The following is a 58,583-nucleotide window of genomic DNA, read 5'->3' as shown; positions in this document are numbered from 1 at the left end:
TATACTTGAGGTTTATATTGATGATATTGTTATCAAATCGGATGCTTTTGAATCTCATGTAGCCGATTTGCGCTTAGCTTTTGAAAGAATGAAGAAATATGGGCTGAAAATGAATCCTTTGAAGTGTGCCTTTGCTGTATCGGCTGGGAAGTTTCTGGGTTTCATTATTCATGAAGATGGCGTGGAAATTGATCCCAAAAAGATAGAAGCTATACAAAAAGTAGAGGCTCCAACATGCAAGAGAGATATGCAAAAATTCCTTGGCAAGGTCAATTATTTGAGGAGGTTCATAGTCAATCTATTAGGGAAGGTTGATGCATTTACTCCTATACTTCGGTTAAAGAATGATGTTGATTTTACTTGGGGGGCAAAATAGCAAGAGCAAGAGGCATTTGATATAATTAAGAAATATTTGTGCACTCCTCCGGTTATGAAAGCGCCCAGGCACAGGGAGCCATTTAGACTTTACATTGCAGCGGAAGAAGGTGTTATTGGTGCTGTTTAACTCAAGAGACCGAAGGGAAGGAGCATGTTATTACTTATTTAAGCCGAAGCTTATTGGACGCCGAGACAAGGTATACATTTATTGAGAAATTATGCTTATGCTTATATTATGCTTGTACAAAATTGAGACATTACCTAGTGCCTAGTACTTGCATTGTAGCTTGTCAAACCGATGTCATCAAGTACATGTTGCATAGGCCAATTCTTAGTGGTAGAATTGGCAAGTGGGCTTATGCTTTAATTGAATATGATTTGGCTTATGAATCTCTAAAATCCATGAAAGGCCAAATCGTTGCTAATTTTATTGTTGAGCATCGGATTGATGACAAGCATGATATTGATATAAACCTGGTCTCGTTAGTACCATGGAGATTATATTTTGATGGTTCGGTTTGTAACAATGGCCAAGGTGTTGGTATTATTTATATATCTCCTCATGGTGCTGTTTTTGAAGCCTCGTGCTGCTTAGAATATTTTTTGCACAAATAATCAAGCCAAATATGAAGCATTGTTATTCGACTTAGAGATGTTGCTTGCCATAGGTGCTACACATAGTGAGGCTTTTGGTGATTCGTTATTAGTAGTGCAGCAAATATCCAAAGTTTTTCAGTGTTTTGACGAATCACTTAATGTTTATCTTGATAAGTGTCTAGATATAATTTCTACTTTGGATTATTTTAGCATTGCTCATATATCTAGACATGACAACTCGAAAGCAAATGGGTTGGCACAACAAGCATCCGGCTATCATGTGGATCATGGCATGTTTCATATTTCTCAAAGGCCGATGTCTAGTCTTGCCAACAGAGGGGAGGCCGAACCGGAGCCCACCGTTTCGGCCACAAATGAAATATTCAATGCAGGAGAAAATCAAGACTGGAGGAAACCCATTGTTGATTATTTGCGTGATCCTAGTAGAAGGGTGGACAGGGCTGTTCGGCGTATGGCTTTTAAATACACAATGAGAGATGATGGTCTCTATCGCCGAACGATTGATGATGTTCTTCTAAAGTGCTTGGACGAGGACCAAGCGAGAGTTGCTATGGGGTAGGTCTATGAAGGTATTTGTGGCACTCATCAGTCGGCTCCCAAGATGAAATGGTTGCTACGACGTGCTGGATTTTATTGGCCGACTATGATTAATGATTGCTTCAGATATTACAAAGGGTGTGAAGCTTGTCAAAAATTTGGTGATATTCAGTTGGCTCCTGCTGCTATGTTACATCCCATTATCAAGCCATGGCCTTTCAAGGGATGGGGTTTAGACTTTATTGGACAAATTCATATGTCTTCCTCAAATGGGGCATCGGTTCGTATTGGTGGCAGCCGATTATTTCACTAAATGGTCTGAAGCATTACCTCTCAAGAACATGACACATGTGGAGGTAATTAAATTCATAACCGAGCACATTATTCATAGATTCGGCATTCCTCAAATGTTGACTACAGATCAAGGCTCATCTTTTATGTCACACCAAGTCAGAGAATTTGCCGAATCTTATAACATAAAGTTGCTCAATTCCTCTCCATATTATGCTCAAGCCAATGGACAGGCTGAGTCTAGCAATAAAATTTTAATCAAACTCATCAAGAAGAAGATTGAGGATAATTCAAGGAGATGACATGAGCTACTGTCCGAAGCTTTGTGGGCGCACAGAATCTCAAGGCATGGGGCTACAAAGGTAACTCCATAGGAGCTCGTATATGGTCAAGAGGCCGTTTTACTAGTGAAAGTGAATTTGAATGCTTTGAGAATAGTCAAACAGAATGATTTATCGGCGGTGGACTTTTATAACTTGATGATGGACAATATTGATGAAGTCGCTGATAAATGTTTGGCTGCTCTGGAGGCCATAGAGAGAGATAAGTTGAGGGTGGCAAGAGCTTACAATAAAAAGGTCAAGTTGAAGACTTTTCAAGTTGGCGATCTTGTGTGGAAGGTGATTCTATCAATTGGTTCGAAAGACAGAAAATTCAGGAAGTGGTCTCCAAGTTGGGAAGGTCCTTTTAGGATTACAAGAGTAGTTCCTGGAAATTCATATTTGGTGGAATCCATACAAGGGGCATTGTTACCTTGAGCTCTCAATGGAAAATATTTAAAGAAGTACCACCCAAGTGTGTGGCAACAAGCCTAGATAGGCAACGGCCGATAAATAACTATCGCCCTTAGCATAAACATGGCCGATATATACCCATTGCCCTAAGAACATATAAATGGTCGATGGAGTGTTGACATCGTCCTTAGAACAAACTTGGTACAATTTATTTTTCGGCACGCTAGCTTTGCCGAAAAACAGGGAGCCATGTGTTGACGCTCAAAAGTGGCACGTTTATAAAGAGTGGCTTGAAGCTATGAAAGATTAATTCAAACTTACTATTGAAAGTCATCATGAAATGGCTCTTTTCGAGAAGATGAAGATGAATATGAAGATGGGCTAAAAGGGAGTTTGAATGTAAAAGTTATGACAAGTTCAGAGATCCTCATGTCGACACCAGATTAAAGGATGTCCAGTAACCCAATGAATATGGTTTCAAATGGAGAAAGTTTCAACAAGAAAGTTGTGCGTCTCGTCGAAATGATCGATTTTGATATAAAGATCGTCTCAATCCGAGGTCATATGCAGAAGTTAGAGCCCGTATAGCGAGACCCTCCAGCTAGCAAAATATGACGCCCGGAACCAGACACATATGTGGGTATGTCTGATGAGCTGCGTGAGTAATTAGCTGTTTTGCACGAGCGATTTGACCCTCGAGATGACCTCTTATAAAAAAAACGTTCAACATGAAAGATGTTCGTCTCGTCGAAACGGTCAAGATTGCTTTTGGGCTCGTTTCCATCCGAGGTCGTTTGTCACCACAAAAAGGACCCTCAAAGTACAACCAGTTTAAACCGAACAGTTTTGAAAAGTTCGGATAAAACCAGTCCGAATTTGACTAGGGTTTTGAACGTGAATTGATATGTTTTTTTTGTAAGGAAAGCCTAGATAAATCCTTTGCTTGTACGGGAAGTCCAGCCGCCTCTTATATATGTTGGGAGTGACGGCCGATTGAAACAACACACAATCGAACAAATCAATATACTACTTTTTCATCTACGTTTTATCTCTTTACCGTTTTTCTCTCTCGTTCTTCGCTGTTCCTTGAATTTGAGAGCTGCGAATCCCGAGGCTCTAGGGACGAGCGAATCGACCTAGGACAGCCCATAGCCGTCGCACTCCCTGACGGGGTCCCTCCCGGGGATGTGGAGTTTCGGGTCTGCAAAAGCGTCTGTCGACTGTCTTGCGTATCGCGCTGTCGGTCGGGTCTCCTTCGACGTGAGCTGCGGTGCATCACCCCGGCGTTGAGGGTAAACGTGACGTGTTCGTGTGCGAACGGGTCGCTGAGTGTAATAATAATTCTTAATAAATCTGGACGATGGTTCATAGTTCTATAGCCCGACAAAACAAAACATAGAAGCCGCTGCCCGTCGAACTTCACCTCCACGAACGAGTCGACGTGGCGCCGATCGGGGGCGTTGGCTGGCTGGTTAGGTGGCACGGGATGGCCGTGGCTTTGGAGGACGGCCGGCCACGGCCATGTGTAGTGCGCTCTGCTCTGATCTGCTCTATCTTAGTAGGTGGTGCTCTGCTTTCGGAAGGAAGAAGAGCAGGGAGCACAGATGGGACATGGAGACGGGAGTGTTGTAGGAGAGGAAGGGAAGGGCTCACAGGATGAACACATACACGAGAAGTTCTTTTGCGCTGCGTAAACTGTTGCAGCTTTTCTGGTTTCTCGTTTTTTTAACGGCTCAACTGTCTAACAGAATTGATCCTAAGTTGGTGCCACGACCAAGCTAATCTGACGCGCCACCCCCACGTCCTTGACCATGCACAAAGCATCGTGCTAACTACCGAGCTACTGCTCCGATTCAGCCGTGAACAAGCTCACGTTACATGCTCCGGTTTATTTGCTGAAAATAAACCTAAACAACTAGTGCGATTGGATTACAAATATTCCAACAGGAAGCAGGCAAGCCCCGTCTGTCAGTTGGCTTCTCTTTTTTTTTGTGGATGACGGTGGGATGGAAGAAAGGCCTAGGGGTCGAGTGTCGACGATCGTCGGCGGGGTTGTTTTCCACGTGTTCTCCTCAAATTCAAAAAGGGTCACCTCTATGTTTTTTTCTGAGTAAACATAGAGGGGACCTCTGTGAACATATGTATGTGTAAGGGGGAGGGGGGGGGGGTTCACCTCTATGTACATATGTATTGTTCCAATCTTCCGATCCTAGTTACAAATGCAGTGTTTCTGCTAACGATTAGTTGAAATGTAGGCTCCGGCCATTTATGCCATGAGCAATCAAGTATTACAGCACCTCCTCTATGGAACCATGTTCACATGTATATTTTTGGGCTAAAATCTGACTACTACTTGTTGTAATAATATTGACTCTATTGAAACATGCAAGACACATTGGTTCATGATAAACCCAATTAAAACGGCCAAAATCAATAGAAACTTCTGTTAAACACCATTCTACCGGGAATCTTTTATTGGTTACCTAATCACACTCTGGAAACCGCTTTCAAGATATACATCTTTTTGGTATTATGCATTATGAATCTTACGAAGATCTTCAAGGAAACAAAAAAAATACTTGCATGTGTACAAATGTATATAATATAATGTATTCAAGGCACAAGTTAATCTATCGAGACACATGATTTTTACCTTTTATATATCTTTCATGGATTTAAATCGAGACCATTTCGAGACTCCTCGTCATGTCCGTGATCACATCTGGGACTCCGAACAACCTTCGGTACATCAAAACGCATAAACTCATAATATAACTGTCATCGAAACCTTAAGTGTGCGGACCCTACGGGTTCGAGAACAATGTAGACATGACCGAGACACGTCTCCGGTCAATAACCAATAGCGGGACCTGGATGCCCATATTGGTTCCTACATATTCTACGAAGATCTTTTATCGGTCAGACCGCATAACAACATACGTTGTTCCCTTTGTCATCGGTATGTTACTTGCACGAGATTCGATCATCGGTATCCAATACCTAGTTCAATCTCGTTACCGACAAGTCTCTTTACTCGTTCCGTAATACATCATCCCGCAACTAACTCATTAGTTGCAATGCTTAAGTGATGTGCATTACCGAGAGGGCCCAGAGATACCTCTCCGACATTCGGAGTGACAAATCCTAATCTCGAAATACGTCAACCCAACATGTACCTTTGGAGACACCTGTAGAGCTCCTTTATAATCACCCAGTTACGTTGTGACGTTTGGTAGCACACAAAGTGTTCCTCCGGCAAACGGGAGTTGCATAATCTCATAGTCATAGGAACATGTATAAGTCATGAAGAAAGCAATAGCAACATACTAAACGATCGGGTGGTAAGCTAATGGAATGGGTCATGTCAATCAGATCATTCAACTAATGATGTGATCCCGTTAATCAAATAACAACTCTTTGTCCATGGTTAGGAAACATAACCATCTTTGATTAACGAGCTAGTCAAGTAGAGGCATACTAGTGACACTCTGTTTGTCTATGTATTAACACATGTATTATGTTTCCGGTTAATACAATTCTAGCATGAATAATAAACATTTATCATGATATAAGGAAATAAATAATAACTTTATTATTGCCTCTAGGGCATATTTCCTTCAGTCTCCCACTTGCACTAGAGTCAATAATCTAGATCGCATCGCCATGTGATTTAACATCAATAGTTCACATCTTTATGTGATTGGTTCACATCTCCACATGACTAACACCCAAAGGGTTTACTAGATTCAATAATCTAGTTCACATCGCTGTTTGATTAAGACCCAAAAAGTGATCATGTTTTGCTTGTGAGAGAAGTTTAGTTAACGGGTCTGCCACATTCAGATCCGCATGTATTTTGCAAATTTCTATGTCAACAATGCTCTGCATGGAGCTACTCTAGCTAATTGCTCCCACTTTCAATATGTATCCAGATTGAGACTTAGAGTCATCTGGATCAGTGTCAAAACTTGCATCGACGTAACCCTTTACGACGAACCTTTTGTCACCTCCGTAATCGAGAAACATATCCTTATTCCAGTAAGGATAATTTTGACCGCTGTCCATTGATCTACTCCTAGATCACTATTGTACTCCCTCTCTTAACACAGTGTATGGTATACAATAGATCTGGTACACAGCATGGCATACTTTATAGAACCTATGACTGAGGCATAGGGAATGACTTTCATTCTCTTTCTATCTTCTGCCGTGGTCGGGCTTTGAGTCTTACTCAACTTCACACCTTGTAACACAGGCAAGAAACTTTTTCTTTGACTGTTCCATTTTGAACTACTTCAAAATCTTGTCAAGGTATGTACTCATTGAAAAAACTTATCAAGCGTCTTGATCTATCTCTATAGATCTTGATACTCAATATGTAAGCAGCTTCACCGAGGTCTTTCTTTGAAAAACTCCTTTCAAACACTCCTTTATGCTTTGCAGAATAATTCTACATTATTTCCGATCAACAATATGTCATTCACATATACTTATCAGAAATGTTGTAGTGCTCCCACTCACTTTCTTGTAAATACAGGCTTCACCGCAAGTCTGTATAAAACTATATGCTTTGATCAACTTATCAAGGCGTATATTCCAACTCCGAGATGCTTGCACCAGTCCATAAATGGATCGCTGGAGCTTGCATATTTTGTTAGCACCTTTAGGATTGACAAAACCATCTTGTTGCATCACATACAACTCTTCTTTAATAAATCCATTAAGAAATGCAGTTTTGTTTATCCATTTGCCAGATTTCATAAAATGCGGCAATTGCTAACATGATTCGGACAGACTTAAGCATAGATACGAGTGAGAAACTCTCATCGTAGTCAACACCTTGAACTTGTCGAAAACCTTTTGCGACAATTCTAGCTTTGTAGATAGTAATACTACTATCCGTGTCCGTCTTCCTCTTGAAGATCCATTTATTATCAATGGCTTGCCGATCCTCGGGCAAGTCCACCAAAGTCCACACTTTGTTCTCATACATGGATCCTATCTCAGATTTCATGGCCTCAAGCCATTTATCGGAATCTGGGCTCATCATCGCTTCCTCATAGTTCGTAGGTTCGTCATGGTCAAGTAACATGACCTCCAGAATAGGATTACCGTACCACTCTGGTGCGGATCTCACTCTGGTTTACCTACGAGATTCGGTAGTAACTTGATCTGAAGTTACATGATCGTCATCATTAGCTTCCTCACTAATTGGTGTAGTAATCACAGGAACAGATTTCTGTGATGAACTATTTTCCAATAAGGGAGAAGGTACAATTACCTTATCAAGTTTTCTACTTTCCTACCACTCACTTCTTTCGAGAGAAACTCCTTCTCTAGAAAGGATCCATTCTTAGCAACGAATGTCTTGCCTTCGGATCTGTGATAGAAGGTGTACCCAACTGTCTCCTTTGGGTATCCTATGAAGACATATTTCTCCGATTTGAGTTTGAGCTTATCGAGATGAAACTTTTTCACATAAGCATCGCAACTCTAAACTTTAAGAAACGACAGCTTAGGTTTCTTGCCAAACCATAGTTCACACGGTGTCGTCTCAACGGATTTAGATGGTGCCCTATTTAACGTGAATGCAGCTGTCTCTAATGCATAACCCCAAAACGATAGTGGTAGATCGGTAAGAGACATCATAGATCGCACTATATCTAATAAAGTATGGTTATGACGTTCGGACACACCATTACACTATGGTGTTCCAGGTGGCGTGAGTAGTGAAACTATTTCACATTGTTTTAATTGAAGGTCAAACTCGTAACTCAAATATTTTACCTCTGCGATCATATCGTAGAAACTTTTATTTTCTTGTCATGATGATTTTCCACTTCACTCTGAAATTCTTTGAACTGCTCAAATGTTTTAGACTTATGTTTCATCAAGTACATATCCCCATATCTGCTCAAATCATCTGTGAAGGTCAGAAAATAATGATACCTGCTGCAAGCCTTAATACTCATCGGACCACATACATCAGTATGTATGATTTCCAACAAATCTGTTGCTTGCTTCATTGTTCTGGAGAACGGCGTTTTAGTCATGTTGCCCATAAGGCATGGTTCGCAAGCATCAAGTGATTCATAATCAAGTGATTCCAAAAGTCCATCAGCATGGAGTTTCTTCATGCGCTTTACACCAATATGACTTAAACGGCAGTGCCACAAATAAGTTGCACTATCATTTTTAACTTTGCATCTTTTGGTTTCAATATTATGATTATGTGTATTACTACGATCGAGATCCAACGAACTATTTTCATTGGGTGTGTAACCATATAAGGTTTTATTCATGTAAACAGAACAACAATTTATTCTCTTACTTAAATGAATAATCGTATTACAATAAACATGATCAAATCATATTCATGCTCAACGCAAACATCAAATAACACTTATTTAGGTTCAACACTAATCCCGAAAGTATAGGGAGTGTGCGATGATGATCATATCAATCTTGGAACCACTTCCAACACACATCGTCACTTCACCCTTAACTAGTCTATGTTTATTCTGCAACTCCCGTTTCGAGTTACTAATCTTAGCAACTGAACTAGTATCAAATACTGAGGGGTTGCTGTAAACACTAGTAAAGTACACATCAATAACATGTATATCAAATATACTTATGTTCACTTTGCCATCCTTCTTATCCGCCAATCACTTGGGGTAGTTCCGCGTTCAGTGACCAGTCCCTTTGCAGTAGAAGCACTTAGTCTCAGGCTTAGGACCAGACTTGGGCTTCTTCACTTGAGCAGCAACTTGCTTGCTGTTCTTCTTGAAGTTCCCCTTCTTCCCTCTGCCCTTTTCTTGAAACTAGTGGTCTTGTCTACCATCAACACTTGATGTTTTTCTCGATTTCTACCTTCGTCAATTTCAGCATTACGAAGAGCTTGGGAATCGTTTCCGTTATCCCTTGCATATTATAGTTCATCACGAAGTTCTACTAACTTGGTGATGGTGACTAGAGAATCCTGTCAATCACTATTTTATCTGGAAGATTAACTCCCACTTGATTCAAGCGATTGTAGTACCCAGACCATCTGAGCACATGCTCACTGCTTGAGTGATTCTCCTCCATCTTTTAGCTATAGAACTTGTTGGAGACTTCATATCTCTCAACTCGGGTATTTGCTTGAAATATTAACTTCAACTCCTGGAACATCTCATATGGTCCATGACGTTCAAAACGTCTTTGAAGTCCCGATTCTAAGCTGTTAAGCATGGTGCACTAAACTATCAAGTAGTTATCATATTGAGCTAGCCAATCATTCATAACGTCTGCATCTGCTCCTGCAATAGGTCTGTCACCTAGCGATGCATCAAGGACATAATTCTTCTGTGCAGCAATGAGGATAAACCTCAGATCACGAATCCAATCCGCATCATTGCTACTAACATCTTTCAACACAATTTTCTCTAGGAACATATCAAAATAAACACAGGGAAGCAACAACGCGAGCTATTGATCTACAACATGATTTGCAAAATACTACCAGGACTAAGTTCATGATAAATTTAAGTTCAATTTAATAATATTACTTAAGAACTCCCACTTAGATAGACATCCCTCTAATCCTCTAAGTGATTACGTGATCCAAATCAACTAAACCATGTCCGATCATCATGTGAGATGGAGTAGTTTCATTGGTGAACATCACTATGTTGATCATATCTACTATATGATTCACTCTCGACCTTTCGGTCTCCGTATTCCGAGGCCATATCTGTATATGCTTGGCTCATCAAGTATAACCTGAGTATTCCGTGTGTGCAACTGTTTTGCACCCGTTGTATTTGAACGTAGAGCCTATCACACCCGATCATCACGTAGTGTCTCAGCACGAAGAACTTTTGCAACGGTGCATACTCAGGGAGAACACTTCTTGATAATTTAGTGAGAGATCATCTTATAATGCTACCGTCAATCAAAGCAAGATAAGATGCATAAAAGATAAACATCACATGCAATCAATATAAGTGATATGATATGGCCATCATCATCTTGTGCTTGTGATCTCCATCTCCGAAGCACCGTCGTGATCACCATCGTCACCGGCGCGACACCTTGATCTCCATCGTAGCATCGTTGTCGTCTCGCCAATCTTATGCTTCCACGACTATCGCTACCGCTTAGTGATAAAGTAAAGCATTACAGCGCGATTGCATTGCATACAATAAAGCGACAACCATATGGCTCCTGCCAGTTGCCGATAACTCGGTTACAAAACATGATCATCTCATACAATAAAATTTAGCATCATGTCTTGACCATATCACATCACAACATGTCCTGCAAAAACAAGTTAGACGTCCTCTACTTTGTTGTTGCAATTTTTACGTGGCTGCTACGGGCTTAAGCAAGAACCAATCTTACCTACGCATCAAAACCACAACGATAGTTTGTCAAGTTGGTGCTGTTTTAACCTTCGCAAGGACCGGGCGTAGCCACACTCAGTTCAACTAAAGTTGGAGAAACTGTCACCCGCAAGCCACCTATGTGCAAAGCACGTCGGGAGAACCGGTCTCGCGTAAGCGTACGCGTAATGTCGGTCCGGGCCGCTTCGTCCAACAATACCGCCGAACCAAAGTATGACATGCTGGTAAGCAGTATGACTTACATCGCCCACAACTCACTTGTGTTCTACTCGTGCATATAACATCAACATATAAAACCTAGGGCTCTGATACCACTGTTGGGGAACGTAGTAATTTCAAAAAAATTCCTACGCACATGCAAGATCATGGTGATGTATAGCAACGAGGGGAGAGTGTGATCTACGTACCCTTGTAGATCGACAGCGGAAGTGTTAGCACAACGCAGTTGATGTAGTCGTACGTCTTCACGGCCCGACCAATCAAGCACCGAAACTACGGCACCTCCGAGTTCTAGCACACGTTCAGCTCGATGACGATCCCCGGACTCCGATCCAGCAAAGTGTCGGGGAAGAGTTCCGTCAGCACGACGGCGTGGTGATGATCTTGATGTTCTACCATCGCAGGGCTTCGCCTAAGCACTGCTACAATATTATCGAGGATTATGGTGGAAGGGGGCACCGCACACGGCTAAGAATATGATCACGTGGATCAACTTGTCTCTCTAGGGGGTGCCCCTGCCTCCGTATATAAAGGCTCAAAGGGGGGGCCGGCCGGCCAAGAGGAGGCGCGCCAGGAGGAGTCCTACTCCCTCCGGGAGTAGGAATCCCCCCCTTTCCTAGTTGGAATAGGATTCGTGGAGGGGGGAAAGAGGAGAGAGAGGAGGAAGGGGGGCCGGCCCCCTCTCCTTGTCCTATTCGGACCAAGGGGGGAGAGGCGCGCGGCCCATCTCTGGCCACCTCTCCTCTCTTCCACTAAGGCCCACTAAGGCCCATATACCTCCCGGGGGGTTCCGGTAACCTCCCGGTACTCCGGTAAAATCCCGATTTCACCCGGAACACTTCCGATATCCAAACATAGGCTTCCAATATATCAATCTTTATGTCTCGACCATTTCGAGACTCCTCGTCATGTCCGTGATCACATCTGGGACTCCGAACAACCTTCGGTACATCAAAACGCATAAACTCATAATATAACTGTCATCGAAACCTTAAGCGTGCGGACCCTACGGTTCGAGAACAATGTAGACATGACCGAGACACGTCTCCGGTCAATAACCAATAGCGGGACCTGGATGCCCATATTGGTTCCTACATATTCTACGAAGATCTTTTATCGGTCAGACCGCATAACAACATACGTTGTTCCCTTTGTCATCGGTATGTTACTTGCCCGGGATTCGATCGTCGGTATCCAATACCTAGTTCAATCTCGTTACCGGCAAGTCTCTTTACTCGTTCCATAATACATCATCCCGCAACTAACTCATTAGTTGCAATGCTTGCAAGGCTTAAGTGATGTGCATTACCGACAGGGCCCAGAGATACCTCTCCGACATTCGGAGTGACAAATCCTAATCTCGAAATACGCCAACCCAACATGTACCTTTGGAGACACCTGTAGAGCTCCTTTATAATCACCCAGTTATGTTGTGACGTTTGGTAGCACACAAAGTGTTCCTCCGGCAAACGGGAGTTGCATAATCTCATAGTCATAGGAACATGTATAAGTCATGAAGAAAGCAATAGCAACATACTAAACGATCGGGTGTTAAGCTAATGGAATGGGTCATGTCAATCAGATCATTGAACTAATGATGTGATCCCGTTAATCAAATAACAACTCTTTGTCCATGGTTAGGAAACATAACCATCTTTGATTAACGAGCTAGTCAAGTAGAGGCATACTAGTGACACTCTGTTTGTCTATGTATTCACACATGTATTATGTTTTCAGTTAATACAATTCTAGCATGAATAATAAACATTTATCATGATATAAGGAAATAAATAATAACTTTATTATTGCCTCTAGGGCATATTTCCTTCAAGAACCTTGTAAAAACAACGCCTTATGTTAATAACAATATTGTTACATGTAATTATGGTAAGCAAAAGCAGATGATAAATATATTAATGAGGATCGTAGGTGAGCAAAATAAAGTATAGACAACTATAAAAGGTTAGTATAAATACTATTCCATTTACAGAAAAATTAAGTCTTCTTGTTATTAAAAAGAAAGCAGATGCGGTAAATCATGAGAATTCAGAGGTTTTTAATGCAAATTATTATTAGATATATGAATTTTTCTCAATTATCAATTTTGATTATTTGACTAAAACTAATGTGTAGTTTTAATTGGAAAATAATGTTTTAACATACAAATCTAAATATTGTGCTTAATTGAACTTATGGTTTCTGATGGCTATTTTAGTTTTTTCCTGTCTACCCGAGCTGAATTTTTCCAAAGGCCGAGGTATGTTTTTGGGTTTGCACAATATTTCGGAATTGGTAATTTTTTGTAGTTATATATGTGATTTAAGCATTATTTTAAGTTTAACCATTTTTATAATTAATAATAATGTAAGTATCATTGTGAATGACATTATAATATTACTCGGTAGGATATTATTTGAAGTATTACATAATACTAATATCCATTATGAATAATATTTGTATACCCTGTCATCGAAAATTTTAATGAAAATTTTGACACTATTTGTTAATAATTGTGGACGACAACTGCAGTGTGGAAGTTTTAAAGCAACTTGTTTAGAATGGGTTGTTAATATGCCTGTCCAGTGATAGACTGATTGCATTATGTGGTGTTAATTATGGCTATGATTTGGCAATATTTTAGTTTCTCTAGTTAAAATAGAACCAACGAAATGTTTTGATCAGTTTAATGAGCATATATTCTGAAGGCATATGATAATATTCTAACTTATTTTGATTTTTCGAATGCGTTAGTTCGAACAAACAAGGTAGTTTTTATTTCTGCCCAAAGACGATACATATTAGAGCAATAACTAATCATGTCTTCAATTCATATAATTGCAAAATTAATTTTTATTCTGGGTGTTTTATTATGATGTTTATAAAAGTTGTAGGAATGGTACTCCCTTCGATCCATATTACGTGTCGCTCAAACGGATCAATCTAGCACTGAAATATTTCTAGATACATCTGTTTGAGCAAAAAGTAATATGGATCGGGGGGAGTATATGATTCATGTATGAGAAGTGTGACAAGAAGATTTGAGGTGATTGGAGAAAAGAGACAAATGGAGGATGCATAGTTTTGCCGACATTGCCCGCACATATGTCTGTCGAGGCATAAGTTCATTGGATGTGATGTTGAGCATGAGGATGTTGGCTCAGTCCCGATGCCGAGTACTTCCGGCGACGGCGATACGACCGACGACGAACGAAGCTCGCTGACGAACTCGGCGATTTACTTTACGCCGAGACGCACCATAGTATAAAGCTAGCTTGTACTAGCTAGTCTGCTCCCGATCGATCTTTCGGCAAGCAACACCAAAGCAGGCTCATATCAAGCCTTGTCTTTGCTTTATTGATCTCCACGGTACAAAGTTTACACGGGGGTTTACTTGTACTAGCAAACATACCCGTGCGTTGCAATGAGAGAAAAAAAATTCATCCCTCATACACACACTTGACGACATAGCAAATCCCTTGAAATCTTTTGTGATGCCACGCAACAAGCAACATGCTAAGTGGTGTTGTGAAAAAACATAAATGTGTGATGATTTTTGAAGTGTACTCAAGGTGTTTAGAATTCATTATACAACACAAATATCTACCTAGCTGCGGGTATATGTTTATGCATTTGATGTTGTTTCTCGGTGATGCCCAAAAAATATTGCATTAGAATGAAAATAGCAAAGTACATTTTAGTATTCAATGATAGCATGTGCATAAGAGCATTATTTTTGTCATATATGTGTTTGCATATATAAAAATATATGTGCGTTTGCAACCATAATTCAATTCAAGACTTAATTTGGTTGCAAACATATCAGATAGCTCCACCAAAAACAACCAATCTATAAAGGCATATGTAATAGGCATTTCTAAAATATCTCATCATATAAAGAACGTATTATTTAAGTTTGCACCCTAAACATATTTCTAAAAATTAATGATAAAGGCATATTTGAAATATAAAATTAATGATAAAGAAGTATTTGGAATCTACACATTTTTCTGATGAATTTTCATATGTGACATGTTAGATTTGGAGTTAGGGTTTGAAAGATATGAAAATTTCAAAAAGTATTTGATCTTTTGGAAAAAAGGGAAAGGGTAGGGATCGAATAGGCATTTCTAAAATATCTCATCATATAAAGAACGTATTATTTAAGTTTGCACCCTGAACATATTTCTAAAAATTAATGATAAAGGCATATTTGAAATATAAAATTAATGATAAAGAAATATTTGGAATCTACACATTTTTTTGATGAATTTTCATATATGACATGTTAGATTTGGAGTTAGGGTAGGGATCGAACCCACAACCTCTAGCGCGGGTAGATGAAGGTACCAACCAATGCGCTCGATGCATGGTAATTGCATATGAGGGGATCTCTTCCTATTGAGCTATACCCGCCGCAGATGAAACAAAATATAAGAAACCAAACGTTTTTCTCACTTGTCGGTGGCATTGGTGGGTAATAATTTACAACTTTAGGGGCAGTTTTAATGATGGACGACCAGAAACACTATTTGCTTTATTATTAATAATTAATTAGGGGCAGTGGCGGACCCAGGAATTGAAGTTAGCCGGGGCGAACATATAATGTTTAAATTTTTTCGCTACAAATGCAACTATATTCAACCAAAACTCATAGCATTCAACAACAAAAGGATGAAAAGACTATTTAAAACTAGTAGATGACCTCGACGGCTCTTCAAGGCATGAAAATGAACCATAATCTCTTTATCACTAATTTTAGCAAATATCTCGCGCTCAACAAAGCAAACCATCAAATCATTAAGCCAATTGTCACCCATCTTGTTTCGAAGATCAGTCTTTATAATATTCATGGCTGAGAAAACCCTCTCAACTGATGTAGTTGCCACCGGTAATGTCAATGCAAGTCTGATGAGCCGATAAACCAATGGAAATACCAGATGTTGTCTACTTTGAACCACAACTTGAGAGCAAGAGAACTCAAACTATTGCAAGCCAAGAATTCAGTACTTCTTTTTATCACATCAATACATATGTGGAGTTGATCAGTTAACAGATAGTGCTCTTGTGAAGAGAAATCAATTGAGTAAATATTTGCAAGCTCAACTAGCTTATCATGATCAAAGTTGCTAAATGAGTCTCTAGGATCAAGGCAAGCAATGCACTTCAACAAGCATGTAGAAGTTTCACTAAATCGATCATTCATCTTAACTATGTTTCTATCCAACACCTCATTAAATCCATCACGGGCACTCCGGCCAGTGGGCGCAGTATTAGCACTGCCCCCCACTGCCGCCCTCCGTCGCAGGCCGGCTGCCCCTACCTCCAGCACCAGCACCGCCCCCCGCCGCTGCAGTATACGTACCCAGCCCCTCCCCTGCCGATGCAGCAGCGAGCTGATGCAGACGCCGCCCCCCACGCCCGGGAACCCCTGGCCTCTCGCGGCGGCGCAGCAGCCAGCAGTCTAGGTCGTGAGCGGATGGAGGGGAACGAATCGATGAGATTTCTGGATCGAGGGACTGGGTTTTTTTTCTTTCTGTTTCACGAGGAAAGAAGAGACGTCTGTTTGGGCCTGGCCTATAGAATTAGAAACATAGCCCAGTCCACTGGCCCAAATCTCTTTCTCCCTCACCGTCACTTACCCCTTCGATCCTTAGTTGTCGTACGAACGGAAGGAAACGCCGCCGCCGCTGTTCTTCTGATGAATCTGACGCGGTGACGCCTGCCGGAGGAAAGACAGGTAGCTGGGGGTCGATCCTCCGCCGCCGGCGACCCGGGGCAGCCGCCCCAGCTCGCCCCAATGGTGGGTCCGCCACTGATTAGGGGAAGATATATAGCAGCTAGGCTAGTACGAGCAGCAAACGCACTCGGTCACTAAACCTAGTCCTACCCGGCTACGTACATGCAAGACGTGATTAATTCCAACAATCACCTTCCTAATCACGACGTCGTCATGTCACAGCTCGGACACCGATCCTTTTTCGCATTTCCAAAACCTTCTCTCGATCCAAGGCCTTGGTCTGGATGTCCGCCAGCTGATTATCGGTGCAAATGTAGTTGACCTTTGTCTTCCCTTCTTCCACGCAGTCCTTTATGTAATGATACATCGTATCAACGTGCTTGCTCCTTTCACGCCGCACTGGATCCTCGCATAGAAAAGTCGTAGACTCATTGTCAATATTGGGCATCACTTGTTTCATATCTCGATTCATGAGATCGCCGTGTAGCCTCCCTAGCCACACACCTTAACACTCTGCTTCACTTGAAGTCGATGTCACCACTTTATGCTTTTGTGATAGCCAGCTTACTATGCTTCCATCAAGGAAACATGCCACGTCCGAGGTACTCTTACGGTCGTCAACAATTTCTTCCTTGTCACTACCACTATAGCCGAGTAGTTTCACCATCTCCTTCTTGCTCAGCTCAAGACGTGGTTTCACTGAAGCATCAACTGGATTGCAATCTTCCATGCCACAGCTTTCAAGAACCTTCCTTGCGTATGCCTTTTGGAGCAGTGTGATCCCCTCCGGCCTTTGACATTCCTCCATCCCGAGGTAGTAACTCAATAGCCCTAGGTCATCCATCTTGAAAAGCTCTTTCATTTGTAGCTTGAACTTTGCAATCACCTATTCATCTGCTCCAGTTATCAATAGGTCGTCGACATAGATGCCAACTAATAGACGATCCCTTCCTTCACCTCTCTTGTACATCGCATGCTCTAGTGGGGCTTTCTCAAATCCAAGAGAAATCATCGTCTGATCAAGTCTGATCAAATTTTGCCGGTTCCTCGGCGCTTGATAGATACCGCCACCCACCTCGTTGCATGTCTTCGAGATAAGATGTTGTTGCACGTCCATCGGCATCACCGAGCAGATGGCCGTGATAGCCTGGCGATCCTTCCAATACAAGGCACCACCCTTCAGGTACTCGTCACCGCCGGGGTCGACGGCTTCCCAAAGCTCATTGGCCTCGAGCGCCCACTCCATCATGGTCGCCCACACCACGAAGTTCCCACAGTCGAATCATGGATACTCCGATCTCGCCGGAGCAGCAATTGCTTTAGCGCACCGGAGTACTCTGTGAGCTGCTTGGTCTTCTCGTCGTCCAACATGACCTCCCGTTACTAGAAGATCAACCTTGCTTTAGATACCAATTGTTGGCCCACTCCTTTTCTTCTTTACCGGGTCAAGCGTTCGAAGAGTTTTCTCCAAATATGGGTGTAACACCGGCTGTAAAAATGCAGGTGTAGGTGGTGGTGACCTTTCCTCCATTACTGTCGGAGGCGACGTTGCTTGCGCGGCTCCATGTACCTTCAGGAGCAACGCATCTCCGTTTGCTTCGCCCGCTGCTTTTGGCGAAGCTTCAGTTGCAGTAGCAGAATCTGACAAAGATGCACTTTGGGGACAACCACATGGGCTTCGGCCTTGTTCTAGCCGAAATGGGATGCCAGTTGAGCTGCTATTGCTGCCTCCAACTCCAGCCCCTGTGCATTGGACTTCTGGAACTGATCCATGTGATGGGCCTAACCCAACACGTACTAGCCCCAGCCCTCCTGGCACGTCTCCTGCTCGTACTTTGCTCCATGTGGTGGTACATGGCCTATCTGGCCGGTTGCCCAGAACACTTTCCTGTGTGTCGTCGCTGCTGTGTACTTAGCTTGGACTATGTAGCATCGACCCTCCTGGCCGATCGCACGCATCGCCTGCACCCGCGCGGGCTACACAGCTATCTAGCGCACTTGGTCTGCGCCGCGACACGACACTAGTGCGATTCTTTTCATGGACTTCTGACACCACGTATGTCATTATGTCTGTATCTTCGACATAATTTTCAGAATTAGTCTGTATCTTCGACATAATTTTCAAAATTACTCCCCGCGTCCATATCATCGACACGGGTTTCCAAACAACGATCTTAAGAGTGAACTTTTTCTTCACGGAGCACGACAATTTTTTTATCCGACGTTTGAAAAACTGGATCCACCTTGTCCATGAGTTCGCACATCAACATCATGTCACTTTCATCACCTAACTAGGCCATGAGCGCCTTCTCCTTCGGGGGATTCTTACACTCCGACTTGAAATGTTCGAGCAGATTACAGTTGTGGTAGCGGATCTTTCTCTTGTCGAACTTTTTCTTCCTTGGTTTCTCCGACTCTTCGTCGGTGTTCTTTGCGGGACGGTACTTTCCGCCATTACTGGACGCCTTGTCGGAAACCAATGCCTGCCACTGAGCACGCGTAAGCATCAGGTACTTATCCTGTTTTTCATCACCGTAACTCAACTTCATCCGCTCATCATGGGCCTTGAAGCGACCAACCAGATCATCCAAAGTGAGAGTCTTGAGATCAACGCATTGCTCGATCGCCGACACAATCGGCATGTAGCGCGGTGGGGCGGCACGTAAACCACGGAGATGTCCTCCAACTTCTCTCCGAGACCGCGAATCCCATTCACCATCGAGGCAACTCTCATTGTGAAAGCGTCCACCATCTCATCTTCTCCCATCCTCAGATTCTCAAAACTTTTCAGCAAAGTTTACAAGTTCGCCTCGTGCACACGCGAGTGCCCCAGATGCAATGTCTTGAGTGCGTCCCATGCCTCCTTCGCTGATGTCTTCGAGATTAGATGCCGTTGCACGTCCACCGGCATGATAGCTTGACGATCCTTCCGATACAAGGCATCACCCTTCAGGTACTCGTCACCGCCGGGGTCGACGGCTTCCTAGAGCTCATTGGCCTCGAGCGCCCACTCCATCATGGTCGCCCAAACAACGAAGTTCCCACGGTCGAATCATGGATACTCCGATCTCACCGGAACAACAATTACTTTAGCCTCACCGGAGTACTCCGCCAGCTGCTTGATCTTCTCGTCATCCGACATGACCTCCCGTTACTAGGAGATCAACCTTGCTTTAAATACCAATTGTTGGCCCAGTCCCAGCGCCGAATACTTTCGGCGACGGCGATACGACCGACGACGAACGACGACGACGAACGAAGCTCGCTGACGAACTCGGCGATTTACTTTACGCCAAGACGCACCGTAGTATAAAGCTAGCTTGTACTAGCTAGTCTGCTCCCGATCGATCTTTCGGCAAGCAACACCAAAGCACACACGCATACACAACCGCGAGCCGCCGGAAAACAAACGCACGCACGTAGTATTTGGATTATTGCCAAAGGCTTATGTCAAGCCTTGTCTTTGCTTTATTGATCTCCACGGTACAAAGTTTACACGGGGGTTTACTTGTATATATAGCAGCTAGGCTAGTACTAGCAGCAAACCCAATCGGCCACTAAAACTAGTCCTACCCGGCTACGTACATGCAAGACGTGATTAATTCCAACAGAAGATACATACGTACCTTGTAGGGAACGTAGTGATCGATTCAAGTTGATTGTGCCGACTCTGTGAGAACGTGCCGCCTTGATATGCTAAGGCTGGTTGTAATGGGGAGTATCATATACTAGTATCATGCATATGATATTAGTCTATGATACTACATCTCTAATGCATAGTATCATATGTTGATATCATAAAGGACTACATTTATTGCCATGCATGACACAAAGTAGCACATCATTTAATATGATACAGTATCATGATATAATATTCAAGCCTCTCTTTTTTCATTTAATTCTATGTCACCTCATCAAAATTGCTTAGTTGGCATGCATGATACTACCTATGATACTCCCATTACGGGCAGCCTAAGCGGTTTTACTTATTCTCGCAAAAAAGAGTGTTTTTACACCAATCGATGCATGCAGCCATATTTATTAATTATTCCACAAAGGTCTGACAAGAAACATACATCAAATCGTCCAAAGCCACTACTCACACCTACAAAATCGATAATGAGGAGTGCTCTCACTCCCCATATCTACAACCAGTGTCGTCGCCGATCCACCCACATAACGTATCGGGACTAACAACCGGTGCAGCAGACCTAAAGCGCACACCACCTGCACACGTTTTAGAAGCCGCCATCTTCATCGGACCACTAACCCATCTTCAGGAGATAAATCCGTATCCTCCTTGCCAGTCCGGACATCCATCGACGCCACCACGGCGCCATCGCCTTGCGCTCGTCCGTCCAGACGCGAAGACTCTGAAAGAGCTGTCGTGCGTAGCACATGCCAACCAGGCATGGCTCAGCAAAGCACCTGTCGGCCAGGCATGACTTGACAACTCCACCGAAGCTCCGTGCAAGATGGGGCCGCTCCACCTCCTGCCTGTGTCTTCTAGCGCTGCTCCACAAACGATGCTCCCCGGAGAGAAACGGCACCGCAATACCGCCATCGTCCGATCTGGAGAACCAGATCCTAGGGTTTCCCCCGAAGCAGTGCCCATCACCAGCAACCGTCAAGGACCCACACAGTGCCCACCACCATTCAGCCCTCAAGGCGACGCCTTCAGGAAGGTCACGGCATCAAGGACGCCGCCGCCGCCCACCGGAGTTAGGGTTTTCACCCGAGAGGCAGAGAGGGGGAAATGCAGGAGCAGACATAGACCGGCGTCTCCAAGAAGAAAAGCGGCGCCCTTGAGCGTCGTCGTCGGCGCGGCCGACCGGGGTCGACCAAGGGGTTTACCCCAATCTGGATCTCCTCTGCCAGCTTCACCCGCGGCCAGGGTCCCGGCAACCACGCCGGCACCGTCAGGAACCCGCAGGAGAGAAGCCCACTGATCAGGGCCGGATGACTGCGGCCAGATCAGGCGCTAGAACCCACCGCCCGCGCACACCGGCAGCCGAACAAGCCGACCCCGACAACGCCAACCACAGATCTGGCCACACCCAGATCCGACGCACCTGCCGCGCCGACGACCACCTCCACACGTCGGAGTGGAGAACCACCCCGGAAGCGCAGCCAAGCGCCGGCGACACCACGGGCCGCCACCACCCACAACAGGACAAAACTGGGCAGGGGGCGCCCAGATCCGCCGCCACCGCGCACCATGGCTGACCACCACGCTGCCCCGGCAGCCATGGAGGCGCAGCCCCGCCGACAAGCCCTGGAGCCACCGCTCCAGCGTCCTATCTCCGCCGCCACGCCAGACGCCTAGGGTCGCCGTCGCGCGCAGCCCGAGTCCGCCCCCAGGAAGAAGGGCGAGCCCGCCACCGCCATCCACTGAACGAGCTTTGTGCTGAGCCGTCGTCCAGATTGTTTCTCTTGTGCTGAGCCGCAAGGTTCAAAACCTCTACTTCGTGTACATCACGTGCGCGGGCGAGAGGCTGCTGCTACTAGAGGTGGAGTACCGTGAAAGATCGGGCCGCAACAACAGTTCGGATCTCGCCATCAAGGTTCGGTCTATATCACCAGACCCCCACTGGGCACGCCCTGGTGCCTTGTGGGCTACTCCTCCATCTTCTGGTCTCCTCCAAACCTTCTAGGGTCTCTTTTGTCCAAAAAAAATCTCCAAAAAGTTTTGTGCCAATTGGACTTCGTTTGGTACTGATATTCTGGTAAACCGAAAACAAGCAAAAAACAGCAGCTGAAACTTGACAAGTTAATAGGTAGTCCCAAAAAATGATATGTAATTGCATATAAAACATCCAAGATTGATACTATAATAGCATGAAAAAATAAAAAATATATAGATACGTTTGAGACATATCAGTGCGAGATCTGGGCAGTGTGCGGTAGTAGCTGTCCGATCTGTGGCTCAACGGTGGTGGCATGAGGCTTCCCTCAGTCCCTCTCCACGGTGATGGTCCAAGGTGATAACTTTGCTCCCCCTTCCCACTTTGCTATGCTCCAGAGACTTGATGAACATGGCCAGGAGAAATCCGTGTGCGGCTGTGGCTGTGGGCAACGACGACACCTGTGGGTGCCGTCTCCTCTCCGGAGGCGTTGTCATGGCCATGTCCATCCCCTGATCAAGCGCCGGGGGCAAACCCTAGGCCCGGTTCGCCGAGTCAAGCAGCGGTGGTGCCACAACGCCGCTCTCTCCTTGGAGATGTTGCGTGGGTGCTTGGGGTGTCTTCTGGAGGAGTAGCTGGTGTGGGTTGCCTCGTTTGCCTTGACGGTGAGGCTTGGGGCGCCGGGTTGCCACGTGTTGGTTGTTGCCATGGGCATGGGCATCCGGGGCGCAATATACCCCATCTTTGACGCCTCACTTGAGAGGTCTTCCAAGTCAGGCTAGCTCCTGCTGTCCACTTGCTGATCTCCTAGTCGTTAAGAGCGGAGGGTGCATTGATCTAGTTTGGTTTTGAGGTCGTGCTCTGAGGCATTGGATACGGATGTGACACGACGTGTGTGCTCTATGCTATACCTCTTCGCCAAAGTGCCAGTGTCGTCGTGGTGAACGTGGTGCTAACCTCTCGGCGTAGCATTGTGCCGAAAGGCGTTGTATGGGCCATCTTGGGCTCTTCTTCTATCAATATATAATATGCATGCTTCTGTGTATTCACTGCAGTCCTTTTTAGCTCGCATACAAGATTTGTCTGAAGTCAAGCCTCGTAATATTTGTCTAACTTTATAGGAAAATATACCAGCATTCACAATGTGAAATCGATATCATTAGATGCGTCATGACTTTAATTTTCATATCTTATAACTTTTTGTATTGTAGATGTTGATATTTTTTTTGTATAAATATGATCGAGCTTCACGAAGTTTGACTTCAAACAATTCTTATATGCGGAGTAAAAAGGACAGTGGAGTAGGAGTACTAAGAAAAAAGCGTGTGTTGATGCCTCGAAAAGGCCAACCCCACCCCGGAAACGCGCGCGCGCAAGTGGCCAAAAGTCAGGTCAAACCACCAACCAATGAATTTCGCTTCTCGCGCACGCGAAATTCGAACTCCTCCGCCCGGCCCGCATTTATAAAAACTTTTAAAAACCGTTCCAACCCTCCCTCTCAATCAATCAAACAACAAGAAAAAAAAGAGGTCTCTCAACGTCGCTGCTCCCTGGCGCCCATTTCGCCACGCAGCGGTCCCCGGACGCGCCCCGGGCCCGAGCAGAGGCGGGCCACAACCTCAAGGTCGAGCGCCTCCGCGGTTCCACGGCGAGCACATTGTGTCTGGTCGCGGGCTGGTAGGTGGATAACGGTTGGATCTTTGTCCTAAGCTGTAAAAGGTGTGTCTTCTTCCTCGAGTAGACCACCTCTTCCAACCCTAAGCTCCATTGTTGCTCTAAGCTCCATTTTCGCCCGATCTCACTCCCTAGCCAATCAAATTTGTTGATTTGCTTGGGAGTGGTTGAGAAGGCCCCGATCTACACTTCCACCAAGAGAAATTTGATTCCCCCACTAATCCCTTATGGATCTTGTTACTCTTGGGTGTTTGAGCACCCTAGACGGTTGAGGTCACCGCGGAGCCATAGTCCATTGTGGTGAAGCTTCGTGGTGTCGTTGGGAGCCTCCAATTGAGTTGTGGAGATTGCCCCAACCTTGTTTGTAAAGGTTCGGTCACCGCCTCCAAGGGCACCAATAGTGGAATCACGGCATCTCGCATTGTGTGAGGGCGTGAGGAGATACGGTGGCCCTAGTGGATTCTTGGGGAGCATTGTGCCTCCACACCGCTCCAACGGAGACGTACTTCCCCTCAAAGGGAAGGAACTTCGGTAACACATCCTCGTCTCCATCGGCTCCACTCTTGGTTATCTCGTGGCTTTACTTGAGCAAGCTTATTTGTGATATATCTCTTACTTGCTTGTGTTCCCGAAGGAAATATGCCCTAGAGGCAATAATAAAGTTATTATTTATTTCCTTATATCATGATAAATGTTTATTATTCATGCTAGAATTTTATTAACCGGAAACATAATACATGTGTGAATACATAGACAAACAGAGTGTCACTAGTATGCCTCTACTTGACTAGCTCGTTAATCAAAGATGGTTATGTTTCCTAACCATGGACAAAGAGTTGTTATTTGATTAACGGGATCACATCATTAGTTGAATGATCTGATTGACATGACCCATTCCATTAGCTTAACACCCGATCGTTTAGTATGTTGCTATTGCTTTCTTCATGACTTATACATGTTCCTATGACTATGAGATTATGCAACTCCCGTTTGCCGGAGGAACACTTTGTGTGCTACCAAACGTCACAACGTAACTGGATGATTATAAAGGAGCTCTACAGGTGTCTCCAAAGGTACATGTTGGGTTGGCGTATTTCGAGATTAGGATTTGTCACTCCGAATGTCGGAGAGGTATCTCTGGGCCCTCTCGGTAATGCACATCACTTAAGCCTTGCAAGCATTGTAACTAATGAGTTAGTTGCGAGATGATGTATTACGGAACGAGTAAAGAGACTTGCCGGTAACGAGATTGAACTAGGTATTGGATACCGACGATCGAATCTCAGGCAAGTAACATACCGATGACAAAGGGAACAATGTATGTTGTTATGCGGTCTGACTGATAAAGATCTTCGTAGAATATGTAGGAGCCAATATGGGCATCCAGGTCCCGCTATTGGTTATTGACCGGAGACATGCCTCGGTCATGTCTACATTGTTCTCGAACCGTAGGGTCCGCACGCTTAAGGTTTCGATGACAGTTATATTATGAGTTTATGAGTTTTGATGTACCGAAGGAGTTCAGAGTCCCGGATGAGATCGGGGACATGACGAGGAGTCTCGAAATGGTCGAGACGTAAAGATCAATATATTGGACGACTATATTCGGACATCGGAAAGGTTCCGAGTGATTCGGGTATTTTTTGGAGTACTGGGGAGTTACGGGAATACGGGGGGAGAAGTATTGGGACTTATTGGGCCATACGGGAAAGAGAGAGGGGCTGCCTAGGGCAGGCCGCGCGCCCCCCCAAGGCCTAGTCCGAATTGGACTAGGGGGAGGGGCTGCGCCCCCTCCTTCCTTCCCTTCTCATTTCCCCTTCCTTGTCTCCTACTCCTACTACATGGAAGGAATCCTAGTTGGACTAGGAAAGGAGGAATCCTACTCCCGGTGGGAGTAGGACTCCCTAGGGCGCGCCATAGAGAGGGCCGGCCCTCCCCTCCTCCACTCCTTTATATATGGGGGCAGGGGGCACCCCATAGACACATAAGTTGATCTTCGTGATCGTTCCTTAGCCGTGTGCGGTGCTCCCCTCCACCATATTTCACCTCGGTCATATTGTAGCGGTGCTTAGGCGAAGCCCTGCGACGGTTGAACATCAAGATCGTCACCACGCCGTCGTGCTGACGGAACTCCTCCCCGATGCTTTGCTGGATCGGAGCCCGGGGAGCGTCATCGAGCTGAACGTGTGCCAAGAACTCGGAGGTGCCGGAGTAATGGTGCTTGGATCGGTTGGACCGGGAAGACGTACGACTACTTCCTCTATGTTGCGTCAACGCTTCCGTTTCGGTCTACGAGGGTACGTAGACAATACTCTCCCCTCTCGTTGCTATGCATCACCATGATCTTGCGTGTGCGTAGGAATTTTTTTGAAATTAGTACGTTCCCCAACAGTTCCTATCTTTGTTGCATCATATAGGTTGCTCACCTAGTTGCATATCTAGACAACCTACTTTGATGCAAAGTTTAAATTGTTAAAAAAGCTAAAAATTGTTAGTTGCCTATTCACCCCCCTCTAGTCAACCATATCGATCCTTTCACTTGGGCACCCCGTATGCCCTTGCCATTGCGTTTGGTGCATCGGTTTGAGTTCTCCACGGTGATACGTGGAAGTTACAAGTTGAGAAACTTATTACTCTTGGGTGCTTGGCACCCTTGAGCTTGTTCCTCTTGGGTGCTCTAGACGGTTGGTGGTGTTCGGAGCTCAATCATTGTGGTGTAAAGCTCCGGGCAAGCGTCGGGGTCTCCAATTAGGTTGTGGAGATCGCCCCGAGCAATTTGACGGGTACCGGTGACCGCCCCCAAGGGTTGCCAAAGTGTATGGGTTCGGTGACCGCCCCCAAGGGTTGCAATTTGTACGGGTTCGGTGACCGCCCTCAAGGGTTGCCATTTGTACGGTTTCGGTGACCGCCCTCAAGGGCCCCTTAGTGGAATCACGACATCTTGCATTGTGCGAGGGCGTGAGGAGATTACGGTGGCCCTAGTGGCTTCTTGGGGAACATTGTGCCTCCACACCGCTCCAAACGGAGATTAGCATCTGCAAGGATGTGAATTTCGGGATACATCGCCGTCTCCGCGTGCCTCAGTTATCTCTTACCCGAGCCCTTTACTTATGCACTTTACTTTGTGATAGTCATATTGTTTCTTGTCATATATCTTGCTATCACCTAGTAGCTTATCTTGCTTAGCATAAGTTGTTGGTGCACATAGGTGAGCCTAGTTGTTGTAGGTTTTGTGCTTGATAAATTAACCGCTAGGTTTATTCCGCATTTGTTTAAGCCTAAACCGTAATTATTTTAAAGCGCCTATTCACCCCCCTCTAGGCGACATCCACGATCTTTCACAAGGCCAGGCCGACGTGGCAGTCAGCGCTGACGCGTATGGCGCCCTTGACCAGGGCGTTATGTAATCTAGCATGGCGCCCTGGGCGCGGGCGTCATGCGGGCATGTCCATTTTTGTGAAATATTTTAAAAAACAAGGTCATTTTGTGCTGAACTTTGGCCAAAGGGCCAATTTTTGTCAATTTTCACCTCTGGAAACGCGCGCGCTCAAGGGTCCAAAAGTTAGGTCAAACCACCAACCAATACTACCACGGAACGCGTGGATACCTCGAAAAGGGCGTCTACTTCGACTCTCGTCTCGGGGAACACTATCGCGGCTGGGAGGCATAACCCAGCTGCGGGAATCGGCAGGAATGTTCACGCCGCACCGACTCGTCACTGCTTCTGCTACCCCGCTTGCCGGTGAGTTTGATCGTTACCTCCATCTTCATAGTGTTTATGGGTGTGATTGTGTTTCCCTACAGGTTTGTCTTGGACGGATCTCGCGGGATTCTATCGGCGTTTGTCTTCAGCGGGTACACTCGAATCTGTGTATTCGTGTGTCTAGGTCAATTTTTTGCTGAGAGGAAAAACAAAGTCCAACGCACACGTACACATGCACATTTGCTGCTGCTGCTGCCTCGGACACGGCGAAACCCCATCCCCACCCCGGAAAGGCGCGCGCGCAATTGGCCAAAAGTGAGGTCAAACCGCCAATCAAATCAACCAATGAATTTCGTTGCTCGCTCGGCGCACGCGGAATTCGAATTCCAACCATCCCCATTTAACTCCTCCTCCTCCGCCCGGCCGGCATTTAAAAACTTTTAAAACCCTCCCTCTCAATCAATCAAACAACAAGGGAAAAAAAAGAGCGAGAGAGACACTGCCACTCCCCTTCCTCCCTCCGCTCCCTCGCTCACTCGCTCCTCACCCCACCCCACCCCAGCCCAGGCGGCGCCGCCGCCGCAGCCCCGGCGAGCCCCCCTCCCCTCTCCCCCGCCGCCCTCCCGCACGCCGGGGCGCCGGGGCGCCCACGGACCCCCAGCCGCGCGCGCCACAGCGGATCTCGCCCCGTCCCGCCGCGGCAGAAGACCAGCCCGCCGGATTCGCTCCTCCGCTCGATTCGCCGCCGCCCGGGCCGCCTCGACCCTCCCTCAGCCCTCTTCCTCGCCGGGATTCCCGCATTCGTCCAGGTACCGACGGATCTGCTCTCCCGCATCATCTTCTCGCTAGCCCCCGGATTTCCCGCTCAGATTCGCTTCTCCCTCCCCAGATGGACGCGGAGGACGCGCTGGGGTTCCGGGAGGACGACGCCATCCGCTTCATCTTCGGCGAGGACGTCGCCGCCAGGGCGGACGACGACTCCGGCGACGGTGCGAGTGCCTTCGACAGGTCGCTCATGGAGCTCCGCCTCTTCCGGGAGGTCTTCTCCAGGGCGCCGGGGCAGACGGAGGCCGCCGGGCTCGCGGGGAGGCACTTCGGGGTGGCCGAGACGTCGCTGCTCCCGGGCGCCCACTTCGCCGCGCAGCGGCCCGCGGATGCGCCCCGGGCCCAGCACGGCCTCAACCTCAAGGTCCAGCCGCCTCCGCCGTTCCGCGGTGAGCACATTGTGTCTGCCCCGGTGCATGCCGGAGCAAGCCTTGGTGAGGAGCCCCGTGCGCATGCTCACCGGCAGCAGAACACTGTTACAGTGGAGGGCAGATTGGATCTCGGTGTCAGCAAGGGGCATGCACATTGTTACAATGAACAACAACACGGGACTGCTGTCCAGGAGCATGCACATTGTTACAGTGGCCAACACGGGACCGCTGCCCAGGAGGAGCATGCACATCGTCATGCCGAGCAGAATGGGGGGATTGATGGATTGGCTCTCGAGCTGGATGCCGTGTTGCAGGGTTTCCTAGGGTACTGGCCAGGTGGAGGCACGTCCGGGAGCTGTAACCAGCAGCAAGTGTTTGGTCCAGCTGCTGTCGGCATCGGTAACACCGTTGACATGCGCATGCAAGCGATGGCTGAGGACACCGTTGCTGCCGGGGCAGGCGACGCGGTCGGATTTGCTGGCAGCAGCAGCACGAGCGGGGTCGATGATCCCATGCCGTCCTACATGGACGCGCTGGCAGAGTTCTCACAGTTCCAGGCTGACCCTTCTCTTGCTGACCCGTTTTTGTATCAGTGGCTACAAGATCAGCAGCCGTTCCCAAGCGATGCCTCCTGCTTAAGTTATGATCAAGGTCAAATCGTTGACAATAGCCAAGCGCTGTACACATGCAGCCCGGCAGATTTATCTGACAGAGGTGCCAAAGAATACCCACTCTTCAGCAAGCCAGCCTATGATGCAGCAGTGCCACCTCGCCTCTCCCATGATTATGTTGGATCTGGGCAGTTTCTTGAACTTGAGCACCTTCCTGAGAAGGGTACACCCGACGCGAATACTAGTTCACTAGATGATGTTGATGTTCCTCAGTCCAGCAGTCTACAGTCTGTGCCACCTGTTGCTTGTACCAAGAGGACTTTAGGCAGGGATCTTCCTGATCAGTTGGAAGCGCATGCCCAATGCCTTTTCAAGGATGCTGGCTGGACCATCAAGCCGCGGAAAAGGAATGACAGGGCTAAGATGGCATCCTATTTCACAGCACCACACAGGGAAGTGGTCCTCAGCTCACTAACTCAGGCCTGGAAGTTTTGTGGGAACAAATTATATGAAGCTTCTCCCGGTTCACAGAGGGGTAAGCATCCGATGGAGTGGTCAGATGTTGATAAGTTTTGGAAGGACCTCACTGATACTATGGAGTATATCCAAAAGGTACTTGTGAACCAACAAAATGCACTCACCCTTCTCCAACGGTGGGAGCTTTTGGATCCTTTCATTGCTGTTGTGTTCATTGGTAGGAAAATTACTGCTCTGCAACAAGGTAGTACTGTCAGAGCTGTTGATAGTTCAATCATTGTTCTCGATGACAACAAGAACATGCCCTCAGAGAGTAAAAGGAAACAGAAAGCCAGTGACCCTTTAACCGCCCGCAAGGTTCAGTCTACTCCTGTGATCATGGGATCTGATTGTGGAGAACGAGCAACTGAGAGCTGCAGCAGGAGTCAGGCTGTACCAAGCTCTCATGTTTTGGAAGGTGGCCAGAACAGGGATGTTAACCTGAAAAATGGCTACACACAAGGCCAGAACAGGGCTATTGACCGAAATGAGAATCACATTAATCAAAGCAGCGACACCCAGCAATTTTACTCAGGAGCAGCGCTCATCAATAATTCGGTGAAAAAAGCAAGGAAGAAGCCCAAAACGATATCTGATGTTGATGCAAATGAATTAGATGGGCTGTATGCTCAAATATTTATGCAGCACACTATGGGGAATTTATTTAACCAAGAGAGCAATGTAGCGATGCTTGACTTTTCTAATCCAGAAAACACTAACCTCTCTGGAAAACATGGTATTTTTTCGTCTGTTGGCACAGTGAAAAAGCATTTGAAAGCTGAATCCAGACCGGCAAAGCTAAATCGGAACAGCCAAAGCGACAAACCTGGCATGCTGTTGCCTCCAGAGAGTAAGCAAATGAACATGCTAAAGCGTGAGGGTACTGTTAAAGAACCTTTGGAGCATACAACCTCAGGACCCGGTTCTGATGCAAGGGAGTCAGGTGCTAATGAAACTGCCCCTATAGAATTGGCCCAGAAGAAGTTACCTTCAGAGAGCAACCAGATGATTATGTTAAGAGGTGAGGGTACTGTTAAAGAACCTACGGAGCATACAATCTCTGAACCTTATTCTATTGCAAGGGAGTCAGGTGCCAATGAAACTGTTGCTACAGAAATAGTCCAGAAGCAGTTGCCTTCAGAGAGCAATCAGATGAGTATGTTAAGAGGTGAGGGTACTGTTAAAGAACCTACGGCGCATACAATCTCTGAACCTGATTCTAGTGCGAGGGAGTCAGCTGCCAATGAAACTGTTCCAAAAGAAATGGTCCAGAAGAAGTTGCCTTCAGAGGGCAAGCAGAGTATGTTAAGAGGTGAGGATACTGCTATGGAGCATAAAAGCTCTGAACCTGATTCGAATGCAAGGGAGTCAGGTGCCAATGAGATCGCCCCTGTAGAAATGGTCTACCAGAAGTTGCCTTCAGGGAGCAAGAAGAGCATGTTAAGAGGTGAGGGTATTGTTAAAGAACCTATAGAGCATACAATCTCAAAACCTGATTCTAATGCAAGGGAGTCGAGTGCCAATGGGATTGTCCCTTCAGAAATGGCCCGCAAGAAGTTGCCGTCATTGAAGGAATCATCTCCTAGAACTCCCCCCAAGGACTCCCCTAAGGTTTCAGTCGACAATGCTGTTCCTGTTGAGTTATCCCTTGAGTCTAATACTGCTCCCCTGAAAACTGATTTATCTCGTGACTCACAAATCTGCAAGACGATCGCTGCTAAAAGGAAACCTGAAGGTTGTGATAAGCATATCAAGAAAAGACCTCTTGAGTTGCGTATCCACGACGATGACCTTTTGATCACAGCTATTGTAAAAAACAGGGACGTCGACTCCTACAACAAATTTGCTGCAAGCTCAGATTTTTCGGTTGCAAAGTACAAAAAGCTTAAAGGCCAAAAGAGAGCTACCAAACTGCTTGGAAAAGGGGGGACAAACCTATTGGGTGGGAAGAGAATAAGTTTGGCACGGAAAACTGTGCTCTGCTGGTTGATTGCAACTGGCTTTCTGACCGTAAAAGATGTTATTCAGTATCGGAATCTGAAGAGCAACGAAGTCATGAAGGATGGGCAGGTCACCTGGGAAGGCATTCTTTGCAAATGTTGCGCAAAAACCTTATCTGTATCAGACTTCAAGGCTCATGCTGGTTGTTGTCTGCCCAAGTCCTCATTAGGCCTCTTTCTGCAGTCTGGCAAGTCGTATACTCTATGCCAGTTGGAGGCTTGGTCTGCCGAATTGATGAGCAGGAGAAGTGATGCATGTGGTAGGAAAGTCGAGGCGATGGATGAAAATGACGATACATGTGGTTTCTGTGGAGATGGCGGTGAATTACTTTGCTGTGACAATTGCCCATCAACATATCATGAAGCTTGCTTGTCTGCCCAGGTATCTAGCTTCTCTCTACAGTGCCATTGTTTCAAACTTAAATATGTTTCAAACTTTCAATGAAGATGTTATGGTCCATTATTGTTGTGCTCCAGAAAATGTGTTTGTAGGAATTAGAAATTTGAATTGACCACTTATATGATGAAGTTTGTTTGATAATTTATTTACTAGCTTTTACATCTGCAGGAGCTTCCAGAAGGCAGTTGGTACTGCCATAATTGCTCATGTCGGAAATGTGGGACTCCAGTTAGTGAAAATGAGGTTCCGTCATCCTCAGATATCTTGAAATGTCTCCAGTGTGGAGATTCATGTAACGATTATGATCCCTCCTCTTTTGCCCTGTCATTTGCATTATTTCTGCAATCACTAAAACTAAATACTAATTTAATGCGTATTCCCCATATCTCTTATGTACCTTTGAGTTGGATGTCTACTTTTCAGTGTAATATATCTTGCTGGATATAATTCATTCCTTGGTTTTATAGAACCTTTTCCCCTTCTGTTGATCCAAGTCCCTGTTTGGTGGTAGTTTAGCCCCTAACAAAAATGGTCTGAGAGTTTTAGCTCTCACAGAAGCTACTTTATTTTGAATTCATCTTCTCTTTCTCATCATAAATGAGGCTTGGGCCTCGAAGAAGACCCTCTCTACCTGCACCATGTTTGTCAAGGCTTAATTGTTTGTAGCTTTAGCTTTAGCTGAGGTCACTGGGCCATCATTCATCTCATATAACTTAGCCAGTATTCATGCTGCATGTAATTTATCATCTAATTTTATCCTCAGCTTCAACTTGACATTCTCTTGTTTCTCACTGGCAGACCATGGCACGTGCATTAATCATGAGATGCTGCCCTGTGATGATAAAAGATCTAACACATGGTTTTGTGGGAGATACTGTAAGGAGGTAATATTTAGTTTTATCTTTGTCTACAAGATGCTGAGCAATGAAAGACCTATCACACGCTTGTAGAAGTTATGGTTTATTTTCTGGTCCTGCATTTTTTAGAGACATAATGCACATACATCTGTTCATTTCGTGTTAAGTTGTTATATTGTTCTTGAGACTGATTCACCGACAGAAACTAGTACATCTTGCATTGCTTAGTTTGTATGCTTGTAATATGTTAGATGTCAATAGTGTGGTTATCGAGGATCAGACTAATTGCCATTTCATGCAACTGTTGTTAGTTTCTCTTGTGCACCCGACAAACTGGGAGCTTCTGTTTCAGACATTCTGTTTAACCCCTTCATTTTTTTCTGAAAGCATTTCTCTGCAATTGTTTGTAACAGATATTCGTTGGACTACATAGTCATGTTGGGATAGAGAATATTATTGACAATGGGCTTTCATGGACCATATTGAAGTGCTGCAGTGATGGTCGGAGGCTACATTCTGCACGGAAGATAGCCCATATGACGGAATGTAATACAAAATTGGCAGTGGCTCTTACTTTACTGGAGGAATGTTTCATTCGTATGGTGGATCCTCGAACTGGTGTAGATATGATACCACATGTCTTGTACAATAAGGGGTAAGTTTCCTATTTACTTTCTAGTCAATATCCTCTGCATCATCGATTTGTCTTGGATAATATTGACGCTGCTTTATGATTTTCTTTCACCTTATTGATGAGCAAGGCTTGTATATTATGAATGTATTCTATTGAAGTCTTCCAATTGATCATTTTGTGGGGCTAAGCAAAAAATGTTCTTTTGAAGACTAAGCATGTCAAACATCTCAATTTGAAGATTATATTTCTTATAGTATCAAGTATCAACTAGTTTAGAATGGAAGACTGTTGGAGATACCACACGGTGCTTTGAAATACTAATAAATACAGTTGTCTTCTTCATATTATTGTGGAAATTTGTGTACTCCCTTCGTTTTTATTTACTTCGCATATTAGCTTTGTCTAAAATCAAACTTTATAAACTTTGACCAAGTTTATAGAAAACAAATATTGACATATACACCACCAAATCAACACCATTAGATTCCTTATTGAATAATTTTTCACATCATATAGATTTGCCATTGTAAATGTTCATATTGATTTCTGTAAAATTGGTCAAACTTTATAAAGTTTGTCTCCAGTCAAACATAATATGCGGAGTAAATAAAAACAGAAGGAGTAATAAATCAGGCCCTTTTTGGAACCCACATTTTTTGGGTCTAGGGAGTTCTGGTTGAGTGCTAATAGAAATTATAATATCTTATTTGCATCAATGCACATGATTAAAAACGAAGTTGTTACTATACTGGAAATTTGGATCTGCACTGAGAACTGAGACCCATTGATTGGACTTCAGATGTGTTAGGATCTGCACTGGGTATTTGTTCAATGCTAATAGTAATAGCTAGTATGTACTTATTTTTTTGGACCAATTATATTTCGGACCAAGCATGTTCAAGTACTTGCCACTTCATTTTTCCATACAATTTTGACACTTGCTAACATGGAGCGTCTCTCATCAGATCAAACTTCGCGCGCTTAGATTATCAGGGATTCTACACTATAATCCTGGAGAAAGGTGATGAGATTTTATGTGTGGCTTCTATCAGGTATCATACTTTACTTGGTTGATCAAGCTTTCTCTAGGCAGTACTTTTTTTACTTATTTCTGAAGTATGTGTATCCTTATGCCATTGGTTGCTGTCATAATTGTTCTACAAATTGTTAAGAGTGACCATGCATGTGTAGCTAACATTCTCCAGTCAATGACAAACATTATGGACCCTTCAATGGGTTGAAAGCCTAGAGACCCATCAGTTATCGGCAGTTCTTATGCAGTCTGTACATCTTTGTTGTAAACTATCAAGTAATGTAATCTTGTTTGGAGTTGAAATTCGATACATTTTCCGATAAACACTTGTACATGCATGCTTCTTACCTCTGTTCTTACATGGTAGTGCAAACTTTTCTAAACGGTATCTCTAGCATGCAAACCTGACTTAGTAATTCAGGGATTTCATGACACCCTTCATGTTGTAATTGTTACAATTCTGACTGATCAAGGACAAGTGGGAGCATAGGTTAATTTTCTACAGAACTAATGTTTTCTAATTTTCAGCTCATAAACGTAGCAGAATTTCCAAATAGGCGAAAATAGTGTGTCAATTTTTTTATTGGTGACCAGCTAATCATACATTCTGAGAGGTTTCCCTCATTTATAACACCATGTTAATGGAATTCCCTTTACCATCTTTTGTGCAGGTTACATGGGACCAAAGCAGCTGAGCTGCCTTTCATTGCTACTTGTGTGGATTATCGCCGTAAAGGGATGTGCCGAAGGCTGCTGGATATCATTGAAAAAGTATGTACTCAAGAGTTTTGAAATCAGATACAAGTTTTGATGGAAATTATGGACTTCTCACGATTGTACACCACAGTAACTTCGTTCACTAGGATTTCAACTGTACTATTAATTTTAGGATGTAGTATTTTTCCTTCAAAAGAATTGCGTTGTCCAGTCGGTCTTAAGGTTATAGTCAATCTTATTTGCATACTTGCATATCTCGATTTGACCATGTGGATTTCACTTCCTTCTGTTACAGATGCTGAGATCATTCCATGTTGAGATGTTGGTCCTTTCTGCCATCCCAGAGTTGGTTAATACATGGGTCTCGGGATTTGGTTTCAAACCTATCAAGGATGATGAGAGGAAGCAACTTCGTAATGTTAATTTGATGTTATTTCCTGGGACGTCCCTGCTAACCAAAAGATTGGATGGAAATATAACTACAAAACCAGGTTAATTGTCTTATCCTACAACTGCCATCAGCCATGTTTGTGCTTACATCGTTTCATTTGGACTTTGTATCCTGCAGTTCTTCCTTCTGTCCTTGCACCTATAATAATCCTCAAATTAATGTGACTATGCAGAAAAGGAAGAAGGCACATATAATGTTTCTGGATTAACTAACGGGAAATGTTTGCCTAATGGGAAAGCAAATGAGCATCTTGAACTCCGTGATCTTGAACTGCCAGAGGAGTTGAATAATGAGGTTGCAATGAATGGTTCTTTGAGAACACTAAAACGTGAATTTAGTCCTGCAGCATGGTTCAATTCCACTAAGGTTTGCTTCATCAGCAATATGAGGCTTTAAGATTTTATTGATGTGGAAAAACAGACTACTTTTCGTTTGCCAAACATTGTGACTTTCAAGTGCTGTAGCTAAGTTTTATATAAAGAAATATCTCTAGCTGATCAAAACAAACATGCCGTAATTTGATTGCAGTGTCAAATTTCAAAATGTTCTATTGAACTTTAGTGCTGTCTCCCACTCTCCCACAAGGAAAACATACCAGGGAAATGCTGAGGCTGAGGTTCAGGTTCTTGCCTGTGTAGTCTGATCAATGATTTGTCTGTTCATTTGTATTCTACCTGTTCTGCAATATGCATAAGGTTGTGCATTCGTGGTGCTGACTGTTTTTCATTGTACAACTCATAGTGGCCCAAAATACAGTAGTTTGCATTCAGTACACACAAACAAGCAGACCATTCGGAGCGCATATACATAGCAATCCACTTTCATCTATAATAATGATCAAATCCTAATGTTTTGCAGCTACAAGCACATCAGTACTTTTATTTTGTCGTCATATTTTGGTGAAGGTATGCTATCATAACCAAACATCATATTCTGCAGCTAGCTGTTGGTGAAGTGTGATTTTCTCACAATATAAGACATCCGGACTCTATCCTTGGTGGTCGATCAGCGCTAGCCAACTTTGTCTTGCTGATCTACAGCTAAATAATATGTTGAAGCTTGCCGCTGTGGTCATGCAACTATTTCCAGGTATGATCCAATGACTCGTCGGAAAGAAACCTGTCACAAAGAGCTTTTTGGCTAACCCTCGTTACATGTGGCAATTTGGGTAATACTTTGAAATTCTGGGTATGTGTCCTGGTTGCAATTTCCTGAACCCATACAGGTGCAGAGTACAATGCTTTCGGGTAGAAAACCATTAAGAAAAGAATAGACAAAATTGTTATTCTATTCTAATTCACCATTTTTTGCTTGTCATCAAAGATACAACCCCTTTGGCGATGACTTTTTTCTCATTATATGTCTGAAGAATCATGGAATATGTAGTTATGCAGAAGTACTTTTTGATGAGAAATCTACCAGTATAATTTTCTTTAATTATTTTTGTATACGTATAAATGTGATCAGTTTGAAGAGGTTGGCTGCGTGCAGTTTAATTTTTTATACGTTTCAGCTTCTTCCTTTTGTCTTGGCATTCATTTCTTGTTTGCTCTGCAGTCCCAATGCTGTGCCATGGATGTTCACGCACACAATAACCAGGCAGCAGCATGTTCCAGAGAAGGCGCCATCAGGGCTCTGTGTTAGTGAATCAGAGGACATATTCATTCATCCGAGAAAGTTTCTGGACCTGGCGTGAAAACAGTATAGCATCTAAAAGAACCCCAAGAAACAACGGCATGCAAAGCCGTGTTTTGCTCTCCTGAAACAACCGCTTCCCGACATAGAGCGCCAGACACGTCTGTGCGGGACTCCAGGACCCGAGCTAAGGTAAACTGGGTATTTGAAGCACAAGAAAAGATCTGCACAGGATGGGATTGGTAATGCATGAAGACCCTTAAGCCCCCGCTGACAGGAAGATCTTTCATTGGCACAAAAGGGGTACCATGGAAACAAAATAAACATCTGAGCATTTAACCCTGGAAGCAGTTTGTAGAGCCATCCATCCGAGGGGTTCCAGCTGGAGACATCAGCAAGAAGGGGCGCCGCAGGGACCAGAGTGGATTATCACTTGCTGAACGGTACTCTGGAAACCAACTGTCGCAGACGGCATCCATCCTCTCAAGTAAGCTCCCTCTCCGGCGCATACTTGAATGATCAACGTCTTGTCGGGTTATGGATCTATTTTCAAATTTGACAAGTATTACACTCAGCAACCTGCACTTGACAGTCGTCGTTTCACCGCTTGCTTACCAACAAGTTCTGTTGCTTGGTTTGTGGGCATTGCCAGAACTGACCTTCCTATTTGGTCTTCATCTGCATCAGGACTCATGGGACTATGTGTGGCAATGTTGGCCAACTGGGCAAGCAGAGCATCCCTCTCAGATGCAAACTGGCGCAACTGCACTACAACCAACAATTCTGCTTGTCCGGTGCAGTTCATGTCAGAATTTGTGCTTCTTCTGCTGGTACCGTGCATGTATAGTCAGTGAACAAACCAAGTTAAGGCACACTTGGATCGGGCACGGCATGGCAGGAAGCTGTCCAAACCCTGAAGTTTGTACTTAACTGAATCTGAAGATATATACACTGTAATGAACAAGCACGTATTATCATCCTTTTTCCGTTTGAACTGTAATGTAATACGGTTTTCAAAAGAAAGCCCTTGTGATGTATAGAAGACACGATGGATTAGCAAATGCACGATCGTTCCTTGCTATACACATTGCTTCCAAGTAACCATTTCTCGAGTAGACAGCAACTACTTGGTGCAAGGAAAAACAAATGCCAAAGCTACCGGTAGATACATCTACTTTAGATACTACTTTCAGTCGAAAATAGATAGGTAATACCAGTTCATTCGTACTACTCCCTCCGGTCCTTTTTACTCCACATATAAGATTTATGTCAAGTCAAATTTTACAGAGCTTGATCAAATTTATATTAAAAGATATCAATTTCTACAATATCATATATATAGTATGGAATTAAATTTCATAATGAATTTATTGATTTGGTATTGTGAATGTTGATATTGTTTTCTATAAGTTTGGTCAAACTATAGATGCTTTGATTCACCGTGGTATTATTTTTATTGAATTATTGTTGCATTGCAATATTTATCTTTTAGCTATTGATGCACTGTGGTATTTATTTGTGATTATTTCTAATATTTCTAATATTAAGACTATATAAAAAGGATGGGGACAGAGATTTGGTGACTGGTTGAATGATTTCCATTATGCTGGATGTCCTCGGACATTGTCCATTTGATTATCCGTGTTGGAGATGCCCTAAGCTACCTCCAGCGCATGCATACTAGATCTATGTTCAGGCGCTTGCACTTATCTATACCAGATCTCAAAAAGAGAAAAAAGAAAAAGAGTGAATTCTATTTTTAACCTATTGCTTCACATTTGAGACAGATTTTACCCCATTTAGCAGAAATTCTCAATATTTATCCAATTTAGTGAAACTTGTGCCACAGATTACCCCAATTAATTTTTCCTCAATTCAGTGCTGACTCTGTATGACACGTAGGTGAGTAAATATTGAAAACTACCACGTTATAGGTAAGTGTCCCTCAGAACTACCATTTTTTTGTTCGCCAAAAACCTACTGAATTTCTCCTAAAAATTTACTAAAAACTACCATTTTAAGTTAGGTACCAATTTGGGCTGTTTAAACGTGAATATGATAGGTCTGGCCCACCTGTCATAATGTGGATGACATAATGTTGATTAGAAATGTTCTAAAGTTTCTTAGACAAATAAAATATTCATTGAAATTTTTTTTATGAAAGACCGAGGCAAAAGCAATTTGTATGTATTGGACATAAAAGGTTTATAGAGACGGATCATGATGTTCAGAAGATCACCGACGGCACCCGCGCCCGGGCAACAATCATCGTCTATAGTGAGTAAACATGGTCTATGTGGTTGCTTAAATATGAAAATGAAGTTTTCATAGATGTTTTTAAAGATGTAGTAGTAGTAGATGAGTAGCTGTGACAATGTGAAGCAAGTTTTTTTAAATGATAATTGATTCGTCTAGCTTTTCAAGTTTAAACATCTTTGTATCGCATGAAAAATCAGAGTGACATATGTTTTGCTGGAGTGTTGATTCATTTCCGTTCCGGCAAATTTCAGGCACTCGGTATGTCCTATTTTAGCAAAGGTCATGCCGGATTTTTTCCGTGAATTTTAGCATGACTTGTGCTAGAATCTAGGAAATATCGAGTGCCTTGGATTTGCCGGAAAGAGAATTAGACGGTATTTCAGGTTGACTTTAAGTCTGTCGGAGCTCCATACATGACAGTCAAAAAATCAGTGAGGGAAAGTGTCCACCATATATGAGAGAAGAAGGATGCCGACTATTGTCGTGGGGTGTCGTTTCTCCTTCACTAGCGCTGCAAATATGCAGTGTGTGCGTTAGATTTATAGACAAGACAAATCGAAAGTTTTCCATGAAAATTATGTTTGCTGAGGATGGCAAGTTTAGTTCGCGAGCATGGCAAATTCGCTCCAGTTTGTTTTGCCAGAAAATTGACGTTCTTGCAAACTAAATTTGTCATCGTCGCGCCAATATAAATTGCTATGAAAAACGTTTGGTTTGCCATGCCTAAAAATCTTGAAGTCTTACCGTAATAAAAAATAAAAGTTCTTGAAGTCGGATTTTTAGCATTTTTGAAATTTAAGGCTGCCTAATATTTTTTGCATCACTGCATGCAAATATGACTTGTGCTGGAGCACCGGTTTTAACCCAAATGGCCATAAACAAGGGTTTTTGAGCGGCAGCATTTTTAATCATGTGAGATGTTCTTGGCACCTTTCGCGTTAGCACCGCGGCCAAAGCGGACGAGACTTGCCTGCTCCCCCATCGTGTGCCCATCCGTGCTCCCATCTACGTGGCTTGATTTGATTGGAGCAAAATAAGGTCTGGCCCCACCCTCTTAAAATCAGGGGGAGATGATTAGATTAGAAAGAAAAAAAGAAAAAAGACAGCCGTAGGATTAAGTGGGAGCACGGATGAGAGCACGAGGAAGGAGCAGGCAAGCCCGATCCGGCCAAAGCGCTAGGGGTTTGAAGTCAGAAAGCAAATAGTGTAATGGGAATTTTTTTATGGGGAAATGGTCTGGTAGCGACGTAGGGCCAGGCTGCCGTGTATGTCGGCAGCATTTCTCCTTGCTTTCCTCGGGCCCACGCGTGAGTCATGGGTGTATCAAATTGCACACACTTATCCTCTCTTCCTCACGCTGGGTGCACCGGTCCCATGTAGCACTCATATTTCGACGGACCGCGCAACAGTTGCTTGGATCCGCACGGCTGGATCATCGCGGCCCGGTAGCCTTCCCATCTCCGGCCCACCGGAGCATGAGTGCTACAACGATTGATGCGCCGCCATGGTAAGGAGAGGATTAGGATGGCCGAGGCCCGCCTCGCTGCCGACATGGTAATGGCGTGCGCGGTCATAGAGGAGAAAGTCATTTGTTCCCGTATCCTAAGAAGCAGCAGCGGGGGAACAGGCAAACCCTCGCCGAGAGCAAAATCAGGCGGTCCATACCATGGTTGGACTGCCTCCAAAGGAAAGAAAGAGGGCAGCAATGGGTCGGCCAATTATAACAACGAGTAGACCCTGCTGGATCCATTTTGCGTTTTCGAGCGCTGCTTCTGCGAGAAAGACGACAAAGACACCAGGAAGGGCAAGGACAACTGTGGGTGATCTTCTCCATAGCTAATACTCCCTCTGTTCATTTTATGTAAGGTGTATCTTCTTGGCACAGTGACCAATGCACACAAATTCTGAATTTAGGACAAAATTACCCTTTTGTTAGTTTGTTGGTTAACGGCAAGTAAATCAATTAGGCAACCAAAGGAAGAGATGCATGCAATAAGGAGAACGATACTTGGATCTTCTCCATAGCTAAGGGAAGGGAAAGGGCAGCTGTGGTTGATCTTTTCCATAGCTAATACTCCTGCTTCTGTTCATTTATTTAAGGTGTATTTTTTTGGCACTGTGACCAAGACACACAATTTTAGAGAATTTAGGACAAAATTACCCTTGGGTTGTTTGTTGATTAACGGCAAGTAAATCAATTAAGTAAGAAAATGAATTATAAAGAGAGAATGATACTTTCCTTCTTTTCCTATAAAGAGAGATACTAGAAATTCTGAGAGAGATACATTCCTTTTTTCTGTAGTACTAAGAAAGGAATTATAAGAAATCAAAAGAAATGCATCTTACATTGTGTAATCCTATCATAAAATAAATATACCTTGTATAAAAAAATGGAGGGATTGTGTAGGTAGAACATGCCAAATTTAATAGTCTGATGGCATGTCCTGATGTAGTAGTCACATGATCTGTGTTGCATCGTTTACGTATATTGCATGTATGTGTTTTGTATGGATTTAAGATTTGTTAATTGAAGTGTCTGGTCATGCGAAGAAAAATTTAAGATGTGAACGATCACCGCCTGCGAACGCGTTTGTAGATCAAAACGTTGATGTAACCTATACATATGTTTCTCCTGTGGAAAACCAGAGGATGTGAACTATCCACTTTGTAGATTTCTCATGTGGTTTTCCTCTGGTTTTCCTGCGTACCACCGAAGTCAAAGAGGGAGAAGCCGCGTCCTGCATTTCCCCTGCCGTCCCAATATCCGACCACCGCCGCGCAAGTTCGACCAAGAGGCGACTCCGTGTGTGTGTGGGTGGTGGCTTGGCAACGGCGACGGACGGCAGTCGCTCCGCGACGCCAGGTTTCTTCCGGCCCTCATCGTCTATTCTTCTCCTTTCTCTTGGTTTTCTTCCGGCCTTCGTCGTGCAGCCGTGCGAATCCTCATGTCACGCGAGCTACTACTAGACGATAGATCTGAGATCTGAAATTACTCTTCTAGTGGATGGCATGCGGGACAATTGCACACCACGCGGGCGCCGTCTCCGGGAGCGCGCGACCGGAGGCCCCCGAGACGGCGAGGCCGTAGTACTCGACCGCGTAGCTGCGGAGGTCGGGGTCGAAGCGCGACACGACGGCGGGGAGGACCTCCGTGGGATCCGAAGCCCGTGAGGGCGCCGGCGGCAGCTGGCGGCGGAGTCGCGGAGACCGCGGCGGAGTCGCGGAGACTGTAGTGTAGACTAGTGGCGAGAGCAGAGTAGGCGGCGGGCAGAACAGAGCGAGGAAACGGTGTTGGTGGTTATTGATTCTCCCAATCCCCCAACACCGGAGGAGTGGCAGGCGAAGCAGGCGTCAGCTCCCAGGATGCATCCCTCCCCCCATGCTCCCGGCGAGGTTTCCGCTCGTCGGAATCGCTCCCGCCGGTGCTGGTTCCCGGGATGTGGTGGCCCCATCTGCACCCATGCCTCCAAGGCAGTGTCTTTTTGGTGCGTTTCCGGTGGTGCCTCCCCAACGGCGGACCTGCATTTTCCGGTGTCCATGGGTTGCCGGCGCCTCTCCGATCCGGTGCCGGACCCGGTGCACTGCTATGGAGATTGGCGTCTTCTCCAGCCTCTATGGCTTGTCGGTATCCTGATGACCTCAGCCCCGGCTGCCTGGACCTGTGCCCCTTCCCGTTCCTTGCTTGTCGGCATCGGTGGCCGTCGCTTCCCCTACATTGCCTCCCTTGCTCTGCCACCTCCCCAGCCCCAGCTACCTCGGTTCATGTCCAAGACTCATGTGTCCAACGTTGCTCTCCTTGCTGGTGGTTTTTCGACCTACGTTTGACTTTTTCTGACTCACGGTTTCTGTTCCGGTTGCTATGGGATTGCTCAGACCCAGGCTGGGAAGAAATCCCTGCTCGGCTTGCCGGTGCTGGCAGTGGCGACACTCATGAGGACCGTCCTCTCCTTAGAGGCGTTGCCATGGCATCTCTCTGAGCCCCTCCTTGAGCACCAGGGGAAACCCTAGGTTTGATTCTTTTGGATCGGACGGCGACGACGCTCAGCTCGTCTTGTTGTGCTTGTGGTGTCCCCGGTGTTGGACTTGTGGATGTAGGACGTCATGTAGGTTCGGACTGCGCCTCAAGCTAGGGGGTGTAGCTGTGTTGTTTGCTTGTTCGGGTCGAGCACCCCTTGTTTCTTTGCTTTGTACACGTCACCTTGCATTCGTGCATGTTTTGTACCCTTACTTGTACCCATTCTCTTTTTTCTATCAATGGAAAGATACACAAGCTTTGCGTATTCATGGAAAATAGAGTGAATGATATGCACCTAACTTGTTTTTGTTTTGGGTTATCTTCTACAGTTATATTATTCCAAATTGAGGGGCACCATATATGCAATCCCTCTACGGAAGGAGAATAAATTCTTGCAAGTGTTTGTGTATTTGGAAAATAAAAAATGTATGGCGAGTCTAGCAAACATGACAACCTTGAGTGCATACTACAAGATCAAAGTTCAAACCCAAGTGTTGTATCACTGAATTTTTTGAAAGAGATCACAAACAACTTTTCCGATGAGCGAGTACTCGGTAAAGGTGGTTCTGGTGTGGTATATAAGGTAAGATTAAATCATGTCCATTTAGTCTACTTTCAGATACATATGTAACCTATACATATTAACAACACATGTGAAAACAGGGTGTGCTACAAAGTGGGGAAATAATCGCTGTGAAGAGACTTGAGCCATCAATGGCTGGTTCTAGAGTTTATTTCAGAACGAGGTTGATCATCTTATGAGGCTTCAACACCCAAATATTGTGCGATTTCGCGGCTACTGCCATGAAACAGTGTGGTTATATACAGAATTCGAAGGGCAAAAAGTTTTTGCTGAGATCTCAGAAATGTTGCTTTGCTTTGAGTATCTCCCTAAAGGAAGCCTTGATGTGCATCTTTCAGGTATGGCAATTCAATATGGGGCATTTATTGTTTTGAAGTTCTTCGTCTTCCTCTGATATTGTAGTTTGTGTGGTGCTGATCCGCTACGAATGTTACAACGGATTAACATGTGGTGCTGATATCTATTTATGCATAATAAAGCAGAACATACAATAGAAATTTAGTCCTTTCGTATGTTATCTAGAGCTCAGCAGCTGCCGTGAATAAGTTTTAAGGGATAATTACCATGCTGAAGATAGTCAGACGTCGTGGCTGTAGAGGATTAGATAGACATAAGCTAGATTAGAGAATAACTGGGGAGACTAGTTTCTTGCTTGACTCGAAAGTAGAAACATGCCATCCTTATTTAATGGATGCTCTGGTACTCTTTGACCTCTCCTAATATGATTTGAATTTTTGGATCTTCCCTAATATGTGCAATTGGGCTCTTCCACAATCCTGTACTTTCCTAATAGACTCTTACTGCCGCTGCTGTCCCTGCCTTGATACGGTCAACCTATATGTCCACGGCAACAACTAAAAAGGTTTTCAGATAACGTATGTCAAATGCTCTCCTTTTGGTAACAAATGCAGGTGGATCCTCTGAATTTGATTGGCACACGCGCTACAAAATAATCGAGGGGATTTGCAATGGCTTACACTATCTTCACGACCAAATTGATAAGTCTATTCTTCACTTGGACCTAAAGCCCGCGAACATATTGCTTGATGACAATTTGGCACCCAAAATTACAGATTTTGGGCTGTCAAGACAGTTTGATCAGCGTCAAACTATGTCCTCTCCAAATCGTGTTGGTACATTGTAAGTTTAGTGCCTCTTTATATCTTTTAAATCATCAGCAAAAAATGTTTTTCTAGACTTCTAGTCTCTTTAGCACTACAAAGTTAACTCATGTTGTGATGCAGAGGCTACATGGCTCCGGAACGCATCGATGAAGGCATAATCACACCTAAGTCAGACATATTCAGTTTGGGTGTGATAATAATGGAGATAATAACGGGACACAGGCACTACCCAGGTGTTTCTGGAACATCTTCCGAGGACTTTATTGAGCTTGTATGAGAATTCTGTTTCAACTTTCATGATGGAATCCGTTTTAGGAGGCCATGTTACGTTTTATCTTTGTACAGTGACTGAAGATTCTTGTTCTGACTTTGTAGGAACTTAAAAAATGGAGAAACACATTGGAGAAAGCACAGGGGTACACAAATCTAGAAATGGATTGCGAACAGATAAAAAGATGCATTCAGATAGGTCTAATCTGTGTGAATCCTGAGTGGACCGAAAGGCCTACAACAACAAAAATTATCAAGATGCTTCAAGGATTGGAAAGTTTGGATCGTAACATTAGCGATGAGGTAGAGTCATCGGCAGATCAGGTACGGTCACTTTAAGGCAATGCATTTGTGGAACATGTACTATTTGCTAGTCTTTCTTGTTTTCTAGAAACAGTCATCATAATTCATAACCTCTTAAAGTGCACAAAACATTGTATTTTGATATCTGTATCTACAATATTAAAAGCGCTACAAACTACAAACACACTACTACCAAATCCAATATGTTACTGAGAATAGCAAGCAGATTATAGCTGTAACCCATCAAGTATCTTGGCTGCTGAAACTTGTAGAGTCTTTTATTAGGTCTCATTAAGAGTCAAGTACCTATGTGGTTTTAGGTGTTCACCTGTTTCAGTCGATTTATCATGGCTGTAGTTGTATGTAGTTCACATTTGGTATGGTAGGATTGATTTATTTTTTCTAACAAAAGCTCAAATTAATTAGTTAATTTTGATTTCCAGTACCTATCTTACTCCAACATGTTTTTATTTTACTTATTTTTGGATAACATTCATAAACGTAATATGTATAAATTTGCTCAACTCATAAGTAATTACTCCCAAAGTGTACAACCAGAACAAGTGAGGTATTATTAAAGAGCGTTGTAATACACATTGAATTTACTTGAAATTGTTATTACAAGCTAAATAGATACTGATTTAGTAATAAGGTAGTAGTAAAAATATGAAAAGGTATTGCTCAATAAAAATGGAACCTTGCAAAAGTAATTAAGCATGTACAACACAAGCAAGTTGGCACAAAAACTTTTTGGTGGCGACATGCACATACACAATTCATCCTCAATATTGCAACTGATGTTGCTTCCTCCAGTTCCCTAAAAGTTGTCGTGCAAACTATTAAACATTTGAATTTTACTATATTTAACAACATACATACTTGAATGTCATATGCACAAATTTGTCTTGGAGCGTAATTTCACGTTATATTTCAATAAAAATTTGTAGTCAAAGTTGTCCTTTTTAGACCGACGATGTAAAATTTTTATTTATCTTCTCCTCACCTACTGTCAGATCTCAAATGGACTCAAAAAGCACAGCGATTGCTTTGGGGTTACTGAAGAAGGAAAGCTGTCTCCTAAAAATACATTATGTATTGGGATATTGGAGCAAGCTGAAAGAAGGGAACCAGAACTTGGGGAAGCATCGGTTTCTCTTGCAATGGCTGGTGACTGCCTACATGGAAAGTTGTTGTACCTTGAAAACCGAGGTAATCCTCATCTACAAATCATGCAGTGTTGCTTGATCTTTTCAAAATTGTCTGTTTTCATGGACTTAGTGGTGTTGCAGTTCTCCATGGGCAACTAGCTGACATGCTACTTTTTTCCTCTCTGGGAAGTTGTGTTTCACAAAAATATTTTCATGCCATGTAGTTGCTTTGGCGATGATATTGTTCCCAGCCGAGGCAAGAGTAGCAATGGAAGTTGCTCAAGTGAATGGTACTTCAGAATTTACCCTTGGTTCTAGTGCAAATCCACTTACGGAGATACAACGGACAACCTTTGATCTAAATGAAACTCCTTTCAAAATGAAGGATGTGTACTTATCTCGGATGAGAGTGCTCTCCAAAACAGGTGAGGCACAGCTTGCCTTTATATAACAATGGACTTTCTATATTATTTATATTATCAATCTGATAATGTTCTCTTCTTTAGCTTATCTGTTGAAACATTCTCAATAAGAAAGCTGGTGTAACTGAAGTTGAAATCCCAGATTTTATCCCCCATCTCCTGTTAATAGGCCTATTGTTGAGTGCCTTAAAAGATTTACACTATCTTGCAAATCAATTGGAAGAGTGTAATTCTTGGCTTAACATCAATGTGTGAATGGTGAACAAATTAACCCCGCAAAAAATGGTGAACAAATTAGCACTTTTGTGCTCTTTAAGGATGGTAATCCATATGGATCTAAAGAACTATTGAGTGAAGACCAAATATGTACACTTGACTATAATCATGCAAAATGCTAATCAGGGGTTAATTGCTAATGATTGGTCTTGCTTGTGTGTAGGGGGTGGCGATTGACCTAGTTGTGCATAATTCTTTTGGGATTCGATTAAAAAATGATATTTAACCAGATTTTTGGATCTGGACTAATTGCAAGTGAATGTTTATACCAGTTGAACTTGGCAAACGCTTCTTCCCGCGTTGTTCGGATGTGCTGGAGAAGATGATGGATGATGAACCAGGGCTGGCTGCCCTCGGAAGTGATTACAACCTCTGAGATGAATAGGTTTCATGACCTGCCAGATGTGCTTCAGAAGGCGTTCACTGCAGGTAAGCGGAAGCAGCAGAGCAGCATGGCGGAGCAAGATGTGGTAGAGCAGGTCCAGGGGCAGGGCGCCGTGGCTGGTACTGACAACGGGAGTAGGAGGATTGCTTGATCGCCCGTTGCTATAGATTGGTATGGCATTAGTGCGTAAACTTTCCTCCTAACGGATCAACTGTGATACAGAATTTGTAAGATTTCTGTCTCGCCTCCTACCTAATCATATTCTAATCCAATTGGAGTTGTTAATTTGTATTTAAATCCATAACAGGAAGCCGTGACGATGTACTTATATTGCCCGTAAGTTGCCCGTATGTGTTCGTGCTGCTGCCGCCTCTCGTCCATGTAAAATTTGGACCAAACCATAGTTTTATCAGTTCAGTTTGTTGCCTTTCTTGGGCGTGCTTCGGTTATGCTTCCTGTCATCTTTTGGATGTAACAATAGTTTCTGGTGGTAGCTGCAGTTTGTTAGATAGCTGGGACCTTGGTCTTGGCAAACAAGACTGAACCTTGTTTTTTTTTTTCAGCAATGAAATATTTTGGGGGCCCTTATAGAAAAGGTTTTTATTTTCCATTTTCAAGTGGTTCTATAATACCCTAAAGATCAATATATTTTAAGAGTAGGGAATTTCGTAATGTCTGATTCAAAATCCAAAATAAGTGTGCATTTCAAATTCCAATTGTTGAAACTTAATCTCTATCTCTACTAGTAACAGTAGGCTCTCGTGTCCAGCTAGTGGGCCCCTGTCTCAAGCAAACGCTCCTTTCTTGAAGCCTTTTTGATACTGCTGATCATGAATCGTACTGTGTGAGTATTTCGTTTGACCTTTTATATTTGGTTTCTGAACGCATGCTCTTTTGTGATTACCATTTCAATTCATGCCCTCTAGAAGACACCTCTGTGCTCGGATAAGAAGCTCTGAGACGCTGAGAGCAGGTGACTGCTTATTCTCTGTTCTGAAAATTGAGTGGAAATGAGATCAGGTTTCACCTACGATGGTTCCACCTGGCAATGACCGTACGGAGCCGGATCCTCTAACATTACAGAGCGAAGTCAGGGCTAGACATCCCTTCAGGAAACGGACACACAACACCTCTCCCTTCTCATGCACGTGACCTGCTCTTTCTCTTTCTTCTCTTTTGGAGGGAAAAGTCACCCAGCTTGGCGCCAAAACCACACCCGTGAGTTGCTTCCCTCCACTTCTTCTCCACTTTCCCCTCCACTGTTTGTACTGCACCTCACTTTTTCTCTTTTCCTCTTCTCTTTTGGAGCATCTGCCACTCCCAGCACAGCAATACTGCTTTTCTCCTCTTCTCTTTTGGAGCATCAGCACATCCAAAATGCTCTTTTCCTCTTCTCTTTTGGAGTATCAGCACAACAAGCACCTGGCCTGATCAAATACAACATCAAAATCAGAATTTAGAGGCTGATCAATGGAGAATCAAGATCCAAACAAGTAAGTTTTGCTTTTTATGGATCTTTTCAGTAGGAGTTGCACATGTTAAACCAGTTCTTGTTGGTGTCACTATGTAGCAAGTATATCATGAAACAAATCTGCACCTCTCCTCTTTCTTTTGTATGGATTAGTTAGAATAATCTTTACTTGTTTATTTTATAGGGCAAATGTCACACCTAGCTGGAAACCTCAACTTGGCATGAAATTCGATAATTTGGATGAGGCATGGGACTTTTGGAGGTACTATGGAGGAAGAATGGGGTTCAGTACTTCAGTGTTAGAAAGAGGTTTACAACTCGGAGTAAATTTGATGGTGTAGTGACTTCATGCAGATATGTATGTTTCAAAGAGGGGAAGAAGTCTGCAGATAAAAGAGATAACCTAACTAAGACAGGCCGAGCTGAAATTAGAACTGATTGTGAGGTCCGTATGTCTCTTACAATAGACCGTGAAGTCGGAAATTATGAAATATATGATCTTTGTCTTGAACATAATCACATGCTTCAGCTGCCAGAAGCATGCCACTTGTTGCCATCACAAAGAAGGATCTCTAAAGTGCAAGCTTTTGAAATTGAAATAGCTGATGACTCTGGTATTGCACCAAAAAATGCTCATGAATTTGCTAGTCGACGTGTTGGTGGTTCAGCTGGTTTAACTTACACACGCGTAGATCACAAGAACCACCTGCGAACAAAGCGCCAAAGAGAATTGAAGTATGGTGAGGCTGGACGTATGTTGAAGTATTTTCAAGACAAAGCCATTGAGAATCCTTCCTTTCAATTTGTTATACAGTTGGACAGTGAGGAACAAATAACAAATATATTCTGGGCTGATGCCAAAATGATCATAGGTTATGCTCATTTTGGTGATGTTATGACCTTTGACACTACTTTTGGGACAAATAAAGAGTACAGGCCATTTGGTGTGTTTGTTGGATTCAATCAATTCAGAGAAACAGTAGTATTTGGTGCTTCACTTCTCTATGACGAGACATTCGAATCTTTCAAATGGCTATTTCATGCCTTCTTGTCGGTACATAACCAGAAGCAGCCACGCACCATATTTACTGACCAAGATAGTGCTATGGGGAAGGCAATTGGGCATGTTTTTTCAGAATCAATACATGGGCTGTGCACTTTGCACATTATGCAAAATGCTATCAAGCACCTACCCAGCAAAGAGAATAGTGAAGACAACGAAGACGATGTGGATGAGGGAGATAATGAGGAAAATGAATCATCTCTTCTCAAAGATTTCAGTGCTTGTATGTTTGAATACGAAGACCGAGAAACATTTGAAGATGCTTTTAATGTTATGAGAAGCAAGGTGAAAAAGCAAACTTGGATGGATAGTATTTATAAGGTAAAGGAGAAGTGGGCAGAATGTTTTATGAGAGATGCTTTCACTTTGGGAATGCGAAGCACACAACTGAGTGAAAGTTTGAACAATGACCTCAAGAATCATCTCAAGTCAGATTTAGATATCAACCGCTTTTTTCATCATTTTGAAAGAGCCGTGAAAGTGAAAAGAGACACTGAGATAAATTCAGAGTACGAGTCTAGGAAGAGTCTACCTAGAATCAAAATCCCCACACCAATGTTGCAACAAGTCAGTAGTCTTTATACTCCTGCTATATTTGAAGCTTTTCAAACAGAATATGGGAGGTCAATGGCAGCAAGTGCTCATATACTACCTGGAGACAATGAATACATGGTTAAGATTGAAAGGCTTATTGATGGGCAATATGCAACATTTGAAGAAGAATAGAAGAAGAATACAAAGTTGTTGGAGACAATCACCAACAAACGGCTTCATGTAGTTGTGGGCAGTTTGAGAGAGTAGGAATTTTGTGTGCTCATGCTTTGAAAGTTCTTGATTTAATGAATATCAAGTTGTTGCCGGCACACTACATTTTGAAGCGATGGACAAGAGAAGCACGGTCAGGATCCATCAAAGATTGTTGTGGACGGACTGTAGTTGAAAATCCAAAGTTGGATGCCATCACCCGATACAATTTTCTTATACACATGTGTTGTGAGTTGGCAACTCTAGCAGCCAACTCTAAAGAATATTGTATTGTCATCGAGAATGCACTTATTAGTGCTACTAAGCAAGTGAAGGAACTATTGGGTGCACGCACAACTAATGTTGAAGACAGATGCCATGTCCAGGTGGCTCAATCATCAAATGAATCATTGAGTGGTACACAAGTGACTCAAACATCAAATGAATTGTTGAGTGCTGCACGTCTGAAGAAAAAAGAGGTTAAGAAGAAAGGCTCTAAAAGAAAATTAGGTTTCCTTGAGAGGCAACACAAGAGGAGGAGGAAAACACCATGTGCGACCACAGAGAAAAAAGAAAGAGAAGATTGTCCCATTAGCCAGCAGGGAGAAAAGGAGAACATACCATCACAGACTAGTTCAGTAAAGAAGGTTGTCTAAAAAAATCTTCAAAAAAGACCAAACCAATACCAAAACCGAAGGAAGCAAGCACTGCAAAATATGAGTTCATGAAAAGTTTCACCAATCTGTTGACAGCTCCTATTGTTAATGACATAGATGTTGACACATTCTGAATGGTGGAGTCCTGGTAGCTAGTAAGGTAGGAATTATTTTGGCTGCTACACTTTGTACTCTATGTTCTGAATGTCCCAAATGTTCTGAATGGTGGAGTACTGGTAGCTAGTAAGGTAGGAATTATTTTGGCAATGTAAGGATTTACTAAGTTCTCTTATGTATCTACCTGGTGGGTTTTATGATTCACAATTTGTATCCTTTCATATCACCAATCACAAGACAAATCAATGCCAATTGGTTCAAAGATGCAGTGGCTACTAAGCACTTCCCACGCACCAAGTATTCAGAAGATATAAGCAGTTCAGTTGATCCACGCAGTACTGACCTGCGATGGAGGAAGTTAGAGGCGCAAGCGGTGCAGATGGAGGTGTCGCCGACGATTGGAGGACGCTGACGGGCGGCGTAGACGGAGGGGCGGCACGGGCAGACGGCGTGGACGGAGGTACGACGCTGGCGGCGCGGACGGAGATGCCGCCGACGACTGGAGGATGCGGACGGGCGGCGCAGACGGAGGGCACGCGGGCGGACGGCCGGCGTGGACGGAGGAGCGGCGCTGGCAGGCTGCGCGGACGGGCGAGTTCGGCGAATCGTGGCGGCGCGAGTGAGGACTGGGCGGTGCCAGCGCCCAGCGGTGGCAGAGGAGTCGGGAGAGTTTCTTTTCTTTTTTCTTTTTTTTAGTGACGCTCGCGTCCGTTTTCTGAAGGGATGTCTAGCCCTGACTTCGGATCCGGCTTCCGTGTTTACGTGTCGTGCTTTTGTTGAAGGCATTGCGTGAAGTCTGCTTGGATGTGCTTTTCAAGGTGAAAACCCCAAATCCAACCTTTAGTGATTCGGAGAGGGAACATCAAGAGTAGTCATTGGGCTTGCTTGCCCAACTCCAGGTGCGGCTACCAGCACATTGTTCGACCCAAACAATGGATTCAGTCGTAAGCACACGAGACAATAAGATGAATGGTAAGGATCGTGATTGAAAAGCTCCAAGAGAACTCACCAAGTTGAGGCCAACAACATGAGGAGGAGGGTTCGGTGCCCGTGGCATAGATCTGTCTGTTCATGGCAAAAAGTCCGTCTAGCAGCTCTTTCAATGACTGCACATGCACATTATGTGTCACGATGATGGACCGGTCTTCATCCCGCGATCTCTGTGCCTCCTCCCACGGTCCCTTCTCTTCATCCAGCCGGGTCTACAACATGTCAATGCAATGTCATCAGCGCTGCAATGCAGACATGCACGACCATTGTATTGACGAATGAAGAAGAATTGACTTGAATTTCCTCAAAAATGACCACGGAATGTACACGGTGAGGCTCTATGCTAGGACTTGAGATCGTACTCATAACACGAGTCGTGGAGAGCCTGCGAAGGTTGAGGCCTGGACGGAACCGCATTAACCCCCGTCCACCCACCCGGCCTGCTGCCTCTAGAGATACTTGGCCCAGTTCTTTTGGCTCAATTCTGAAGAATTACTGCCCGGAGAATCACAATCGCAAAAGAACTCGTTTCTTCCCCAGAAATCATCTCAGAATTATCAGAATCGCCGGTGTATTTGAGAATCATGAAAACTCGGCAATTTTGGCAATTCTAGTTGGGCCTCAAAAGAAAACTGTTCGGTTTGAACTACTACCCCTATTGGGGACTTAAATTACAGCCAATATGTCACTGGGCCAGCTTGACCGCGCGACCTCAAACAACAATTATATGTTAGAATTAAAGAAAAGAACTGGACAGACAATTCTATGGGCAGATGATTCTATGGGCAGTTTCTAGAATCGTAATTCTCCAGAATTATAGGGCGAAAAGAACTGGCCCAAGAGCCACTTCGATAGGATCACACTTCTCCCCGTCCATCTCCTTGTACTTGTCAGTGTATTTCTTTCTCTTTAGACGGGTTTTAGGACTGATCCACTCATTATCTGGGTTATTACTTACTGGACACATCTAGCGAGTGGCTGTTAGCTCGTTAAACATTCGGGGTGGCCGGCCCTATATAGAAATATTTTGTCTCCCATAATTCATATTAGGAAAAGTACTTTGTGAACAGGAAAAAAGGATATCCATATGTACAAGTGTGAATGCATTTAATTTAGGTTTTAGACTTCTAAAAATCCATGACTTTTGAACCGAATATCAAAATTAAGATCCATTTTCACCGTTGGAATCCTTGCGACGTGCTCTTCGAAACTAGATCTCGCATGATTATGTTTTGACTAATTTTTTGTTTGCAATTAACTCCCCATTTTGTGCAACTGACTAGTAGTCGATGTGCAATTAACTCACAGTCGACGTGCAACTTTCCCCAACTCGTGGACCTGCATATTTCATTGATACAAACATGTGTGAACGCATTAAATTCGAGTTATGTTTTTCTAAAAAATCTCATAACTTTTGAACCCAACATTGAAATTGAGATCCGCTTTCACCGTTGGAATTCCCAAGACATGCTCTTTCAAACTAGATGTCGTATGGGTATGTTTCGACGAATTTTTATATGTGCAATTTATTCCCTGAGATGTGCAACTGCTTAGCAGTCGATGTGCAACTATCTGATTATCGATGTGCAACTATTCCCCATACCTGTGGACATGCAATATTCAATGATGATGCCTCCACCCCAAACTGTCCCCTACCACTAAGATGTGCAACTTCGTTTGCTACTCCAGCCAACTGCCTAGTAATCAATATGCAACTTCCTCTCTGCCCATGGATGAGCATTTGCACTACTCACTGCCTCATCCAACTTCCTAGCAGTGTATGTGCAACTTCGTATGTTGCAGCAGCTGGCTATGCCAACGAGACCCTACAACTCCGCAGTCGTGCATGTGCAACTATGACGCCACACATCCCGCAACCATGATTGTGCGACTATGCCGCCACGTGTGTGCAACTCCTGCAACCGTGTGTGAGCTACTATCTGACGAGAGTGTACAACCCCGTAGTCCATGCAAAAGCAACTATGAATACCAGGGTGTGCAACTCTGCAGTCGCGCATGTGCGACTATTCCCCGTGCATGTGCAATTACCACAGTCCGTGCTTGAGCAACTATGCCGCCGAGAGTGTGCAACTCCATGGACGTGCGTGTGCGGCTATATCGCAACGCCTGTGCAACTCCTGCATCTGTACATGAGCTATTATGCCAACATGAGTGCAACTTTGCAGCCATGTGTGATAAACTATCGAATGAGTGTGCAACTCCGTAGTCGCGCATGAGCAACTACTCCACCGTGCTTGTGCAACTGCCACAACCAACGAGAGTGGGCACCTATGGCGACGAGAGTGTGCAACTTCACGGCCGTGCGTGTGTGATATCTGGACGAAAGTGTGCAACTCTACGGCCACGCACATGCAACTATGTTGACGAGAGTGTGCAACTCTGCAGCCGTGCGTGAGCTACTACACCGACCAACGTGCAGCTCTGTAGTCGTGCGTCTGCGGCTATGCCAACGAAGTGTGCAACTCTATGGTTGTGCATGTGTGACTATACGGACGCGAGTGTGCAACTCTACGACTGCATGTGTGCGACCATGCCGACGTGAGTGTGCAACTCCGTGGTCATGCGTGAGCTACTAAGTCGACGAGAGTGTGCAACTCTATGGTTGTGTGTGTGTGCATCTATGCTGTCGCGCGTGTGCAACTCCCGCAATCGTGCGTGAGCTACTATGTAGACGAGAGTGTGCACCTCCACGGCCGCGCATGTGCAACTATGCATATAGGAGTGTGCAACTTCACGCCATGTGTGTGCGACTATACGGATGAGAGTATGCAGCTCTGTGACCGTGCGTGTGCGACTATGCGGACGAGAGTGCGCAATCCTGTAGCCGGACGTGTGCTGTTGGATTTACGGATGGGCTTACACTATTAGAAAACAGGGCTTTGGTCCAGGCCGGGTCAGCCCATTAGTCCCGGTTCAGTCCAGAACCGGGACCAATGTGGGCATTGGTCCCGGTTCATGAGCCCAGGGGGCCGGCCGGGCCACGTGGGCCATTGGTCCCGGTTCATCTGGACCTTTTGGTCCCGGTTGGTGGGATGAACCGGGACCAATGGGCTGAGCTCCTGGCCCATCACCATTGGTCCCGGTTCGTGGCTTGAACCGGGACCAAAGGCTCCCCTTTAGTCCCGGCTCATGTCACCAACCAGGACCAATGAGGTGCCTATATATACCCCTCGCTCGCGAGCAGAGCACCCCAGTGCTCTGTTTTTCTCTGGCCGAGGGGGAGAGGGCTTGGTGGTGCTCTAGCTCACCTCCTATGCACACAAGGTGTTCGATGGAATGCCCGAGCCACACTACTTAAGCTTTCTCCTCTCCAAGCTCGACCTCCAAGCTTCATTTCCATAATATTTGTCTAGGTTTAGCGGTCCGTCACGCCCCGTCCCCGTCTTCACCGCCGTCGATCACCCGCGCCGAGCTCATGACCGGCACCACCGTGGTGAGCCTCTTGTTCTTATCTTCTTTCTGAAAGGAAAAATATTCTTACTTGTATGTTTACATAGATACTTGTATTATTTTCTTACTTTTATTATTGCATCTTATATAGTGCGATGGTTTTGGTATCCGCCCCCGTCGGCCCTCCTCCTGTCTATGATTCGGATGTGGTATATATATTATCTTTATAACTATTGGTTCATTTATTGTTTATGAAAATTATGCCGACCAACGTGACATAGATTTTATTTATGTAGGATGTATGTGAATCGGAAATGCCAACCGACCCTATTATCGAGAGGTTAAATTTAGTTGAAGGAAAAAATAAAAAAAATTGAGGAGGAGAAGATGATATTGGAGTTACATGTTGCGGATGTCGTCGATGATCACAAGATCAAGATGGATGCAATGCACTTGAAGATTAGAAAGATTAGAAAATGTGCCATTCATACCGAGGCTTGGTATCATTATGCCGTTGGATCAATTGTTACCTTGGTTGCGATTATGATCACATTTGTTTTCGCATTGAAATGTTTTACATAGTTTCAATGTATGGTTTAATTAATTAGATGCTCTGGAGAGCTATATGTTGTTAGATGAGAACTATGTATGCACTTTGGTTTTAATGTGATGATGAACTTTTATTAATTTGGACACTTAATTATATATAATGCACGCAGATGAACCGGCAATGGATGTACGGTGACAGACACACCCGCGAGTACATTAAGGGCGTGCATGAGTTTCTCGATGCGGCTGAGGCAAACAAGCAGAATGGTTTTATGTGTTGTCCATGCACTGAATGTGGGAATACGAGGTCTTACTCTAACCGGAAAATCCTTCACTCCCACCTGCTTTACAAGGGTTTCATGCCACACTATAATGTTTGGACAAGACACAGAGAAATAGGGGTTATGATGGAAGACGACGAAGAAGAAGAGTACGATGACAACTATGTGCCCCCTGAATACGGTGATGCTGCAATGGGGGGAGCTGGTGAAGATCAAGAGGAACCAGACAATGTGCCCAATGATGCTGCAACGGGTGAAGCTGCTGAAGATCAAGAGGAACCAGACGATGTGCCCGATGATGATGATCTCCGCCGGGTCATTGTCGATGCAAGGACGCAATGCAAAAGTCAAAAGGAGAAGCTGAAGTTCGATCGCATGTTAGAGGATCACAAAAAAGGGTTATACCCCAATTGCGAAGATGGCAACACAAAGCTTGGTACCGTACTGGAATTGCTGCAGTGGAAGGCAGAGAATGCTGTGGCTGACAAAGGATTTGAGAAACTACTGAAAATATTGAAGAAGAAGCTTCCTAAGGATAACGAATTGCCCGACAGTACATACGCA

At 44.3% G+C, this 58,583-nt stretch overlaps 2 protein-coding genes and 3 pseudogenes across 4 annotated transcripts; 3 read left to right on the top strand and 2 right to left on the bottom strand.

Moving 5' to 3' along the window:
• Nucleotides 1-15,801: 15,801 nt before the first annotated feature.
• Nucleotides 15,802-16,367, bottom strand: LOC147988057 (uncharacterized; annotated as a pseudogene).
• Nucleotides 16,368-28,398: 12,031 nt separating this feature from the next.
• On the top strand, nucleotides 28,399-39,035 carry LOC125540504 (uncharacterized). 2 transcript variants are annotated; one of them, XM_048704117.2, is made up of 12 exons: nucleotides 28,400-28,711; nucleotides 28,792-32,607; nucleotides 32,794-32,917; nucleotides 33,424-33,509; nucleotides 33,896-34,137; nucleotides 35,082-35,168; nucleotides 35,821-35,920; nucleotides 36,162-36,357; nucleotides 36,490-36,683; nucleotides 37,257-37,406; nucleotides 37,875-38,439; nucleotides 38,640-39,035. In XM_048704117.2, exons 2-10 carry the CDS (start codon nucleotides 28,792-28,794, stop codon nucleotides 37,275-37,277), a joined length of 4,866 nt encoding a protein of 1,621 aa, XP_048560074.1. In that variant the 5' UTR covers nucleotides 28,400-28,711; the 3' UTR covers nucleotides 37,278-37,406; nucleotides 37,875-38,439; nucleotides 38,640-39,035. The 2 variants fall into 2 exon arrangements, with proteins under 2 accessions (XP_087401739.1, XP_048560074.1); XM_087545613.1 differs by lacking the exons at nucleotides 37,257-37,406; nucleotides 37,875-38,439; nucleotides 38,640-39,035 and adding an exon at nucleotides 36,846-37,250 and having other exon boundaries at nucleotides 28,399-28,711.
• A 3,832-nt stretch (nucleotides 39,036-42,867) lies between these two features.
• Nucleotides 42,868-49,186, top strand: LOC125540505 (cysteine-rich receptor-like protein kinase 6; annotated as a pseudogene). The gene is made up of 9 exons (XR_015617777.1): nucleotides 42,868-43,074; nucleotides 44,556-44,809; nucleotides 44,890-45,147; nucleotides 45,721-45,949; nucleotides 46,054-46,204; nucleotides 46,309-46,527; nucleotides 47,520-47,715; nucleotides 47,879-48,079; nucleotides 48,625-49,186. The product of XR_015617777.1 is annotated as a cysteine-rich receptor-like protein kinase 6 (transcript).
• A 914-nt stretch (nucleotides 49,187-50,100) lies between these two features.
• LOC147988056 (uncharacterized) lies at nucleotides 50,101-53,806 on the bottom strand. Its single transcript, XM_087545614.1, has 2 exons — nucleotides 53,132-53,806; nucleotides 50,101-50,164 (listed from the first exon to the last, which is right to left on the bottom strand). Exons 1-2 carry the CDS (start codon nucleotides 53,572-53,574, stop codon nucleotides 50,101-50,103), a joined length of 507 nt encoding a protein of 168 aa, XP_087401740.1. The 5' UTR covers nucleotides 53,575-53,806.
• On the top strand, nucleotides 50,399-52,096 carry LOC125540506 (protein FAR1-RELATED SEQUENCE 5-like; annotated as a pseudogene).
• Nucleotides 53,807-58,583: the final 4,777 nt, after the last annotated feature.

This window comes from Triticum urartu, chromosome 2A (assembly GCF_056163025.1).
Source record: "Triticum urartu cultivar PI428250 chromosome 2A, HENAU_Tu73, whole genome shotgun sequence".
In the NCBI taxonomy this organism is placed as follows: Eukaryota; Viridiplantae; Streptophyta; class Magnoliopsida; order Poales; family Poaceae; genus Triticum; species Triticum urartu.
The sequence above is the reverse complement of the archived record's forward strand: the minus strand, read 5'-3'. Positions and strand labels throughout refer to the sequence as shown.

Bases quoted from the DNA above. Each gene is read 5' to 3' on its own strand.
- LOC125540504 (XM_087545613.1), top strand. From the start codon at position 28,792: ATGGACGCGGAGGACGCGCTGGGGTTCCGGGAGGACGACGCCATCCGC. The intron at 32,918-33,423 runs GTAACGATTATG...TCTCACTGGCAG, and splicing joins TCTCCAGTGTGGAGATTCAT to ACCATGGCACGTGCATTAAT. The intron at 33,510-33,895 runs GTAATATTTAGT...TGTTTGTAACAG, and splicing joins GTGGGAGATACTGTAAGGAG to ATATTCGTTGGACTACATAG.
- LOC147988056 (XM_087545614.1), bottom strand. From the start codon at position 53,574: ATGCCTTCAACAAAAGCACGACACGTAAACACGGAAGCCGGATCCGAA. The intron at 50,165-53,131 runs GTCAGTACTGCG...GTATTTGATCAG, and splicing joins TCTAACTTCCTCCATCGCAG to GCCAGGTGCTTGTTGTGCTG.